A 67,574-nucleotide genomic window follows, 5' to 3' on the forward strand; every position below is an offset into this window, starting at 1 on the left:
TGGCTTCTCTTCAAACTCAATTGAAGAATGGTGCATCTCCCACTGGCAGTGGACCTCTTTGGTTCACTCAAATGTGGTTGAGATCCTATTTTCCATTGCTTGTTGCTCCATCAATTTCTCGTCCTTCTGCTAGCTTTTATGGGCTAGCCATTGAGCCCCTTGCTCCTGTAAATATGTCTAGAAGGGACATTTTTTCATTCTTTTATTCTTTGGATTCAATTCCTTCCTTCTTTCATTTTCCTCCCTTTTTGACTCCAGACTATGTGCATCCTCCCTCCACTATAGACAGCGTAAGCACCTCTCTGCTCATTTGGATCCATTTTTTAATCGGGAGGGAGTTATTTCATGATATTTTGACTGGGACCAATGCTAAGGCAGGGGTAGAAATATATGCTCCCCAATTTTTTGCTCGCCAACTTGGTTTCGGCTAAACCTGGCCTATTTCTCCTTGCTATTCAAGGAACTTGATAGACCGCTTCCATATTATTAATAAGGCGGAGGCAGAGGTTATAAATGCTCGCAATCTTCTTTTGACGAGCCATTTTTCATTAGCCCCCTTCAATTCTAGCCATGTCATCCATCCCTTTTTTGAACAGCTCTGGCCGTCAGTGAAGCGCAGATTGTTTGCGACTAATGCCAATTGTGCCTTTCATTTACTGGACCAGCCTAGCATTTCTTCCCATCCTCCTGTTTTAGTCACTCCTTTGTCCATCCGGAGTCCTTCTCTTCTCTCCCTGCCAAGCCTACTGCAGAAAAAAGTACCCCGAGCTGCAAACGGCCAGCCTCAGCATCTCCTATTCTGGAGGATGATGTTGATGATAATGATGATACCCCTCTTATCATCAGGAGGAAGGTAATTAAATTGGTTTACTCACAAGCATACTTTTCCATACTTGAAACTTTTCTGTGTGCTGATGATTTATTTGGACTTCTCAGAAAAGTTCAGCCTCTCCTTTAAAGGCTTTGGTATCGACAGTTCCTGCTCCATCATCCTCCGCTGAGGCCGCTTCATCCAAACTAGCTGATGAAGGGACTACGCTTAAAGAGACATCTTCAATCCCAGAATCCTCATCACAACTAATGGATGAGCCACCTTCTTCCCAGGGCGTCAACCCCCCAACCATCGAAGCAGAAGGTAATTCAGTTTTTTGATGCTTTACCTTTGCTTGTGCTATTGGTTTCTGATTTGTTGCTTTTGAGTTCTACAGATGCTCCTATGAGTCTGCCCGTTGTGGCAACATCTTCTCGCTCAGACAATGGGAAGTCCTCGCGAATGGTGGAGCCACAGGTGGCAAACTTGGCTGAGGATATGCCATCTTCCAAGATTATTGATGAGGTAATCTTTGCTTCACTTTTATTTCTATCTTGTTCGTTGTAGTGAGAATCTTTAGCATTGGCAATCTTCTTTGCGGGATGCTGATAAGATTGTGCGTTCCATCCGAGACTTGTTCGCTTCCTGGGGACAAGTCAAGACATCTCGCCCTGCTCCATCTGGTCGTCCTGCTACTTCTTTAGAGGAAGATATGAAGTTCCTCAAGCAGTCAATATTTGAGTACGTGTCCTTCATGGATATGGACATTGGTAAGGCTAGTGCTGCCAGACATAAGGATAAGCTTGAGCATTTGAATGCGAAGTTAGAGCAAGCACTGACACTTCCGTCGCTCAATCTTTTTGCTGATTTTAAAGCGACGTTGAAAGTTATCCATTCCGAGATCCTCTCCCTGCTGGCCAAGAATGTTGAACTGAAGGCCAAAAGTACTCAATATCTTCGCGCCGTATCTGAAAAAGAGTCTTTACGTCAGGAGATCAACAAAGCTGAGGGCGAGTTGAAAAAATCTCTTTCGAAGTCATGAGTGAAGACTCTTTGATGACTAATTTGGCTGCTCAGATGAAGGAACTTCAGGCCAAAATGGACGACTGCAAGGCGAGAATGGCTACATAAAAGCATAACGCCTCACAAGAAATTGAGCGAACTAAGTCCTTGGTCGAGCAGTACAAGAAGTTGGAAGTTGATGATGATGTCGTGGCCGAATTGAGCATCACTTCCTCTCGGCAAAACGAGGACTGGGAAAAACTTAGGGAAAGAATTCATTCGGTATGGGGCGGATTGTAATTAAGACATATAATGCTTTAACTTTTTCTTTTTGTAATTTCGCATTTGACTTTCCCTTTGTAACCTTGTACATCATTAATGAACATCTATGTTAACTTCTTGTGCATTTATTTGACGTTTGTCTTTTAATCGCCAATCTTTCAAGCATTCAACTGTTTTGTGCTAAAAATCTTGCACGTTCTCTCTTGATATTTCCACCTTTTTCCCAAGACTTTGGGCTACTTAATTCTATTTACTAGGCAGAATGTGGCTGCTGATATTCTGTCTCTTCATCTCCGCCCTCCTATAAATGCACGTATTCTTCGCACTTTCCATCTTCCATCTTCATTTTCATTCTCTTCTTCAAAATCGATTTACTGCCATTGTTTGGCATTCTGACAATCAATCCAAAACCTTCGTCTTTTATAAAGATGGATTGTTTGGTACGCCCATTTTACTACTTGTGTTGATATCACCTTTGGTATGGGAAGTATAGGAAATATTTTTTGGCCAGCAGCAAAGTTTTTCCCATCAAAGTTTTTCCCATCGTCTCTTTGTCCTTTACAAGGGGTTCAATGATGGAAGGCAATTTTTGGGATGCTTCCGGGCCACCTTACTTGCTGAGAGTGCTTCTCATACCCGCCATTGCAGCAATGCATTTAGGAAGGCGGTATGAGGCCAGTCCACCCTCTTACTCGACGATCGACCGGGAGATTAGCTTACTTTTAATTGTAGCTTGTAGAGCATCTATTATTTGTATCTTGCAACTTTGTAATGAACGTTTGATAATAAAGGAATTTATTTGAACGTATTTCGCTCTGACCTTTTATCCTTAATCGTTCAACATGTTTTGATTACACTTTTATCTGTTCACTTTTCCATAAAGAAGGAACATATTTTTTCAAATATTTGCCGTTGATGAATCTCACGTGCTTGGTGCCATCTAAATCTTCCAAATGATATGCTCCATTGGGTAACACACTATTTACTTTGTATGGTCCTTCCCAATTGGACGACCATTTCCCGTACTTTGGATCTTTGCTATCCAAAGGTTGGATCCTTGCTATCCAAAGGGAGTATTGTCTTCCAAACTAATTCGTCCAGGCTGAACGACTTGGCTATGACTCTTTTATTATAAAACTTAGCCATTCTTTATTTTTGAACTTGCAATCTATCTAAGACGTCCAATTTTAATTCGTCCAACCCCAATAAATTTTGAACTAGTGATTCGGTATACTCATCATCATTTAACTTATGTTGCAAGCACACTCTAATCGATTGCACGTTGATTTTCATAGGCAAAACGGCCTCTTGTCCATAAGTAAGTTGGAAAGGAGTAATTTTGGTACTTGATCGAGGTGATGTTCTATAAGCCCATAAGGCTTTATTCAAACATTCGTGCCAATTTCTGGCATTTTCATCTATCATCTTTCTGATTATATTTTTTAGAATCTTATTAGAAGATTCTGCTTGTCTATTGGATTGAGCGTAATATAGTGTGGAGTTTACTAATTTAACCCCAAACTCGTTCAAAAATTTGTTCACTTGATCCCCATTCAAAGATATTCCGTGATCTACCATCAACGTTTGTGGAATTCCAAACCTATAAATGATGTGATTACGGATAAACTCTATAACATTCTTTTGGGTGATCTCTTTCAAAGGTACTGCCTCTACCCACTTGGTGAAATAGTCGGTTGCAACTATAACAAAAGTATGTTGCTTAGACGATAGGGGATAAATCTTCCCTATCAGGTCTATCGCCCAACCCTTAAACGGCCAAAGTTTAATAATAGGTGTCATCTCTCGTGCTGGCGCCCTTTGCATTGGACGATGCTTTTGGCATGCTAAACAACTCTTTGCATACTGAACGTATAATTCTCCCATCTTTGGCCAAAAATATCCACTCCTAATAATTAACCATCTCATCCTTTGGCCAGTTTGATGAGCTTCACATATCCCTTCGTGCACATCAGCCATGATCGTCCTGACTTCTTGCAAACTTACACACTTTAGCAATACACCATTAGAATGTTTCTTAAACAATTCTTCATCTATTAGTGTATAGTTCAGCAAACACAGCTTCATTTTCCTACTAATCCCTCCATTAGATTCTTTAAGGAACCTTTTAATCTCTGTTCTCCAATCCATTGCATCTCAATCTTGTATGCAGTGAAGTTCAATCCTTCTCGCCCTTCTTTGGGTCACGGGCAATATAGTTCCATACTCACAAGTAGACTTCCAATTCAAAACCTTTGAGTATCCTGAGGCCATTTGGGCCAACTCATTTGCCACATCGTTATATATCCTATTAACGCATTGAAGTTCTACTTGGTCGAATTCTTCTAACAATTCTTGGGCGATCTCATATTGACTTATAATGGAATCACTTTGGCATTTAAAATCACCAATCAATTGGTGAATTACCAATTGAGAATCGCCCCTAACGATCACATTTTTTACTCCCATTTCTATCATTAGTTCTAGGCCTATGATTAAGGCTTCATATTCGGCCTGATTGTCGGTGCACATCCTGTCTAAAGTGAACGTGAACTTGTAGCAAATCCCTAAAGGATTAATCAATGCTACTCCTACTCCTACACTTTTAGAGGTTTTTGACCCATCGAAATACAACACCCAAGGTTTTAGCTCGAACGAATTGATTTCTAATTCAATTTCTTCGGGCATGTTAAGGCATGGATGATCGGCTAGAAAGTTAGCCAAAGCCTGATTTTTGACTGCCTTTTGAGGTATATATTGTATCTCAAATTCTGATAAAGCTAATGTCCAAAGGCCTACCCTTTGGTATAAAATAGGGTGCGAGAACATATACTTAACTAAATTTACTTTAGAAATTAAATAAACGGTTACGGGCCGTAAATAAGCCCTGAATTTTGTACATGTGAAATACAATGCAAGACATAATTTTTCGATAGCAGAGTAATTACATTCACATTTTGTTAACCGTCTACTTAAGTAGTAAATTGCCCTTTCTTCACCAAATTGGTCTTCCTGTGCGACCATTCCAGTTATTGATTCTTTCTCAGCCGATACGTACACTTTCATTGGCCGTCCTTGGATTGGTGACACCAACACTAGTGGACTTGATAAATATGTCTTCAGGCTTTCAAAAGCCTTTTGATGTTCTTCTTTCTAGACGAATTCGTCCTGATTTTTCAGCTTTAAGAGAGGCGAAAAGACTTTAGTTCGCCCTGCACAATTAGAAATAAAGCATCTTAAAAAGTTTACTTGGCCTAGAAACCTTTGCAATTCTTTTTTGTTGCTAGGTGGTTTGGCATCTAAAGTGGCTTTCGCTTTATTTTTATCAAGTTCAATCTCTCTTTTGTGTACCAAGAAACCAAGAAAGTTCCCTGCATTAACACCAAATGCACATTTCAAGGGATTTAACTTTAGCTTATATTGCTTCATTCGCTCAAACGAACATCTTAACTGTTCGAAATGGTCCTCTTCTTTAATGAATTTGACCACTATGTCATTTATATACACTTCAACAAACTTGCCTATCATATCATGAAAGATTAAATTCATTGCCCTTTGATAAGTTGCTCCTGCATTTTTGAGGTCGAAAGGCATGACCACCCATTCAAAATATCCTAGAGACCCAGGGCATCTAAAGGCAGTTTTGTGTATGTCTTCTTCAGCTATATAAAGTTGATTGTATCCTGAATACCCATCCATGAAAGAATACATGACGTGTTCGGTAGTTGAGTCTACTAAAGAATCCACCGTGGGCATTGGATACTCATCTTTGGGTATAGCTATATTTAAATTCCTAAAGTCTATGCACACCCTTAGTTTACCATTCTTTTTTAGTACTGGCACGATATTGATCAACCATTCGACATACCTGGCTGTTCTAATAAAACCTGCTTTCAATAATCGCTCTATCTCTTTCTTAATCTCAGGGAGTACATTAGGAGCAAAACGTCTAGGAGGCTGCCTATGAGGTTTAAAATTAGGCTTAGTTGGTAACCTATATTCCACTAAGTCTCTATCTAAACTAGGCATTTGTTCATATTCCCAAGCAAAATAATCTTTATACTCCTTTAGCAAAGTGATTAATTTATCACTAACCTCTTGATCGAGCATCTGGCTGATGAATGTTGGACGATCTTCTCCTTTATTGCCAATATTTACTTTGATCAGAGGGTCTTGTGCTTGAGCGTATCCAGGTTTGATGATCCGCATCACTTCGTCGTCCAGTTCCCTTGTAAGTACTTCTTCTTCTAAACAGTCCACCTTGTTGACTTCTCGGCCAATGCTTTGTTCTAACTCGAATACTGCTAATTTGTCTTTCAGCGCTTTCAGGGCTGTCTCTTCTTTCGCCTTGTCATTGTATTCCTTATTGAAAGCCATTAGTCTGGCTTTGAAGGCCTGAACATTGGCCATTTACTTTTGTAGCTTAGAATTCATTCAAGACTCCTTGATTATTCTTTTGCCAATTACTGGCTCTTCTAGGGCCACTATATTTGGCCTCATCTGTCTGAACATTTCAGTGAGTGCGTCCACTGAAAATGACTCTTCGCTTTGCGCGACAACTTGAGTTTCTTCCCCATCTTGTACTACCCTGACAGGTCCATAGTTTCCTTTGTACATGAACTTTTCCACCGAGTTTGCTTCTGCGACAAAAGGCCTATGATCGGCCTGTACCACCTATGCTTCGCCCTTGTTATTCCAAAAAATCAGGCATTGATAGAGCGATGAGGGTATACAGCGACTTCCGTGTATCCAATCTCTTCCTAGTAACACATTGTAACTAGTAGGACCATCTATTACAAAGAAGACTGTGGTCCTAGTAGTTGTTCCTATAGTTATGTCCAATGGCATAACTCCCTTAGCTGAAGTTGCTCCTCCATTGAAACTCGTAAGGATGACTTCTGTTGGAATCATGTCACCATCTGTCTTTACAAATTTCCTCATCATCCTAGATGGAATGGTGTTTATAGCTGTTCCATTGTCGACAAGCACTTTTGCCACAGGGATGCCATTAATTAGAGCTTTAACGTACAATGGCCTTAAATGTTTAGTCAATTTCATGGCTGGCCGTTTAAAAATAACTTTTTCGACAGCTTCTATTTCTACTTCCTGCTTGTTTTCTGTCGAATTATCCCCCTATGATAAGTCGACGTGCAGCATATAGTGCTGAGCCTCTGTCTCCTGAATTTCCTCCTTACTGTTTTCTAATGCTTCCTCATCAGTTACCCAACCAGTGGTAGGGGGCATTATTCTTGGAGGTGACCCATATTTTTCAGAGCGAGGGACTCTCTTCTTTCTTTTGGGCGTCCCGTATAGTACGTAGAAATCGAAAGGACGCCCAGATGGTTCTCCCAACAAGTCTACTTCGCGAACTCCCTCACGATGTAGTTGCTTCAACAGAGTATTGTGAGATACTCCTCTCCTTTTTCTTTCTACTTCTAGGTTGATTTCTTCTTCGATGTCTGTCATCCCATCGTCTTCTTCATCATTGTAAGCCTCTCCAGAAGTCTGGCCTTCTTCACATTCCAGCACGCAAGCCTCTCCTTCGTTGTCCTCCCTTTCTTCTTCTTCTTTTTCTTTATTCTTGAATTCATTGGCCAGTAAGTAATTATTAGCCACAACAGGAGGTAACGTACCGAACTAGATAGTAAGGGGCTGATCTGGATCTTCTCCATCCCTTCTGTCTCGCTCAAACTTTGATCTCCCAGAAAAAGTTTCTGGCAGTTCTTTCATTGATTCATCTGTACCGGTCTCTTCACTATCTTTGAGAACATTTTGATTGACTACCTTGAGTAGTTTAGGTGCTTTAGGTTGTGGCACTCCCTGTTGCTGCCTCATCATTCGTCCATAGTTTCGTTGGAAACGCCTTTGTTGGGTTCTAGTCATCTCATCGAAGGGTATTGTCCTTCCTGCATTATACTGGAACGAATGCCATACATTTGGCCAGCGAGGTTGCGATCTGAATGTTCTCCCATTATCTACTGGCCTGAACTGCCTCTCAAAAGGTGGTCCTCTATAGAATGATGTATCTCGCCCTCTACCAGGCTGAGTGTTTGGGAAGAAAGTAGGGCGATGGGGATGCTGCCATATCCCTGGTTTCTCCGTGTTCCCACTCACTTCTCTTTTACATCTTGCACACAGGACGTCTTCGTCCTTTTTTGGCTCTTTCCCCTTGATTCGTTCAAAGACATTGGGATGTGGTCCAAGGTCCTCTTCTCCATCATCTATGACCAACTTGAATTTTGGCAACTTGTTTTTGAAACCAGACGTCACCATGTTCACTCCAAGTGGCTGTGGAAAAGGATTTTCATCCACTGCCATCTTCTTCTTATCGTCGAACGTAATTCGTCCTGATTCAATGGCATCCTGCAATACATGGCGAAAAACCAAGCAATTGTTAGTTAAATGTGACCATGCATTATGCCACTTACAATATTTTTTACCCTTAATTTGTTCAGGGTTTGGCAATTTATGCTTATCGCTCAGCTTTATCTGCTTATCCCTATATAATTTATCAAATATAAGGTCAACTTTGGTTACATTGAACGAGAACGTTCTAGCCTTTATGTTTCCATCTTTCATGTGCTCATCTTTGCTCGATGGTCTAGGCTTAACCATTATAGGACAAGTATATGTGTCTCCTTTGACCAATTCAGCCAAACACATTTCGGCTTGATCGTATGACTCGTCGCTGATGGTATGAACGTCAAAACTTGGGTCTTTGTAATAAGCCCCTTTACTAGAATTTTTCATCTGTTCTTCTTCTCTGATCAGTCAATCATACCTAATCACGTTCGCACTCAACTGGAAAAGGTCAGAAAATTCCTTGTCTTGAAATTTCTTTTTTAAATCAAAGCTCAAACAGCCCCGAGCGATTTTGACAAATTCCTTTACGGGCAGAGGTACAAAACACTTGCTTCTTGCTGTCTTGAACCTCTGGAGAAAACTTTCTGCCCATTCGTTTGGCATTTGACGTAGATTCGCCAAATCAACCAAAGTGACTTCAGACTCAGTTTTATAAAACTGAGCGTGGAATAATTGTTCCAATTGTTGCCATGTTTAAACAGAGTTCGCTGGCAAGTTGATGAACCAGGAGAAAGCTACTCCTGTTAATGAACTAGGGAAAAGCCTCATTTTATGGTAATCAGTTACATCACCACTTTGTAATGTGAATCACCCTATGTGTTCTAGAGTAGACACCTCTCCTAATCCGGTAAACAGTGAGAATTCTGGCACTTTATACCCTCTAGGCCACGGATATGCTTGGTCTACCCAATCAAGATATGGCTTTGTGTAAGTCAGCCTAATGATAGGACGCGCCCCAAAAGCCATTTGATCCTGTACGATTTCCATAATCTGATTCCTCAACATGACGTTGGGGTCATATGGAATTCCTACAGGTTGGTTAACCAGTTGATTTGCATGAGACCTGATGTTTGGTCCTTGATTGGCAACAAAGTTACAATGACTAGGGCCATTACCATTAGCCTGAACATCTATTCCCTCATTAACACGTGGGGTACTCTGTCCATTGTTTAGGATATTATCTCTTACATTTGGATTACCCCCCAAGTTAGGCGTACCACTTCCATTGTTCTGATTTGGCACTGCACCACCCCCTTGGTTTGAAGTAGAGGGACCAGAAAGTGGTTCTATCCCTTGATTCGGATTTAGGGCTGAGGGATTATGTCCCACAATTGTCCTAGTTTGAAAGTGATTTGCAAGAGGTATAACCGGTTGACATATTTGGCGTACTAACTTATTCATTATTTCGTTCAAAGTGTTTAGTTGTTTGGCCATGTTGTCATAATGTGCATTCCCATTTTGGGTAAATCTTTCCATATTATGAATACTTCGAAGATTTACCTGTTCAACGACATCTTGTGTGAGTTCTCCAAGTAGTACACGCATGGTTCGAGGACTCAACTCTGTCATTGGTTCGTAACGACTATTACTGCTCTGATTCTGTCCATCTGTTCGTAAAGAGGCATGTTGCTCCTCATATCGCTCGATCACAGACTAGACTCCTCCCTGACTTGCTGCTTCCTTATCGGATCTCTGAGACATATTGTTTCACCTTTTGTATTTTCAACACCAAACACCACTGTCCCACTGGACATGCCAAATTGTTTCGCGCGGGTTCGTCGCTAACAATTAAAAAGGGATCAGAAGATTGTGTAAGGGACAAACCTCTTGAGACAAAGTTCCAAAAAGGGGGTGTTCTTTATTGGCAATGTCTTTACAATCGGAAAATAAAAACAGAATGCCTCAAAGGGGCGCAAGCACACGAGTTACTGAAAGAAGTTTTTAAATCTAAACTAAGAAATTTAAAATTACATGTTCTCTGTTCGAGAGTTTTTTGATTCGGGGTCCTTTGCTCTATGTCTTTTATTCCTTTTATACTCCCTGGATGATCTCTTTGTGATCAACCACCTAAAAACTACTTGATCGTTCTATAACTGCCCACTTTCCTCGTAATGGCCAACTTGTCATGGAACTGCCTTTTTTAACTGCTGTCATTACTCTTCGTCGTTCAACCGTTTTCGATTGAATTCCTTGAATCGTGGAACGTGATAGGGCTGCTTAATAATTGCTTTGATAACTGCGCTTCTTTATAACCACAACACTTCATGTTTGCTAAGACCTTGGGCGACTCGAAGGTTTGGGCGAGAATAGAGTAGCAGTTCTGGGCGACTGCGTGGCACTCCATTCGCTCAAATCCTGGGCAATTTGCAAGTTTGGGCGATGGTGTTACCGCGTTCTTGGGCTTCCCTATTTGGGCCTTCATCCTGAATTGTCTGATTGGGCTTCATTCTTTGGGCTATCTGATTTGAGGATCCTCCCATTGGGCTTCATTCCTTGGGCCGTTCAATTTGGGTCGAATTTTTATGTGTCAACAATTAGTAAGACATATATGATTTTTTCCCTAATTTATATTTCTAGGATGGGCCATTAGTGATTATTTTTCATTTAATTATTGCTTTTACCACTTTATGGATGGATGAATGTTTAATTATTATCACATGTCATGTAGATTAAATTGATACCACCCGTTGCACTAAAATCAAATGCATTTGCATTTAAATATTTTTTCAGCACTCTAAATTAATTGGAGGTGGTTGAGAAATATTTTATTTAATAATTAATGCCATTATAATTATTTATATTTATTGGAGTAATTACTAAGTAAAAATCCAATGGTTCAAAATAATAAGTGGGAGGGGGTTTATAAGTATATATAAACCTACATCCTCCTCCATCATCCAATTTGTTATTAAAATACATATGTTTAGTATCAAAGATCTCCCTATAGGAAAACTATGTTATTTTAGATTAGCTGAAAATTGGATCTAGTAATAGAATTTTTTAAAATGGAATGGTAGGACACTCTCCTATAGATGACCTCATATGTTTCGGATATTTTAAAATTATTGATTGGGGTTATTACACTTATATATGAATTTTTTTGGGTGACTTCATATAGAAGATTCCAACAAAATTATTCATAGGCCAAATAATGATCAATCAATCGTGATTTTATTTTATTTTATTTTTTGATGGCATAAGATGCCTAACTCAATAAAATGAGTGGAGGGTCTCAACCTTGCCAACAACTATATTGACCTCCTATATAGGGCATGTTGTAAGGGCTTAAGGTTTTTGATTAATAGATATAGTTTTGGGTCCATATTTGCATACTCATATACATGCATCATACAAATATTATTACTCATTTTATTAATACGCGAATCTTTAATTTTTTTTACAAAAAAAAAAAAATCTCTTAATCCATTATGAGTGATACTTAACAAAAATCAACTTGTGAGAGAAAACTACGTTGACTAGAAAATAAATCTTAATATTGTTTTTACCACTAAAAAATATATATTTGTGCTGACTGAAGATTATCCCGAAACCCTTAAAGATGACTCCACAGAATCTCAAAAGCTGCATATGAAAAGTTGTGTCATTCTAATGAGATGGTTCATTGTTACATTTTGGCATACATGTTAAATATATTACAACAAAAACATCAGAATATAGAAACTGCTTTTAACATAATAGAAAGTCTTCAAGAGATGTTTGGACATCAAAATCGACAAACTAGGAAAGCCTCCATTAGGGCAATTATGAACACGCACATGAAACTGGGCACATTTGTGAGTGACCCTATGTTAATCATGATTGGTCACTTTAATGCTGCGGAGGTTTTAGGAACTGACATTGATTCTGAGATGCCGATTGACATGGTCCTTGGGACTCTTCCTGAGATGTTCTCATAGTTTATAGTTGATTATAATCTGCACAAGATGGACATGTCTCTGACGGAATTAATGAAAGAACTCCAAAATGCTAAAACTGTTTTGAAGGCCAGAAGTGGAAATGTTTTTACTGTTACAGCTGGACCCTCTCACCCTAAGCCTTTTGGTGGCAAAGGAGAAAAGAAGAAGAAAAGGCCAAACAAAAGGCCATATAACAAGTCAAAGGAGAAGAAAACCAATGTCGATAGGAAACCAAAGGAAAAGTGTTTTATTTGTGGACAAAAGGGTCATTGGAAGAGGAATTGTCCAGATCACCTAGTTAAGGGGAAACAAGGTAAAGGCAGTGCCCTATTCATTGAGTCATGCTTAGTGGTTGATTCTACTAATATCTGGATTGTAGATTCTGGATCCACTAATCATGTTTGCAATTCTTTGCAGGGGTTTTAGGAAACCAAACACCCCAATAAAGGGGAGTACACTCTCAGAATTGGTACAGAAGCAATGGTATCTGCCAAAGATGTTGCACTTTTACTTTTTATGTTTTGAGATTTGATGTTAGATGACTGTTATTATGTTTTCTAATTTACATAGAACTTGGTTTTCATTGCACTTTTATATCATGCTGGTTATTTGATACTTTTTACCCATTCTACGTAGTAATTGAGTTAAATAATTTCGTTATATATTCAGGTCATATGATTAATAGTCGTTATGTCTTAAGTCTATGATTGGCTCTATACATAACACTACTACTGCTAAGAAAAGAAAGAGATTGTCTAGTACTAATGAAACTCTCTTATGGCATCTTAGATTGTGTCATATCAATCTAAATATGATTCAAAGATTGGGAAATGATGGTCCTTTAAATGAGTTAGAGGTGGAATCCATACTACTTGTGAATCTTATATAGAAGGAAAGATGACCAAGAGACCTTTAAAGGCTAAGAGACTAAGAGCTAAAGAAATTTTGGAATTAGTACATTCGTATGTTTGTGGACCCATTAATACTCGGGCTAGAGGTGGATACGAGTATTTTAACACCTTGACAGATGATTACTCTAGATTTGGATACATATACTTTATGTCTCATAAATCCGAAGCTTTGGAAAAATTCAAGGAGTTTCGGACAGAGTTGAGAAACAATTAGGTAAGAGTATCAAGGCCCTTTTATCTAATCGAGGTGGCGAGAATCTATCCCAAGAATTTAAAGTCTACTTGTCGAATAATGAGATATTATCCCAACTGAGTACACCAAGAACTCCCCAACAAAATGGTGTCTCAAAAAGAAGAAATCAAACAGTTATTTATATCTAGTAGCTTATTTTCTTTTGGGAATATGCACAACAAACAGTTATTTATATCTTGAATTTGGTGCCATCTAAGTCAGTTCCCAAGATGCCTCTTGAGTTGTGCAATGGGCGCAAGCCTAATTTGCACCACATTCGGATATGGAGATGTTCAACACATGTATTAAAGGGAAAGAAGGATAAGATAGAATCAAGATCAGAGTTTTATTTCTTTGTAGGCTATCCAAAAGGAACGAGATGTTACTACTTCTAGAATTCTTTTAATAAGAAGGTATTTGTTAATATAAATACAACCTTCTTAGAGAATAAGTATATAGAAGAACACAAGTCTACTATTAAGATTCCATTGGAAGATATGCTAGAACATGGCTCAAATCACCCAGTTTCAGATTTCTGCATAGAATCTAATAGTGATAACTTGGAACCTCCTACTAGACCAATGGTTGCTGATCAGGTAAGTGAGCAAGTGGTGCCCACAAAACTTCATGGGCAAAAAGAACTAAAGGTAGTAGAGAATGAAGCACCTACTATTACACATCTACATGCCCCTCTCAATGGGGATAACGAAGACTTTGGTCTTAACAAAGGACAAGACCAAGCAGTGGGAAGGGTTGTAAGACCAATTTCTAGGTACTTGATTTATAGAGAATCCTATCAGGCGATCTCTACTGAGCAAGAAGGAAGCAATGGAGGATGTAGACTTTGAATCATGGAAATCTGGCATGAACTCAAAGATGGGATTTATGTATTCTAACAAGGTTTGAGATCTTATAGATGCACCTAATGGGGTAAAGCCTATAAGGTCCAAGTGGGTCTATAAAAGGAAAAGAGGTATAGATGAGAAGGTTGAAACTTTCAAAGCAAGGCTAGTGGCCAAGGGTTTTACCCTAAAAGAAGGCATTGACTATGAAGAAACCTTCTCACCAGTTACCATGCTTAAATCTATTCGAATCCTTTTATCCATTATTGCTCATTATGATTATGAGGTTTGGCAAATGGATGTCAAGATAGCATTTTTCAATGGACGTCTTGAGGAGACCATCTATATGATGCAACTTGAAGTGTTCGTGAAAGAAGGCCATGAAAGGAACGTTTGCAAGTTACAAAAGTCCATTTATGGACTCAAGCAAGCGTCCAGCTCTTGGAATGTAAGATTTGATCAAACCATTAAGACCCATGGTTTTGAGCAAAATCTGGATGAACCCTGTGTGTATAAGGGAATACAAGGGAAGAAAGTAGTTTTTCTAATCCTTTATGTAGATGACATTCTACTCATTGGAAATGATGTAGGGACGTTGTTATCTGTAAAGAAATTATTGTCACAGCATTTTAACATAAAGGACTTAGGAGAAGTAAATTATGTTTTGGGAATCCGAATCTTACGAGATAGGAAAAACAGAAGGATTACATTATCCTAAGCTTCATATATGGACAAAATATTGTCTAAATTAGCAATGCAGAATTTCAAAAAGGGATAACTTCCTTTTAGACATTGAATTATCTATCTAAGGAGCATTGTCCCAAGACTCCAACGGAAATAGATTACATGAGAAATGTTCTTTATGCTTCGGCTGTGGGAAGTCTCATGTATGCTACACTTTACACTAGACTGGATATTTGTTATGCTGTGGATATTGTTAGTCGTTATCAGTCTAATGCAGGACTAGAACATTAGGTAGCGATGAAGCATATACTCAAGCATCTTTTGAGAATGAGAGATTATATCACATTATAAATAGACGTTCATTTATTTACATGTTATAATTTGATATGATCATCTAAGGTTCCATGATCATATAGAATATCACAAACTGTATGCTTGATGGTTTGGGTATAGTAAGACATAATTTGTGATATGATCAAAATTATGTCATTCACAATCAGTACATAAAATTAGACGTTTTATGTTGATAAGATTGCATTGCTCTTATTAAAATTTGTCTAGAACTTGAAATAAGAACAATAATGTATTTAAATACACATTGAAAGGGATCGCGTAGATGACTCATTTATGACCGTTTAAAATAAGACTATACTTGAGTATCAAACAAATCACCTAAATCTTGAACGAGTAATGTACCTTTGATTGCTAGTTCAAGTTCCTTGAGGTACCAATGAGTGAAGTCTTACATAGAAGATTGATCTCGGTGCTTTAGGATTTAGGCCGAAATAGTTAGAAATCATATACTTGCAATAATAGAATCCATTAATCATTTAGATGAGACGATCGTCATTCTAAGGTATTTTTCTAGGAAAATAGAACCTGAGCTCAGTAGTTCAATGATGTGATCGTTGGACTTTATATTGTGATTTCATCACAATGAATTTGCCGTATGAAAATGAAACTTAGAGGGTAATACATGTTGAAAGGAAAAATGGTCATTTTGATAGTTTCAACATCTTGGCGGTCAAATGAAAATTGACTTGTGGAACGATAATCAAAGAATATTGGTATTGGATCATAATTTGCTTCTGTAGTATCACTCGACTCAAGAGTGTAATCTCAATTTTTTGGTAAAATAAGCCGAGATTAATAGACGTATCTCAATTGGTCAAGAGTTGACTCGAGTAGAAATATCTATTCGAGCTTGGTCATGTGAGTTCGGTTAGATCCCTCTCTTGACTCCAATAAAAGGTGCATAATTTAATTGGTCTGCTATAATAAAGTCCTGGAAAATTTGTGCAATTTCAAAATCCTAATTGAGCATTACTCTAAAAGACTTTTCATTTTCCCTAAAGGGGAATACACCTAGATGAGAACAAGGAAGGAAGCATTTGGTTAGGCCATTAAAAGCTCCTTCAAATGTTATCATCTTCCCTATCAATGTGTAAGGATTTTATAATACAATGATCTCAAGCTTACCAAAAATCCTTATTATCATGATTTTAATCTTTAAAGGAAAATTAATTTCCTATTGTAATGACTAAACACAATAATCAACACCTTCAAATCATTAGGACTTAGTAACCTCAGTTGCCTTTACACTATCTGATTTCATATCTATCGTCACCAATTCTTCGGACAAACAAAACTCATTATCCACTGGGAAAAACAAAACAGAGGCGGAGAGTGTCATTATTATTGTCGACAGATCGTTGGTGGCGTCTATCTGTGTGACGCCAAAATTTTGGCCAGGGATTTGAATACCAGAAAGAAGAGTCAGGTATGTTTCTTTATTCAATGTATTACTAGTGGAAACTAAACTTGTCCTCTCTTGTGTATATATATATAAACTTAAACTAGACATAAAAACATAATTAAAGAAGAGAGAGAAAAAAATCGTCATTCTATTTAGCAGAAGATCAAAATCATCAACGAGCGGAAATTATTCTTGTAGCTCTCCTTCACATGAACCTCACGAACCGCTATTTGTATCCATACTTTTTTGGGTTCACGGACAAGATCATTCTGCCATACATGGATATACAACCTCGATGGGCGGGGTCATGGAAAGATGCACTTCGTATTCGCATTTTCAATTGGCAAAGTCTCGATACTCAAAGACAATTGAGAGATCTACAATTGAAGGTAGGCTTAAATGACGATACCTAGAGGCTATTCTTGGGGGTTTTATTCCCACTTCAATAAGGATTTTGCTGCATATATATCAAGATTTATAAAATGGATTACATAATATCAAATGACACTTTACCATTTATCAGTTTAAAATACAATCACCTCTTTCGTCCAATCTTTTCCTTCCACATCATATTATGTAATCAATTATATATATTTTTCATGTACAAATAGCAAAATCCTTAAAATCGAAAAAGACAAAATAAGATATTGTCATAGGGAAGCACCATTCTTCGGGTAATGCAGAAGTCTTTTCGGGTCCTCATCGATAAGGAAAATCACAGGATGCGAAGTGGACATTGGACTAAGTTTAAAAGTTGTATAAACTTGCATTTCAAAATGGTAATTATGCAAGTCTAATTTACATTACGACATGTGGGTGTGCAAAGTAGTGATACAAGAAGGGTGATTATATTATCATAACAATTTTATTTAATACTTCACACATTTTAATTGCAATTAAACTTCTCAATATTTGCTTGTTGTAATAATTATTTCTTTTAACATTTTCCATCGAATTCTTATCTTTAACTTTTCACTAATTAATACTTCTCGTCCTTGATGATAATTTATATCAAAATATTTTATTCTAATGCTTTCAAATGAGGGGAAAAAATATTTTTCGCAATTTTTTTTTTAAATATGATGAAAAAATAGATAAAAAAAAGTTATTTTACGTTATTTCAATGGACTTTTGAACATAAAATTATTATCAAATACAAAATTTGTTAATTAATAAAAAAATTTAAGGATAAAAATGAAATAAAAAAATCGTGAGGAATATAAGTGCTATAATGAGCAAAGATTAAGAACTTTAAGCACAATTAAAACGTAGTTCAAGAAATAAAAATTGTGGTGTGAAAATAATTATCCTGTCAAACATTGATTTATGAAATTAGGAATTTAAAAACGGAAAAGATGGTTGTAATTTACTGACTGGACGATGGAGAATGAAAGAAATTTTAACCTTTTAATTCTGGAAGGAAGTGACAAAGCAGAGGCTCGGATCTTCAATTTTTAACCAAGGAAGTGGGAGTAATATTCACCGTCACGGGCAAATCACTGCGTGAAATCGAATTGATTTTAGGTTGCTCTATGATACCCAAACTGGAAAGTTAGTATACATTTGTTAATAAAATAGAGAAATCAAATAATTCAAGAAAAGAAAATCAATTACGTTAAAAACATATTGAGCATGCATGTAAAAATTGATTTTTATTTATTATTATTGTTGACCTCCAAAAATGGCTCCAACAGGCACCCTAGCCTCGCCCCGTCGAAACCTGCGCAAGTAGCACCCCGTCAAGAGGCAAAGGCGGCCGGACGAGAAAAAGGTCCGGCGACCGTTTGCACTCCAATGGGCAAGTCAACGACTGGACAGAGATAGATATATAGAGTGCAATAGTTTGGAGATGGGGATTTGGCTAGGGATGTCGAACATACCTCGATTGTGTGAGTTGAATCCATATATATAGAGAAATGGATGTGAAGCGGGCCAAACGGGTTAGTGGTCTTGAGTCTGAGCCCAATACGAGGTGAGCAAAATAATAGGCGTCTCGGCATGAGCTTCAGCTAGACTTCTTAGGGCCTCGGCTGCGCCTTGGTTGGCCTTGTCAGAGCCTCGGCTTTGGGGCACAACACTAATGGGCCTGGCTCGGGTCCAATAAGATGACCCAATATGCAGTGATAATATATAGGCATAACAGTAGCCCCCCAAGTTCGAGTTGTATTATTTATATGCAGGTCGGACTTGAAATATAAACTCAGAAGTAGGCGAGGTCTTACAGATTGCCTCAGAAAGATAGGTAGCTCCAATAAGTGAGGGCTTACGAACTGCCTCGAAAATATACATCGATCTCGAATAGGCGAGGACTAACGAATTGCCTCGAGAAATATGAGTTGCTCCAATAAGTGAGGATTACGAACCGCCTCAGAAAATGTGTGTCAGAATAAGCGAGGGCTTACGAATTGCCTTGAAAGATATACTGCACATATTTTTTGAAAATTTCGGCAGCCTCTCCCCTGTAATATGGACTAAACCAATCCTGTAATACAATACAATATATCCACAGCAAATATACCAAATAAATTTGGGGTCCATTTGCCCCTTCAAATGCTCATAAGGTGTAACATATCACATTTCTCCAAAATATGTGCAGAGGGTCTATCATGCATTATAGTAAATTATGTGCTCGCCACAGCTCAGTGTATCGACAGTGCTATAGTGAAGCAAGTAACATGATGTCGATAATAAAATGAAAATAATGATGATATGACATACGTATTGGCTGCGATGAAAATAATGTATGACATGGTAACAGTGATATGTCATTCATGCTTGGAAGCAGTAATGTGATGCGTATAATGTATGACATGGTAGCAGTAATGTGATGTGTATGCTAGCAGTAATATGCAGCCCTCCAAGTCAGAGCCGAATATTTATATATAGGTCGGACTTGAAGTACCATTGTGATAAAGTTGATGTAGAGGCGATGCTTTAAATGTAAGTAGCATAGGCGACAAGGGTGATGCGTTGGATGCAGCAGTAATGCTTTGATTGTAGTAGCAGAGGCGATGCTTAGGACATAGTAGAGGAGCCGATGCTTTGGATGTAGTAGCAGAGGTGATGCTCTGATAGCAGAGACTGTGCTCTGGACTGAATATAAGTAGATGTACTGATACTGAAGCATATTGATGTATACTAGCCGTTGACTTTTTGATATCAGTTGAGTGTATGGTTGCTACTGCGGTTGTAGGTTCAGCTGTCTCTACTGAAGCGCTGACCCAGGATGATGCATGGGAGATGCTAAAGGTTGTGAAGCTGAAGGTCGGGACACATCTTAGACTGAGGTGCTGAAACTTCAATGCCTACTTGAGAAAGTAGCTTATCTTCGATCGATGCGGGAGATGGCTTCAGTTTTGTAAAGCTTAGGAGGGAACGCAGCCACTGAGGCTATGACCCATAGGGGACTCCGCGTCAAGTGCATCTAAACTTTGTAAAGCTGAATAAGGAGCTCGTCTGCGATCGATGTGGGAGATGGCTGAAGGTCGGTAAAGTTTTCTCAACGCTACAGCCGAGGCGATGACCCACAAAGGACTCCGCGTCGGGAGGGTTGAAACTTTGTCAAGCTGCAGACATCATTTGGTGAGGTGGGAGATAGACGTCTTGCGAATAAGTCTCGAACTATCACAGGCTTAGTGACTTGCCTCGGAATGACAAGGACTTAGAGTCAGGCTCGACAATAGTGAAAATGAGGAAAAGACATCTCGCGAAGCGAGGGATGAACATCTGATGAAATGTCGAACTATCAGAGTTTTATAAGCTGACCTCAGGTAGACGAGGGCTTAAAGCTAAGCTCGACGATAGCGAAGCGAGGAAAAGACATCTCACGAAGCAATGAATAAATATCTAGCGAACTGTCGAACTATCGGAGTCTTAGTAGCTTGCCTCGAAATGAGGAGGACTTAGAGCCAAGCTCAACGATAGTGAGGCTACGAATAGTCTCGCTGAGCCAGGGATAAGCATCTGGCGAAGCGGGGAATAGACATTCCGCATATAACTGTCGAACTATCGGAGTCTTAGTGGCTTGCCTCGAAATGATGAGGACTTAGAGCCAAGCTCAACGATAGTGAGGCGAGGTATAGTCTCGCTGAGCCAGGGATAAGCATCTGTCGAACTCTCGGAGACTTATAAGCTGGCCTCGGATAGACGAGGACTTAGAGCTAAACTCGACGATAATGAGGTGGGGAATAAGCATCCCGCGAAGCCAGGGATAAACATCTGACGAAGTGTCGAACACTCGGAGTCTTATAAGCTGGCCTCGGATAAACGAGGACTTAGAGCTAGGCTCGACGATAATAAGGCGGGGAATAAGCATCCCGCGAATAGGTCAGGAAATGCTCCTTTTGCAAGGGCAAGTACATCTAACAATTATTCTCTTCCTTTTTCAAGGAACGAGGATTTCAAAAGGTACGCCTCTTCCTTTATTCAAAGAACGAGGACTCCAAAAGTGCCGCTTTTGACAATAAGATACCCATGAGCTAGGGTTCGCATCCGATAAATAAAGAATTCACAAGCTAGCCGTGATGTGTGAAGACTTATGGGCTCACCTTCAATAATAAGATTGGGCATTTGGCTGAGCACTTTTAGAAGCTATGCGTGTTTCAAAGCCAGATTAAATTCATTCCCAAAGTCATAATAATGAATTATTATCCGAGGCACGTAAATCTATCAATTATCCCTTTGGAAGTAGCGGCCCAATCAAACTTCATATATGTCAAAGTGGGTATCACATGCTAGCAATTAATTATACCATGAAAATGAATCCTAGGCCCATTTAAGATGATTAACTGTTGGAGGAAAAAGAATGGTTTTAGCCCAATGAAATAAATTTCTAGGCCCATGTTTACACCAATATTTGTCCAATAAAATGATGCCAGCACTAACCTGCACTTTGTGCAATATGTTGTAGTGGAAATTATTCTATAATAGGCTAGAAAAATACCACTTGCCACTAGAAATAGCCTGCAACAGCCGGTTGAGAAGACCCATTTCTAACCCAACACGCCACCTTCACCATCACATTTCCATCAACATTTAATGCAGAGTAAAAATTCAAACCAAGCATTGCACTTCCCTACGATATATAGCGATTACCGATTGCCGGAGGTAGCCGCCGAAACTAGGTTTTTACCCGATTTTCAAGGGCTTCGACTAGCAACCATATTTTTTCCCTGGGCAACAATTCGAACACCATCTTGGGCTCGAATATTTTTGCAGATGCACCTAGAAAAATTCCTTCTTTAGGAATAAATAATGCTTCTAATATTTCCAGATTTTTGGAGACCATGTGAGTGATGTCTACTAATATCTCCACAAGAGCAGTGATGACATTTTTCTGCATTTGTTGTTGTTTTCAAGCTTGGACTTCTTTTCCCCATTGCTTTGATTGGAATTGAAAATGATAACCAAGTGGCTTCCAAAAAAAAAAATGTTTTTCCAGTTGCCATCTTCTCAACCTCGTTATCTAGTGACTGTTTTGTATTTCATTTGCCGTTGGTTTCTTTCCCAAGAAATGTGAGAGTATTGTGAATGAAGATTCTATTTTTACAAAGATTTCAGCAACTAAAGAACTTCTCTTTTCCATGTGTTTGTGTTGCTTTTGATGAAAATTTGTCACAAAAACCAAATGGTGAATATGGCCGGCAATCACTTATTGTTTGCCACTTTAATTTTTTGCCGAAAAATTCCATTCTTCACGCCTCTGTTAGTCGTTCCAGCCACTATGTTTTTTGGCCGAAAATAATCATTTTCATGGTGGGTTTTTCAACCCTTTGTTGGCAATTGCATGGCTAGAGCCATGGTCGGTAGATTCCTTTGTTCAAGGAAACCTTCAATTGCCCTTTTTCCTTGCTTTTGGTGGCTGATTCCCCCCTCTCTTTTTGGGTAGAAGAATCTGCCCAGAAAATGTTGTTGTCTTTCCTCTTTTTTAGTTGAAGAACTGACCGAAAAAATTCTCTCATTCCGATAGCTTTTGAGATGTGGTATAACATGGTTAACGTACCGTTTCCCACAGACGACGCCAATTTGTTGACCTCCAAAAATGGCTCCAACAGGCACCCTAGCCTCACCCCCTCGAAACCTGCGCAAGTAGCACCCCGTCAAGAGGCAAAGGCGGGCGGACGAGAAGAAGGTCCGGCGACCGTTTGCACTCCGACGGGCAAGTCAACGGCCGGACAGAGATAGATATATAGAGTGCAATAGTATGGAGATGGGGATTTGGCTAGGGATGTCGAACATACCTTGATTATATGAGTTGAATCCATATATATAGAGAAATGGATGTGAAGCGGGCCAAACGTGTTAGTGGGCCTGAGTCTGAACCCAATACGAGGTGAGCAAAATAATAGGCGCCTTGGCATGAGCTTCAGCTAGACTTCTTAGGGCCTCGGCTGCGCCTTGGTTGGCCTTGTCTGAGCCTCGGCTTTGGGGCACAACACTAATGGGCCTGGCTCGGGTCCAATAAGATGACCCAATATGGAGTGATAATATATAGGCATAACAATTATTATTATTTTATCTAACGTGGTTGGTTAAGGTTTATTTTGTACATATTTAATTGGATTAATTCAGTATTTAATTTTATTTCAAGTTTTGTGTAGAGTTTGTTATTTGTGGTTGATTAAATTGATATGAGATGATTTTAATTCTTCCTATAAAATCATCATCAAATCAATAAGATAAAGTAAAACAAAAAATTATACAAAGCACATATATTAATATAGAACAAATATTCAAATCTATCATTATTTATGCATGTATTATTAAGTAATATAGATTTGAAATTCCAATTCCAATTTAAAATATCATCGTAAAAACTAAAAATGAGGTTTCTATTATAAAAGGTAAGTTTATTAGGGTTTAGAGGTGAATGACAATTATACCCTTACACCCCTAAAAATTATTACTGTTGTATTCCTGATTCTGCCCTATAAATACATGACTTTAGTTCTTAATAAAACACACACAAATCTATTGAATTCTTTCTGTTCTATTATCTTTTCTTCACTTTTATAACATTTTATCAGCACGATAGCTTAATTTTTTAAAATTTAGTGAAGGTAATAATTTTTATAAGTATGAATATTTATCACGTGTACTAAAATTATTTTGGTAGCATGTGAAATAGTTCAATATACATATGCATCATGACGATGTTGCTTCTTCTTCTTTACTTTTCATCGGCATGCATATTAATTCTAATTCATGTTTGTTTATGTAATTTGAACACATATTAAGTCACTTTTTTTATTCATACCGATCATTTTTTTCACATATTATTCAGTATTAATTCTGTCTTTTGAATCTATTAAATATTAGTTCTATCTTTAATTTCTATATATGTGAAATTCATATGCATGTTTAGTATCTTTTGCATCTTGGTAAAAGATTTAGCCAATAATTATTTAGCCAATTTTGTTAACTTTTATGTATGGAGATTCGTTTCTCTTAATACATGTGTGGTAATTAATTTTTCTATATAAATTCATATCATATCTATATGGTAATTAAATATTTTTCGATATTATTCTATGAACTTCAAATTAAGAATTATCGTCTTATTATTCCAAAAGTAGCACAACATTATAATTAATATTCCAGAAGAATAATTGCATATCTATCTATTATAAATAGTTCGTTTTTGCTGCTGAAGTAGCACAACATTATTAATATTCTAGAAAAATATTACTTGCTTATAAAGAGCATCATATTACATGTTCAATATTCCAAAAGAATATCGATTCAATGCTCTTGAAGAAACATAATTTAAATTATAGTTATTTTAAACGAATATAATGTTGATGTTCTCAAAAAACGCAACACACGTTATATGAATATTCAAGAAGAATATTTCATTGTTACTCATGTAGGGCATAAATTTTATTATTTAGCTCGAAAGGTAGAATAAATCGTTAATGTCAATATTTCATAAGAATATTGTATTTATACTCTTCAAGATTATATGTCTTGTTGTGTTCATAAAGAAATCACATTTTATATATATATAAAAATAATATTAAAAAAAAAGTTGTGTTGGTGTTCTTGAAGAAATACATTGTTATTAATATTTTAAAAAAAAGAATATTAATTACTCCAAAAGAATATGATATTATAATTTCAATATTCCTGAAGAATATTGATCGATTATATGAATAATGCACATCCATTGGCATCACCATAATTATTCGATCATTGATGTAAAAAATGATCTATTTCATCCACTTGAATATAGAGAAAAAAATTTTGGTCATGAAATACTATACCTTAGTACAATTGAAACATTAACTTATCTTGTAAATTGCGCTTGACTTGACATAACTTTTTTTATAAGTTTCTTTGCAAGATATGGTTCTACACCAGCTCAAAAATATTGGAATAATGTTAAACATATTTTTCATTACCTAAAGGGTACTATTGATTTGAGATTATTTTACTCTTAAAGTCAGGATCCGCTTTAATTGGATATACAGATACATGTCATCTCTCTGACCCCACATAAAGTTAAATCACAAACTTGATATGTATTTACACGTGGAAGAACAGCGATATCATAGAGATCAGTGAAGCAATCCTTGACAGCAACATTCTCAAATCATTCTGAAATTATTACAATCTATGAAGCAAGCTAATAATGTGTATGGTTAAGGACATGACCCATTATATCCAAACATCATGCGAGTTAACTCCAACAAAGGATAACTAACAATTTTGTATGAAGACAATACAACTTGTATTGCACAACTTAAAGGAGGATATATCAAAGATGACAGGACGGAACATATTTCTCCAAAATCCTATCATGCACATGAAATTCAGAAGAATGGTGACATTGATATCCAACAAATTCTCTTAAGTGACAATGTGGCCGATTTAATCAAAAAAACATTGCTAACATCTATATTCGAGAAATTAGTTCATGATATTAGAATGCGTCGACACAAAGATCTTCAGCGATCAAATCAGGGAGAGTAGCTAAACACTTTTCTTCGCTTAGATTTTATCCCACTGGATTTTCCTAACAAGGTTTTAATGAGGCAGCATTTATTTTTGGTACTCCAAAATAACTATACTCTTTTTCCTTCGTTTGATTTTTTTTCTATTGGGTTTTTACAAACAATGTTTTAACGATGCAGATATTTTATAATGTGTCATTCAAGAAAGAATGTTATAAAAGGTAAGTTTATTAGGGTTTAAAGGAGAATGACAATTATACTGCTGTAACCCTAAAAATTATTACTGTTGTATCCCTGATTCTGCCTATAAATACAAGGCTTTCGTTCTTAATAAAACACACACAAATTCATTGACTTCTTTCTGTTCTCTTCTATTTTCTTCATTTTTATAACAATTGCTTGATTTTTATTTTTCTAAATTTACTTGATATTTATGAAATTTCTAATTTTTTCTCATAATCCATAAAGATAACAAGAATTTGCATTTGACCTACAAATCTGCAAGAATATAAATTAGAAATCATATGACAATAGGTTAGTGAGATCATGTAAATCGAATTTGATAAAAAAACAAAATAAAATTAAACCCATATAATATAAATCGAACCAATACATTGTCCCTTTTGGTGGGGACGATTAAAATCATATTTTTATTAATTTTTGATAAAAATTGATGAAATGTGTAGTTGAAAAGTTATAAGTCTCATAAATATGTAGTTAAAAATTATTATTGACTTTGACTAAACTTTATTACATTCTAACATGATCTGTTTTGAATCACCTGAGCGGATTTAAAATATGATGTGCGCCAATGGTGGAAGCCAGAGCTATATGTCTCACCCACTACCAAGACTAACCTTTACCTTCTACCAATCATGTTTAGATAATAAAAGGCCATTTTATGTTAAAAGAGCGTTGGCCCAAATTGATTTTTACATGCACAACCCAAATGACATGTTGACTTAAATATGTCATGTGATTGTGGCTCCAAAATCAATAAGCTCTCTAGAGCTGCTAAAACTCAACTGCTACCTAGTAAATAAAACTTTGAAAAATATATGAGTTGATAAGTTAGTGAGTGGAGAATTTTGAAAATAAATTTGATAAAAAAAATCGAGTTTACATCACTTAACAATTTATAATATAACATCGTATAATAATAATAATAATAATAATAATAATAATAATAATAATAATAATAATAATAATAATAATAATAATAATAAAAGACGTGAGACACTCTCATATTACTAAAAAATATCATCTCATAATCATGATATAATTATCAAGGTAAAGTCGAAATATTTTCATTGAAAATTTTCATTTTTATTGGGCCATTGACACAATTACTATACATCATATAGAACTTTGCGTAATATCAATATTAGTAATCAATAACCAACTAGACACAGTCTAATATACCATCATCCCATGATCATTAGAATTTCGCTAACTGCCTCCATGATCACCCAAGAAGTATCCCACCCAAGGTCCCAATAATCACAATATCAATGTTGAGTGGACAATCTTCATGTGATCGCTAAGGATATATCCCCTAACAGTCCCCATGATCACCCAAGAAGTATCCAACCTCGAAGTACCAATAATCATTCTATCACAAAAGCACAGTCAAGTGGTCAATCTTCACATAATCATCAAAGGCACATCCCCTATCCACTATTGCAATCATTGAAAAGTCTCACTTGCGGCCAACACAATTGCATGTCTTGATGTTCTAGTAGTGATCAGTAAAGCATGTTTCATATCCCAATTTTACAAGTAATCCACATACAATCTTTATAATTCCACATATATCATGTAGTTGAAATAATTCACATAACTTCACGTAACGTAATAATATAATCAATTATCAATATTGAAAAATATTTTTCCACTCACAGATTTATGGATAAACATTTGGTCAAGTTCACGAGCATTTCCAAACTTTCACATCACTCTATGAAATAACGTTATAATTACTCAAATTAAAACCTAATAATTAAATTAATGCAAATCTATAATGTAATTCCTCAACTTCTATATTTATCATTGCATCTCTATTTTCCTAACTTTTATTTTCTTTGATTATTGCCAACCAATCACCACATATAATCAAATCCATTAATTACTCATATTTTCTTAAAATCACTGCCTTATATAACCCCTATAGATAGTTTAATCCAATACCTAGACTTTAATAATTGTCATTTAATTTCATTGAAATTGGAAAAATCTGAGAAAATGAACGTTTGACAAAAATGGCACTAAAACTTCAGAGTATTGAAATGTGGTACAGGTGTCTATATATGGAAATGTGTCATCGAAATCATTTCACGATTACAAATAAAATTTTTTATAGATCACACTTTGTTCATCGATTATAAATTAATAAATTTATAAGTTACAATTTATTTTACGAGTTAGAAATAAAAATTTTTATAAGTCGCAACTTATTACACGATCACAAATGATCAAATTATTAGTCACAAATTAACAAATTTTTTAGGTCACACAATATTTATTCGTCACAATTTATCTATTTTATTGGTCACATATTACTTAATGGTCACATATTAACTAATTTATTGGTCAGAATTAACAAAATAATTTATGATACCACTGCCTCCAATTGCACCATTGTCATAGCCGCCGCCACCACCATCATCTCAAACAAACCAATATCCCAACACTAAAAACCACTACTACTACACAACCATCGCGACAGCGACGACCATCGCCAGCACTACCATCATCGCTTGCACCACCACCAACACAGCCTAACAGCACAGTCACCGCACAACCATCACAAAACACCGTCAACCACAAAAAAACCACCTACAAAAAACCCCATCACACCATCAATTGCAGCGAAATCTAAATCTGTATATCGCTTCGTCACCACCACAAAAACAAAATTTTCTTTCATGAGCAACAGCAACGTCTCCAAACCTACCACTACGACACTACCACGGCCATTATCACACACCACAACCAATATCTCCTCTACATCACCTCTGCCAAATCTTCCACCTGTCACCAGTATGCATCCAACACCACATCCTCATATCTCAAATCAACAGCCCAGTCGACTAATTACACATTACCATTTTCACGCGTGCCTCTCCATCCACAAAGTCTCCGACCTCTTGACTTAAGACGAAGATCAACAACATTGATTCGCACAACCAATTTAAACATCCTATATCCTAATTGGCCAATTGAACTAGCCCCTACCACACATCCACACGCAAATAGCAATGGCATCGAGCGACTGGAGATGATAAAGACAGCATCCATCATCGCCAATGGTGCAGTAGCGAGCATAGAGGCAACGGGATTGAGACAAAAAAAATCTTGTAACTCTTAATTATGAATTGAGATCTTGAAAACACTTAATCTCTGTAATTTTCACCATCCTTAAATCAAATGTTTTATATAGTATACACACTGGTGAATCCAGCACCCGGCGAGCCCCCGCGACCGCGCGTGCTGGATCCGTTGGAAGCCATTTTTTTTCCTGGTTGAGAACAGACAAATATATAGTATATATTACTGATAAGTCATTTTTCTTCTAAATGTTCCTTCTAGCCAAGTTGGTTAGCTCTTCCATTTGCTTCTTTGATGTCCCATGTTCGAATCTGTCCACCAATTTATTGTATAAATTTTTAGTTATACAATTTTTACCAAAAACCATTGAAATAAGAAAAGGGCCAGTGGGGAATCAAACCTATGAGCTATTCTAGGATATAGTGAAAGCTTAACCATTACAACATTGGATGAGTTGTGATACAAAGTTTATCAAAATAATATATGTAAGATTTTAATGGTTTTTATGCAATTTTAAAATTCTAACACCACGCTCTTCCTTTGAATTATACAAATCAATAATGTTATTTGGTTAGTACGATTTATTCTTCTAACAAAATTATATATGTTCAACTTCAACAAAATAATTATTTTATTTAAATTTTAAGCCTTGTTTGGTTCCCATTTAGTTCATAATACATTTTTCTTTCCCTTATTTTTGATCAAACATTCTTTAATAAAATAATATTACGCGTAAATTTGAAATTTTTTATTATTTTTAACTACACATTCTCCATCAAATCACAATTCCAAATTTTTATTTTTTTATTTTTTATTTTTGCTGCAAAAAATGACGTCAAACGAGCCCTTAATATTTTATTACGACCGCCCGTGTTGACTCAACATCCTGGATTCGCCCCTAAGCATACACATAATATTATAAAAATTTAAACTCTACTTCATAAACCCATTTCATATTTCTTTCGATTCAACACTAATCCTCCAATATACATTTTTGTCTACAATAATATTACCGTGTAATACCGTAAATACAAATTAAAAATTATTCAATTCTTGCTAAAATTTGAAAATATATATACACCCCAAAAATTTAATTAACATACCTCTTAAAAATAGGATAAAAATTGAAGATTTGATGTAGTCAAATTTTAAATCCTGAAATAATTAAATTTTTCTAAAGTTTGGTATGACGAAACACTGAGATTGTCATATAATGATCATTAGGATATAATTTAAAATTTGGGTTCAATTGTTTAATGATGGAGGTTACAACGGACTTATTTAGTACAATTGTAGAGATTTGACGTAGAACAAGTCAAAATAGATGAGAGATAGGAAGGAATGAGTCCAGTTCAGTTCTCCTCAAATTAACTATAGACAACATTTTTTTTCTTCCAATTACGTTTATAATAAATAAATACAAATCAGTACCTTTATTATTTGTTACATATATTGTTTCATAATTATTCATATAATAACACTAATCCTAAAATATAGAACTACAAACAAGAAATGAGTCTTGCATTTATGTTACAAGAGTCATGATTTAATTGATATAAGTAGGGCATAGGAAGAGAAAATAAAATCTTTTGAGAAGTCCAAAAAAAAATAAAAATAAAAAAATAAAAAATAAATTCTTCTGAAATTTAAAAAATTACTTTTGGGCTATTTGGATAACTTACTAGTAGAGCTTTTATCAGGTTAGAAAAGCTTTTAGAGTTAACAGGTTCAGCTTCCTCATGAATCTAGCCTACAAAAAGCAGAAGCAAACCCAACTAAACAAGCCCTAAATATGCTATTTCTATAAGCTCAAAGATACATTTGTTCCATATATTCCTGCAGCAAGCCTTTTTGGCAATATTTGACATGTTAAACTGGCATAATTATATAATTAAAGAAAAGAAATACATAAACTTTCACCAACTGAAGTTGATATTTGATTATGATGGTGAGTGTTATATGTAATTTGAAACAATGCTTTGGCCTCTATATTCATATTCTGTGCAAATAACACATTGCTCTTATAATATTTAAAGTTCACAACACAATAATATAAATTATATGTACTCATTTCTTAATGGGCATCTTGTTTTAAAGTAAGAAAAAGCACCAACTATTTCATATAGAGTGCAAAATTAGGATCTTTTGCCATAAACTTCTAGGCTCAAAAGTGCAGGGCCTCCATCTTGGGGCTTAAGGGATCTTTCTCTTCCACTTCTTCAAACTCCGACTTGTATATTTCATGGAGAAATTTCTTAAACAGTTGAAGGCACTCGAGTGTGAACATTACTACAGGGGACGCCACAGATCCTTTTATTCAGACCTCGTCTGTCTCCATTTGCTTTTCAGGTCAACAACACAATAGTTTGAAGATTTTAGTCAATTTTTATTCTGATATAATTTCGAATGCTGTCTAATTCTCTCTTCCAAACAAGACACTCAGTTTTTTTTCCAGTGACAAAAACACTGCTACCTCAGTATCAAAAAGTGTTTCCTTGCATCCATTCCAGTGTACAACATAATCAAATGTCGAAGAAATTTAGAAAACAAGATTCTATCAAGCCTCCTGAATGGAACACAAACAGTCATTGTGACAGTACCTACAGTTAAATGAAACACGTCCCTATGGAAACAAATCAATCAATCAAATTCCTAATGAAGGTAATCAATTCATCCCACCAACTCTCCACTCCCTGGTTCAATATTCTCCTACTAGTGTCACTCTTCTCAAATGAAACATTATTCAGAGCTAAACACACTTAACAAGTGAACAAGTACTTGTCTCCTATTAGAGATGTATACAGCTGATGCAAATTAATTATTTGTCCTAATTAAATAGTCAAAGGAGTCATAAAGTCATTGTTTAGTCAAATGCAAGTCTTTATTAAGTTTTAATAACGTTTAAAAATGTGAAGAATTTTATTGTTTCCCTATATTAAAATTAATATGCAGCAAGTGTCTAAGTGAAAGTCTAAGAGTCGTCATTTCAAGAGTCTAGAAGTCATCATGTAATAGAAAAGAGCTTATGAGCCCATTTGACAAGGGTTTGCTCCTTGTAGAAAAGGTTCACAAGGAAGCTAACTTAATTAGTATTTCGAAACATTTTTAAAAGAGCTTTCTATTTTGGAAGAACTTTTAGAGTAGCCACATTAGATGAACTTTTTCTAAAAGTCTTCTAATTAGAAAAACACTTATATAAAATTAATTGAACGAATCCAAAAGCAACTTTTTGATCTCAAAAACTCTTTTAGACTTCTCAAAAGCCACGACAAACGAGATCTATATGGGAAAGAAAAGATAGAACATTAGCATTTGTTTGGCAAATTTATAAAGTGGAATAGTAGTATGTCCTACGAAATGTGCGGATAAAAATGCGTAGTAATTATGAATGCATGGTTAAATTTAATGTTTGACTTTAACTGAATTTAATACCAATTTATCCAATCGGAGCCTCCATTTGGCAACCAATCTATAAATGACTTATAAATTCAATTAAAGTCAAACATTAATTTTAACCTCACGTTCGTAACTACCACCCATTTATTATTCAACATATACTTTGAGACCCACAACTAATCCATTACATAAATTTATAAATTTTCCAAATGTTGGCTAATATTGCTATATCTCTTGCTTCATATTTTCAGGTTTTCGTCCACAAATCTTTAAAAAAATAATAAAAAAAATAAATAATAAAAAAAAATCTAGACTCCAAGTGTGGTTGGAGTATCTAAATTTGCCTACAATAACCGTACATATAGATAAGCAACTTAAACTATCTTTTAGAAAGAGCCATAAAAAGTAGAAAAGTCTCATTCCATGCATATTGAACTTGAGGATATCGTTTACACATCAGCATGTCATGGTTTCTCATGAAAATTTATTTCAAAGGTTTAATAAAATAGCCACTTTGAAGAATCAATCAATTTCACTTTTTGTGCAATTGATGTGTTCTTGTTGGGAGAAAACATTAAACTAGTTATGAGAAACATTGATGGCTCCAGCAGAAGAAAAACTAGAGAATCTAGTAAATAGCTTTATCAATTAAAAGTGAATAGAAGATTAACATCAGAAGACCACCATAAAACCCTCAAGGAAAACAATTAGCCTTTGGGTGAAGTTGATTCTTTGAGAAGTGATTATGTGAAAAATTTGTTATTTTTTTAAGAATATGTGGTTAAAGGGTAGGGAAAAAATTATGGGCAAATGATCTTTTTTAGGGAAATGTGTGGTTGAAAATGAGTTTTGGTGAAAAAGTGATTTTAAAAATTCAGTTTCAAACAAGGGATTCATATTTATCAATGTTATCAGGTGAAGCTTTTGTTAAAAAATGGCTTGAGTCATCAAATGCAGATCGCAGATTGCAGATTGATATTCCCATACTACACAATTTAGCTTTACCAGTTTAAAACCGTGGGGTGAGAATCAAAGAAAAAAAACTGCAAACTATGTCAATTAACCATCTAGAATTACAAATAGAAACTGTTGGTGAGAATTGATTCCTAGTTATGGAAATCAATTTCAAGTCAAAATCAGATGTAACCAGACAACAAAGATGTATGCATCAAATGCATTGTTTTCTATATCCATTTCATTACTTAGCGCATTTATTCTAAAAGCACTCATTTTCCCTGCCACCACCGTGACCCAATCGTACCATTTAGCAAAACATCCTTCTTATAGAACTTATAATTACATGGATAAACTCCTATTTTCACAACATCACATTTCACCCTTTTTCCTACATTAAGATAAGAGTATTGCATAATTTCACTTCATCAAATTAAATTTTGAATTAATCGAAACCAAATCTAGCATAAGCTTAAAATAATCTACCGAGAATACTCCAGAGGAAACCAGCACAATCAACAAGTTGAGATCAAATTTGCATAAAATTGCCGGTCATTATTTAATTCAAATATTCAAAATGTATCAATTTCTATCAGAAACTGCCAAGTTTTTGGATAACTTACCTCAAAAAAATTCTCCTAACACCTTGAACATCCGTAAAAATCATAAGTTTGTTAAAACAGATTCTCCAAAACCCTCAATTCAAGATTCTTTCTTTTGTTGAGAACCATCCAATGTTTCCTACTTTATTTCTCATCCCGATTTTTCATCATCCCCTAGGCTATTCAACCTTTCTTTTTCTTTTTCTTTTTCCAATTCCTTCACAGCCTCTTCCTCAGCCACCTTCTCAGCCAGCAAAATTGGCGCATAATAATCAGAATGAGCTTCCATACACTTTTTCAAAGCAGCAGTGGCATGAAAACACTTCTCCACAATATCTTCTTTGTTCTTCTCTCCTTCTTCCACACAATTTTCCCACTCTATAAAAGTGTCTTTACAGCCACCCCCTTTCATAAATAAGCAAAATCCACATTCCCCCTCCTCCTCCTCCTCTTCTTCGCCTCCATTGGGTTCTTTAATTGATTCTACTGAATCTTTTTCCAAAAGGGTGTCTTCTGCTTGATTTTGTAGGGTCTCTGGCGTATCCTTATTGGATCGTGGATCCAAGAATTCTTGAATTGGGGTTTCCGATTCGGGTTTAGGTTCACGAATTTGAGGGGAATTTAAGGAAGACATTGTGGTTGTTGTGGTGCTTGAATTAGGCTTTTGTGTATAAAGTGTAGAGAAAAGGTCTGCAATGGCTGCTCTTAAAACCTCACTTCTTGACCCACGCACGCCACCCCCCCCCCCCCTCTCTCTCTTTCTCTCACACACACCCACACACACACACACATAAAGAGAATATTTCAGGAGCCAGTTGAACCTCATTATTTATAGATTATAATGAGATAAATAATATTTTTTTTAAATAAATGGTTGAAAAATTTTTAATTTTCGTGTAATATTATTTTATTGAAGATTGTGTGGTTAAAAGTAGGAAACAAAAAAATTTAATTTAATGTAATGAGAAATAATGTGGCTCAAATTGGGGTTTAATAATATTTAGCCTCGTTTGAGAAGAATTTATCAATTGTTTGGTGAATACGTATGAATAATAATGAATAATGCACCTTATCCGTGGGTTTACACCCCTCATGCATCAATAGTTTCGTGAATACGTATGATTAATAATTAATGATAATTAATATATGAAGTCGATTAAATTTATAATTTAATATCCAAACTGAAGTTTAGCCCTTTTTGGCATTTTATCAAAAACTCATTTTACACAAAATTAATTTTCAACTACATATTTTTCAATAAAATAATTTTACATGTAAATAAATTTTTTTTCTTTTCTTTTTTCTGAAAATGAAGCTCAAACAAAGGCTCAATTTATATACAAATAAATTGAAGAAACGAACACATAAAAAATACGAAACAAAAATTAAAGTCCATCTATTGTCTAATTAGTAAAAGCCCGTTTGACATGATTTTCGTTTGAGGAAATTACAGCCTAACCGGCTTTTAGTATCCCAATTTCCAAAATCAAAGAATACCTTTCATATTTCAATAATTAGGTTTTAATCCTAATTTATGTTAAAATGAGGAGAGAGAATTTTTAATTTAGTAAACTATATCTCTTCCTTTATTTCATTCTACAGTCGTACGCACTCTCCAATTAATCTCAAGGTGCCTAATTAAAACTACAAAATCCTCCCTATCAGTTTACTATTTGAGAGGGGCAAAGCAGTGTCAAGGTTTGTAAATGGGATCTTTGTAAAATGGCTATTACAAGGAGTTGTGAATGGAAATCACGATTCAAAGCAGGCAAAGCATCTGAAAGTGAACGTGAAAACAGAAGAAGGCCGAAAGTCACAAACGGAGTTCGTGAAGAAACTCCCAAAACTCTGACTGACACGCGAAAACCCAAATCAAAGGAGGTAAGTTAATTTTGTTTCCTTTGAGATTATGGATAAATCACTTTTAAAATTTATTGGGTGAGTATGTACAGCTAGCTAACTATAAATTTGGTTGGAAAATTTTCCAATTCAAGAAATACGGTTTATATTGCTAAATATTATGTATATCTATTACCGTCTGAAAAAATGGTGTTTTATGTTTGTCTGTGACCTATTAATATAATCCTTGTGACCAATATGTTTTGTGACTATTATGGTGGGTGTGTCCAATTTGGATTGTTACCCGACTGCATGGAAAATAATGTTTCATTTTTTTTACCTGGGTTGTGTGAGTAATCAACACAGATGAAAAATTAGGCAATCTTTCATAGTGGGTCCTAATCAACTACATTGAGTGCTGTTAATTTCAAATGTATGGAATATGTATTGTGACCAACAATATGAACAATATGGAATGTATGGAATGTGTAATGTGTTTCATTTTCGTTTGTGACCTATTAATATGTTCCTTGTGACCATTATGTTCTGTGACTATTATTGGGGGTGTGTCCAATATGGATTGTTACCCGGTTTCATGGAAAATAGTGTTTTCATTTTTTTCATTTGGGTTGTATGAGTAATCATCAGAGATGAAAAATTAGGCAATCCTTCATGGTGGGTCCTAATCAACTACATTGAGTGCTGTTAATTTTTCAGATTTTACTTCATATTTTATTTAATGTGATGCAGGAATGGAATATATGAAATCCATGCCTCTAACGTTTGATGCTAGTTGAGCTGAGATTACTTTTTAAACAAAAGGAAATCAAGAAGCCGACAAAGCCGATGAAGCCAAAGGGAGAGAGCATTCAAATATATTGATTGTAGAATCCTAGTTTAGTGACTAGTAGATGTGCGATGTTTATGAATGTTGGAAACATGATGCATGAATATTTTGAATCACTTATGTTCGTGAAATAGATTGGGATTGCGGTTGCTCACGTGTCTTTCGATTTTGTAATAGTTTCGCGTTTCTACAATTGTTTGAATGTTCCATATGACTTACACTCTATCAAGTCACAAGTCTTTTATTATCATGTGGATGTTATAAGGCAATTGTTAATCACAAGTTAAAATGTCACAGATTTGTTTGTCCAAGTCACAGGTCACATATTATCATATCTATGTTCTAATTCAATTCTTAATCAAAGGTCACGGATTTGTTTGCCCAGGTCACAGAATTGTTTACCCAGGTCACAAGTCACATACTTATTTGCTTAGATCACAAGAAACGATTTTGTGTACACAAGTGACATGGTTACAAATTTTAAATTTATGATCAAATGTCACAATTCACATATTTGTGTACAAAAGTCAGGGCTCATAGGCCGTGTGCACAGGTTACAATTAACATTTGCACACTCAGATTACAGATCTTTGTGCATAGGTCACATGTCACAGTTTTAATAAGGCACCAATATCTGAAGATCACAAAATAATGTAATGATATTGTCGAAGGTCACAGTTCTCTAACTTTAAAGCATACGATATAGATCATTGGTCACAGATGTTATTGCGACCAACATCTACAGGTCACAATCTACGTATGATACGATTCGTATGTCACAAATACCTTATTTCGATACCATAATCTCAGATTTAGTAGGGCATAGATCCCACGATGAAAAACTCCATAGGTCACAAATGATTTTATAACATTACTCGTATGTCTCAGATGTTGGATATCAACAGCAAATCCCAATACTGAGGTTAGCATACCATTATTTAATTTCATTGGTCATTGAACACGTTGTGTAGGTCACAGATTATACATGCATAGTCATTTTCCAGTGTTCATATGTCATATATCTATCAAAATAGTTACAAATTATTCAGATATGTGACTGTCACTAATTCTTCTAATCTTAAAAAGCCTGTTCTCCCCAACCTTGACAATCTGCAAATCCAGCTACACCCCTCATGCGACCACTTGACAAAATATTCCTTCCTAGCTGAACGAATGACCGCAAACTCAAACATGTTTTGAATGGCATAAAAGACATGCTCAACTTCAGGACCTCCTTATTACAAAACACCCTGCCCTCTTCTACATTTCTTGCTTCAGGTTTGAATACAATTGTGACCACATATACATCATCATGTCCAGATGGTTCGACTACTGCTTCGCAAATGTTGGATGATAGTTCCTGTAGTGAAAACAACGATCCTTTGGAAGATAGATTATCTTCAATAGGCCCAGCAATTAGGTAAATGATAGATTGTTGTTCGAATTTTGCAATTGTGACCTCGATGTTTATGGAATATTTGGATGGATCACGCTCCATACCCTTCAGTGTAATGTACGACAAAACGTTGTTCTCACTATTTATCCTGACAGGAGGCAAATCTACGTTCAACAAGTAGCTCATTGTGACAGCGACTTTTGTAGGATCCAAATCGAATTCCGTCATTACTGTGTCCACAAGTTTCACATAAAAGAGATTACGATCAACCAATACTAATGATGAACGGGCCGCGTATAATAAGCAAACGTGAACCCTTTCCATTTCTGGAACATTTAATGCGTAAAATTTTAGGTCACAGAAACCACTATAAGTTGAATTCATTAAGAAGCAAATTTCGTACCAAAAAAAAAAAAAAAAAAAAAAAAAAAAAAAAANCAATATAAATTTAAATTAATAAAAAAAAAAATTCGCAAAAAAAAAAAAAAAAAAAAAAAAGAAAGTAAAATGCAAACTAGTCACAAAGCCATGTTTCAAGCATGGACACATTCTTGTACGATTTTCACATCTGGGCATGCGGGTTCACCATAACCATATTTCCAATCTCCAGAACTATGGTCTCAAATCCACAAACACACCTCTTCATGTCACAGTATAATGCTTCACATGTGCCAGACGACATATCAGGAATGAGACATTCGGAATCCATAAAGATGCATTTCGAAGACGATAGAAAATTTTAGTACAAAACTGGTCAAATATCATACGTTTCAATTACAGATGCATTCTAAATTGCTTTCGTAGCGTGTCGTGTGTATTCACAATAGATGTAATTCCAATATGTAGAATTGCAGTTATAAAATCTCATTCCTACCAGTTCTATGACAACAGAATTATATTTGGTCACTGACCCATACTTCGCGTGTTAGTCACAATATTTCATGATTAACTAGTTTGGCATTCATAAACACCACGGACACCAAACGTTCATGAGTAGAAAATGCACACATATGTTGTTTGCGGTGAAACCCTGTTTAGATGCAAACATCAAATGCATATTTGAGAGACGCGTATAGGTACTTACCTATTGTTTTTGTGACCCGAATCAAACCATTGTTTATCAAATGCAAGTTCTGTCAACGACTATGGAGAAAAAATTTACAGTTGTGATAAAATTTACAGTTGTGATATCGTGTTTGTAGCTTTTTCCCCCAAACGAGGAGGCCGTTTTCATGAAGATTGAGGTTCAAATTGGTATCTGCTTCTGTGATTGTAGCATCCATATCCATTCATTCCATTTGTTTATATATTTCATATATAATATATAGAATATATTATATATAATATATAGAATATATTATATATAATATATAACCATTTATGACCTAAAATTTGAAATATAATGGCATGTTTCTTAAATTTGAAATGCCACTTACTGTATACCTGTCTTGTGTATTGTTCCCTTTTTGTTTCCTATATTAAAGTTTGAATAATTCTCCCTGTCCCGGGTTGGGGACAGGGAGGAAGATGTGGCACCCTTGTCCCCAATCCGGGACAGGGAGCAGGATTTTAAAAGTTTTTGGAAGACCTTATACTATTTTTTAAAACTCTTCTTATTTCCAAAGTACTTTTAAATAAAGTCCCATTGGACTACCTTGTTCCAAAAACTTTTTTAACTACCAAAAATACTTTCATAAAATTAACTAAACAAATCTAAATATAACTTTTGAATCTTCAAAATTCCGTTTGATTTTTCAGGAAGACTGCAAAAAATTGAAAAATATTAAAATAATTATTGAGGTTCTTTTATAGTAGCACCATATACTACTTAATAACAGTGTTCTATAAAGTTCCTCTAGGCTCAAAGGTCGAGCAAAGCGCCTTGTTTCGAGTCTAGGCATTTCTCTCTCTCTCTTCATTTCCTGAACGACTAAATTTTTTCCTTCATTTCATTCGTCTTCCGTAAACACCCGAAATCTTTTATTTGACTTTACCTTATTATTTTTTTTTTCAAAAAAATCATTTGACTTTAAATTCAAGTTTTTAAAAGATTTTATCTGTACAAAACTTAAAAAATAACTTTATCTAAAAAGAATAATTAGCACATTTTTTTGAAAAAATATCCTTACTTTTCATTTTTTTTTATATATTTTTTTTATTTTCACATTTCATTGAGTAAAAAGTCATGTTCATCAATTTTCTTAATTTAAAATTATGAAATGATAAATATACCATTCTATTTAAATAAAAAAAAAAAAGAACTAATTGTAATCATTCTCACAAATTTTTTTTAAAAAAGTGCAAGTAATTTCCAAATAAATTAGTAAACATCCCCACCTTTTGCTATTATCATAGTGAAAAGGCCAACACCTTTCATTTTTTTGACAGTTTCACCCTTAATTATACATTTAATTGTTCAAACCATCATTTCTATCCATTTTTATCCAATTTCTTAATAGAACCTGTGAAATGACAATTATATCATCCTATTTAAATTTTTTAAAAAAAGAAAAATAAATAAGCATATCAAATTTCTTTTTTCTACAAGAGATAGATAAGCTCTTTTTGCCATCTCAAATCGAAAGTCTGTACAACGAATTACACACGCAGTTAGTGATGTCAACGAGCCGCGCCAAGTCCAAACTCGAGACTTGAGCTCGACTCAAGTAAAATTAAGATAGATTTTTTTTGACCTAAGCTGAATTGAGCAAAAGCTTAACCAAAAATTCGAGGCTCGACCCAAGTTTTTGGCTCTAGCCATACCGAGCTGAACCGACTCGTTCTTTTTTTTTTTTTTTAAAGGCAACTATCCCCGCCCCCGGCTTTTTTTGAAATGAGCTGGCCTATCGCCCCAAAAATGGGGCTTAATTCTGCCGAGGCTCGAGTCGGGCCAACTCGAACTTTTTTCGGGCCGAACCACGAACAGCTCGAGCTAATTGTCATTCCTACACGCAGTAGATAAACAAGTCAATTACCACATAAATTATTTAATCTTGCTACAAATACAAACAATTTTGACAGAAAATGTTTACAAATAACATTTGTCATACATTCATTGGAAAATGAAAAAAATAAAAAAGAAACAGGCGAATCACATTTCGCCAAGTCAACTTCGGTAATAATTCTATCAAACATTTCATGTACTTGTGGCTATTTCCAAAATTATTTATGCAATTTGCTCTATTTAGCAGCTTTTGGAAGGTCGGAAAACAGAAACGAGAAACTAAAGAAAGCTTATAACGATGGTAATTATCATGGTTGATGCATTAAGGTGAACTATAAATTTAAACAGTACAGTACAGATTTATGTTTCTAACACATGAGAACTTAATTCTATGTAAATCATGATGCAGCAATAATCCACAAATAATAAATTGGTTCAACCATTCTGTTCACCCGCGTTTGGTTTAATCCCACTGCAACAGAAGAAGTGTGGCAGCTTAACTCGACCGCATACCCTGCCAAAATAAAGCGTTTAAAGTGTTTGCCATATACTCTGATTTAACTCGGTGAACAAATATAGCGAGAAAATAGTTATTCTTGTTTCTAGCATTTGAACATGATCTGTCAATCACAGTCTTGAACGACCCAAAAAATTAGAAAGTAAAAAGTACATTCGTGCGATTTCTTTCCAAGTTAAAAGAGCTCACCCTCTGTGTTTCCAGGAAGATTTCTAATTGAATGAACATGTAATTTACACACGCATATGGACACTATAGAATCTACAACATAGATAAGAATCCTGTCTAGGAAATTTTGATCCTCAATTCTTTTCATTGCCAACAACTTTTAAAACAATATCTTCGTTGTTTCTATATAATGTATCAGACAATGAGTTAGTGATAGAAACCCAGTTTCCGTAACTTAATAGATGAATTCCTTCGCTGGAAATCTGCAAGAAAACAGCTAAGAACACCGAGAGATCACAAATGGTTTATGAAGATGATTAATTGAACTTTAAAATAACAGACAAATTCCAAGGCTATTAGAGAAGCCTGGTCTCCCCCACCCCCCTCTAACTGAAAATCAGTAAAAGCCCACCTACATTCCCTTCCCATCCACATTTTACTCATTTCCCTTTCAACAGCACTATGACCATTATACCCTCTATTAACTAACTGAAGCTGAGCTGGCATCCCTCACACTGGTTGTAACCACTCCCTTCTTCTTCCTTGCATATGTGAATCTTATTGGAGGTCTCTATCAGTACCCCCGCCCCAAAATTCACCTTGGACCCAAACTGTCTCAAAGGGCTCCCAAGTTGCCTCATAATATGGGAGATTCTTCCACTTGATCAAAATGTCAGGACCTGCAGCAGTGTGGATATGATTAGGGCGAACTCCAAGAACGGTCTCTGGTTCCAAAATGAATTCCCCCTTAGCAGAAAGCTGTGAAGGAAGGGCAGAAATGGGCTTGACATCACCAAAGGCCTTAAGCAGTTGGGATACATGGAAAACGAGATGAATAGCTGCTGAAATAGGGAGTTTTAATTTGTATGCAACCCTTCCCAGATTCGACTCAACCTCGAAGGGACCATAGTAACGGGGAGACAACTTCTCATACGGACGCTTAGCCAAAGATTTCTGACAATAGAGCCAAAGTTTGAGATAAACCAAGTCCCCGATCGCGAACTAGACATCACGGCGATGCTCATCAGCCTCTTGTTTCATCTGCAGTTGCGCTCTAGAAAGCTGCACCTTCAACTACTTCAACATCTCATCTCGTTCCGGTAAAAGTTGTTCTACATAAGAACACGGTGTCAGCCCCCTTTCAAGAGGCAGTATGTGGGGTGGATCACTGCCATAAACTATTTGGAACGGGGAGTGTTTCGTTGTGGTATGGAAAGACGTGTTATACCACAACTCAGCCCAATGCAAAAACTGACTCCAAGCTTGAGGCCTATTCGAAGCAAAACACCTCATATATGACTCCGGGCACATGTCCACAACTTCCGTCCATCCATCCATTTGTGGATGGTAGGCAGTATTATGTTTAGGGGCAGTCCCGCGTGCTTCGAATAATTCAGCACAAAATGTACTCGTAAAGATGCGATCTCTATCTGACACAATAGAACGAGGTAAACCATGCAAGTGGAGTATCCCCCGACTGAATTCCTCAGCCACTAGGGGGCAGTGAAAGGATGCTTTAACCCAATGAAATGTCCACACTTACTCAAACGATCTACGATGACCGAAATGGTGTTGACTCTCCCTGATCATGGTAGCCCTTCGATGATATCCATTGATATATCCTCCCAAATAGATTCAGGAATTGGTTGAGGCTGTAATAACCCACCCAGAGATTAGGCCATATATTTGTTCTGCTTGACATACCCCACAACCTGCCACATAGTCCTTTTACCCTCTTCTTTATTCCTTGCCAGTAGACTTCTTTTGCAATCCTCTTATCTGTCTTAAAGAATGCCAAGTGACCTCTAACCTCAGAGTCGTGGCATTCTTGTAACATAAGAGTGACAAAAGTAGAGAGGCTAGGTAGACCCTCCCCTGATAACATAGTATGCCGTCAATCATAGCATACCCCTCTTTGACACCGATCCCAAACTGCAGCTCAGACACAAATTTCCCCAGAATGCCATCGGCAACTACCTCTTTCTTCATGTCTTCTAATTGTAGAACTTGGGAAGTGGAAAGAGCCAAAAGATTCAAAGCGGGCTAAATTCTAGAAAGAGTATCTGCAGCTTTATTCTCTAACCCCAGGTGATATTGGATATCAAAGTTGTAGCCCATGACCATAGTTAACCACTTTTGATGATCCTCACTCACCACACGCTGTTCTAATAAGAACTTCAAACTTCGTTGATTTGTACATACCACGAAGTGTTTGCCAAATAAGTAGTGACGCCACTTTTGGATGGCGAACACGATGGCCATCGATTCTCTCACATATATAGTCTTTAACTGGGCACTTTGTGGTAACACCTTGCTGAAATACGCAATAAGGTGGCTTTTGCATTAACACTGCTCCTAACCCATGACCAAAAGCATCTGTCTCAATAACAAACTCCTGGGAGAATTCAGGTAATGCTAGTACAGGAAGACCATCACTGACTTCAAATTCTGAAAAATCTCCTCCATTTTGTCATCCCAGTGGAACTTATCTTTCTTAAGTAGTTTAGTCAGGGCCATGCAATCTTGGCATATCTTGACACAAAGCGTCTATAATAGCCAGTGAACCCCAGAAATCCTAGAAGCTCCTTGAGATTGCGTAGGCTCGGCCAATGTACATTACCTCTAGTTTTGTTTGATCTGTAGACCCACCGTTCCATTCTCAGAAATAACATGGCCAAGGTACTCAATTTCCCTTTGGCCGAATAGGTACTTCTTCTGATTGGCATAAAGCTGATGATCTTGTAAAATCCCCAGCACTGTACCCAAGTGTCACTGATATTCTTACACCGTCTAACTGTAGACCAAGATGTCATCGAAAAAGGCTAGTACGAACTTCAATAAATAAGGTATAAACACATCATTCATCAAGTACTGAAAAGTTGCTGACGCGTTTGATATCCCAAAGGGCATGACCAAGAATTCATAATGCCCTTCATGAGTGCGAAAAGCAGATTTTGGGATGTCTAACAACTCGTCGATCACGGGAATCAAAAAACGATCGGCATAGTCCCCTTGGTAAGTGCCCAATAGTCTATACAAAACCTCCAACTCCCGTCTTTTTTCTTCATCAAAAGAACTGGACCAGAATAAGGACTAACGCTGTGTTGAATAATTTATTGTGCCAACATATCTCTGACTAGTTTCTCTATTTCATTCTTCTGAACATACGGATATCGATATGGTTCAACGTTTTCCAAAGTTGCACCAGGCTGTAGAATGATGGGATGGTCCCTTAACCGCGGAGGTGGAAATTCATTGTGCCATTCAAACACCTTGCTATAACTCTACAGTAATTCCATAAATGAGTTGAGAACCTTAGTCACCTTCTCTCCGAGCTCTACCCCCAAACTTCCTAATTCTAGCAAGATACCCTATTCCCCTACTTTAAATGTCTTAACCATCGACTTCAAAGTCACCTGAGTTGTATCCAAACTCGGATCCCCTTGCAATAAAAAGATTTCCCCGCTTACCTTAAAATGCATAGTTAAGGCTTCCCAATTCACTTGCATTTTTCCTAGAGACTCTAGCCATTTCATTCCAAGGATCACATCAGTATAACCCAATTTTAACAGTAAGAAATCTTCGACTACCTCAATGTCCAACAGTGAAACCACCACCCCTTACAAATTACCCCACCCTTAACCGAAAGTCCAGTACCCAATTGGACATCGAAGCTTGCTCAACCTGACCCTTGTAATCCTAATTTTTGAATGAGCTCATCAGAGATAATTTTTATGGGTAGCTTTGCAGTGGATCAAGACAACAATAGGTTGCCCCAAAATTTTATAGTCTTGGGTGTGATGAGACCAACCACAAATTTTATGGACACTCCATAGTATCCCTAATTTTCTCCTCTTCCTCCTCGTCAAATTCCTCCATTGCTCCTCACCGTTGTCCTCTTGCACAACAAAACCCGTGGCTCTTTATTTCTACATTTGTGTCTCGAGCTATACTTCTCATCGCAGCGATAGCACAAACTTTATTCTCTCAACTATAATTCTGCCCCAGTAAATCGTTTGAAAGGAGACCCAGCCTTCGTTGTAGTCGCCAAATGCTGCACCATGAGTACAATAGTCATGGGTATCACCGTAAGGGCTTGCTATGTTGGTGCCCTAAGATGGGATGATTGATTTGGGAGATATATTTTGGTTAATTGGGCTGTTTGGTAATGGGCTGAACATGGGTGGCTGGGAATTATAAATTTTGGTTTTAATTGAGCCATTCCATAACTGGGCTCACAGTAAGGAGCCATTACGGTCCTCAACCTGTTGGGCCATTTCCATGATCTGGCCAATCCTTGCAGCCTGATCATTCTCACTACAGCCTTAATCGTCAGCCTAAGTCTGTTTATGAAGTTTTCCTCCAACACAATTCCTTGAATCTTCGGTAGAGGTGCAGCAAGAATCTCAAACATTCAACGGTAATCTCTAAGCTTTCCGTCTTGTTTCAATGCAAAGAATTTCTCAAGAAGAGATCCTTCTTGCGTTGGCCCGAATCTATTAAGCAATCAGCATATTGAGAGAGCTGTACTCTCCACAACATGATTTTCACTCACTACTTTGCATGCCCAATCCTTTCCCCCTTTCTTTATTTATAGGCTATTTGTAACTATTTTTCCTTCCCATTTTTACTCTCTAACGGACTAGTTTTCCACCCACTTGCAGGTTGTTCTTCTTCTTGGTCATTCTAGAATGCGTGAGGTGGATTGGAGCCTATCAATACCCCCCTTTTCCAATTCCACCTTGTCCTCAAGGTGGGAGTCAAGTGTTGGTGATGCCAATTGCCTGCTCTTCCATTGTCATGATTCCAGTAAGGAAGATTTCCATCCCTTTTGAACCCCACAGATTTGGAGGTGTAGCTAGCATGGTGTATTTGAGTCCACCCAGGTCTTGGGCTGCCATACCCTCTTGCTTTGTGTCTTTAATTAGTTGGGTCATCTTCATGATAAAGACCACCCTACTGGCCATAATAGACAGACTTCAGCTTAGGTGTTTGATTTTAGCCCAAGGAAAATAAGTGGACTGAAGCTAATAGATGGGCTGTGGGAATCAGTTTTGATTCTTGATGGACCGAGCCTAAATTGGGTCTATTTTAAATGCTCATTTTGGTCTTCTTCATGCTAGCCGACTTTCCTTCTAAATCCATCTAATCCAATAATTTCCATTTGTTCCTCTTCTCTAGATTCAGCCGAATTGTAGAGATCATTTCCATCTCCAATCTCTTCTCCTTCGAGAATGGTGATGGTAAGATTTCTATTAGAATCCAGTGTTTTTTTTTTTTTTTTTTTTTTTTTTTAACAATCATTTCTTCCCAGCGACTCCAACCATCAACACTTTCTCCTACTTCATTGGATTTGGGTGTGATTTTCGATTTCCCAGTGTTTCCAGTCAGATTAACCAGCAAAGGGGCTTTAGAAATCGTCGACTCATGCAAGTTCTCTACCATCTCTTTTTCCTTCCTCTCTCTTTCCTACCCATCCATTTTTCTCATCATCAAATCGAGCCTTGCCATCATTCTAGACTTTGCTCTCTGAAATTCAGTTTTCATTGCACCTAACTCGAATTTTAAGCAATTAGTTCTCCCTTCTAAGGACTCTACTGGATCGTTGAGAGTCATTTTCCAAGGTCTCAATTGCTTTGATACCACTTTGATAGAACCCTAGTTGTTGTAACTTAATAAACGAATTCCTTCTCTGGAAATCTGCAAGAAAATAACTAAAAACACCGAGAGATCACAAATGGTTTTATTAAGTTGATTGATTGAACTTTAAAATAACGAACAAATTCCAAAGCTATTAGAGAGGCCTGGTCTCTCTTCCTTTAATTGAAAATCGGTAAAAGCCTACCTACATTCCCCTCCCATCCACATTTTATTCATTTCCCTTACAACAACACTATGACCATTATACCCTCTATTAACTAATTGAAGCAGAGCTGGCATTCCTCACATTGGTTGTAACCACTCCTTTCTTCTTCCTTGCATATGTGAATCTTATGGGGGTCTATCAGTTTGTAATAGGAGACAGGCAGATTATGTTAAACATTGTGATTATCAATTAATAGAAGTTTCACTATTATTAACTACTATTTCTGAAAATGATTAAGAACCCCAGTGTCTCAGGTTTATTAACAATTATGGAAATCCCACTTAAGATGTACTTAAAAATGCATCACAACTCTATATATAACACATTGCAAATACTCAGTGGCTCAAAAGATCGGGTTTTCCCATCAATTCCTCCTAGAGGATGTCATTTGCATTCAAAACAAACAAGTCAAAGTTGACTTCCGATAAACTATAACACTCCAAATATGTCACTACATCCTAATAAACGATCATTTGGGATAGCGACATTTTACCAATCAAATTTGATTATTTTAACACCCGTCGTCTTGAAAATAATTCACTGCATGATTATGACAAGACAGAAATATCAAGTTCGCATGTGAAAAAACCACTGTTTTTCCATATACCTTGGACATGGGGCAGCATATTTTCTTGTTATCAAACAATAAACATAAAAAGGGTTTCTTTTAAAGAGATTCCTAGGTAAAAATATTTGCTTTTACTGAAATTAAACTAGAAAAAAAAGTGCTTATAAATTATCAAAATGCAAGAATTGCAAGCAAAACCTTACTTGCAACGGATGATCACTGGGACAGGTTTCAAAGCCTTTGGTCCATTCCTAATGCCTCTCTTGTGTGGAGAAACCTGCACGAAGCATTTGGCAATGAGTACTCAAAGTGTTTAAGAGCGAAGCACTAACATTTCATCAAATAATTAACTGCTTTGGACCTTTTGGGCCTCAAAATGGTGAAGTATTTCAAATATGAGTAGGTAAACCCATAGCTCTAAGGAATATTAGATGTATTAGGAGAGGATTTTTTGAACAGATTTTGGGGGGTTCACAATACTTTTAGACCCACCTGACTCTCCTAGAAGTCAAATCGCCAACAACCTAGTGGGTGCTATAAGCTGCAAGGCTCTCTAATGCACCAAAACAGAATAAAAAATGATTTACTCTAGTAACCATCTTACATACTAAAGGAGCATAAGGGACAAGAAACACTCTCGTTTTCAACAATACATTCTCCCAATAATTAATTTTACACACAAACTAAAGCTTTTCACTACTTTTTAATCACACATTCTAAAAAAAAAATCACTATTCCAAAATCTACTACCACAAGTGCTAAACTAGATTCTGTACCACCTACCACCTGTCTACGAAGGCCCTAATGGAAGCCACGAGACCTTGGACACCACTATTCTATAGACACATTAGAGTATTTGTACAAGAGTGTTTATTGGTAGTCTTGTATATGGAGTCTACACAAATGCACACGACTTGCATCTACCCGCTTGACACAATCTTCAAAATGATAGAATATCTTCTAGAGATATTATGGCAATTTAAATAGGATTTAATTAGGTAAATATGTGTTGGAAACATCTAATTTGGACATGCAAAGATGGGTATAAAATCAGATTTTAACCAAAAACAAGCACCTCAAGCAAAAGCCACCACATGCTGCTACTTTTAACTTTTCTCTCTCAGCCTTTTCTTACCTCCTAGCAACCATTCATGACCCAAACGCTCCAAACTCACATCTTAAGCTTTCTAAGTTGGTTCCAAGTGCAAGAGAAGGCAAAGGAAGCAAAGAGAAGTAGAATTCAATGAGTTGAACCCTAAATTCTGGATAGCTTCACAAACTTCAAAACCCATATTTTGATACACATTTACTAAAAGAATTATTCTTCTTGTATGTAATCACAGGAGGGGGAACCATGATTTTTTTATTCAGCGTGGGCCCCCCTCCCATGTGTCTAGTTGTCAACCTCGATTGTACACATAGAACAACAGTTACTAAAAAACCATAAGCCAAAATATTTAAAATTTTTAAAATGATGATGTTGATATCAAATGAGGAATGGATGAAACAGAAACCCGAAAATAATATCTTATTTTTTTGTTTCTTATTCTCATTTATTTTCTTCCAGTCCATAGAAGTAAAGACACTTAGAAATCGAATAGCTAAATTAAGGATTAATGGCAGCCGTATTCTCCAAATCAATCTACTACTGGACAAATTTCATCACAACCAAGCATTTCTGCCACCAAAACCAGCGGAAAAACCCAAATTCGAGAAAAAAAATCAAATGAATGCAAGAGACAATCTCACAAATGTCATTAACAAAAATACAATTTACTAAACCCTTACGAAGATAAAAACTATAATACAGCATAATACAATCCAAAATCGGAGCTATCATACAAACCAAAATAAACTAGCTAAAAACTAGTTCTCAAATAAACTAAATACTCTTTCAGTGACTTATATTACAAAAATTTAAATCTTCGGAAGAAACTAAAAAATTACCTTCCTTTTGGGGACAGCCATAAGCTCCATCGAGCCACCTATAAATGACCAATTCGGAAATACATCTTCGATCTCATTTCTGTATTTATATTCGGGGAAACCCAACGGCGATGACGTGCGGTTCATGGTGGTAACAAGAGGCGGTGGCTGAGCTATCGCGTGCGCCAATCGCCGGAGTGTTCCTAAAGTACACCCCGTGCTCGAGAAGGCGCATTTTAGGGTCGCTACCCTTAAAGCCATTTTAGTTTTCACTGCGGTACGGCTGAGCTCTGTGTTGTGTGAAATCACGAGTGAGAAATTTCAGCTATAGAGCAGTGGAGAAGCCATATGGGATTGACATACAAATCAAATCCAAGTCCAACTGATACAAATGGGCTTAAAAATGGGCTTTAAGATATTAGGCCTTAAGATACTGATCAAACCCGAACGGAAATGCACCAACCTCAAATTTCAAGGGACCTCTTAGGAAAAATGAGCCTTAAAAATTTCTCCAATCCAGAAACCCCTTAAATCCATAAAAACAAATGGTACACGCTTAGAGGAGAGGAGAAACACTTAGGGTTGGACAAAACTCTCGAATCGAATCGATCGAATCTGAACCTGAACTCGAATCGAACCCGACAGTTCTTCTCAAGTTAAATATTTGAACAGGTATTTGAATCAAGAATCGACAGGTATAGTTCGATTTTCGGTTCTAGGCCAAGACTCGAAGAACCGAATAAGGACCGAATCTCCGTAAATTCTTTAATTAATTTATTTTAAATAAGTAAAATTATTTTATTTTTTCTAAATAAATTTATTAACTAGTGAATTTAGTTCAAACCACAAAATATGGTTTTCCTATTTTTAATTTTCAGTTCAAAATCAATTTAATCAAATTGACCTCAATTTTATTTAAATTTATTATTCTACTGTAGTGTTATTTTTATCGGAGAAAATCGAATTAAAAAGAATTAAAACTCTACAACATCTCTCTTAATTATTTTGAGCTCGTTATCTTTCTCTTTCTGTGATTTTAATAATCAAATTTATGAAAAATTCAGCAAAGAGAGACGTGAAACACATAAAATTAAATTACATTATTTTGTAAGAGCTAATATTAAACATATCATTAATTAAATTAATGCAACTTTGTATATATTAAAAAATTTAATTATAATACGGAACCGAAAGGATCCGAATCAGATTGAACCGAATGGAACCGAACCCGAACAATTCTGTAATTAAATTTGGATCCCACGATTCCACTCACGGAATACTCCAAAATTTCGAATCGGTTCGGTCGAACCGGACAATTTCCAGCGCTATGAACAGTCTATTTCTCTCTTCACTAAAAAAATCTATAATTCCCAATTTCCCACACACAATTGCTACATCTTGATTCTCGAAGGTTTTCAAAAATCTCAAAAAACTCAAGGTAAGGTTTATACTATTGTTCCGTCCTTTTTCCGAAAATATTTATAATCTGAACTCATTTGTTTTATGTTTTTGAAGATTTTGGGCTAGAATATTGGGATTGGAGTTGAGGAAAAAGGGTCTAGAGGAAGAGAATGACCACCTGGTGAAAGAGAAGGTAGTTACGATTGAAGTTATCGTATTAAGTTTCTGATTTGTTGTTTTGTAGACCTAGGATGGTAGTTTTTAATTCTCCACTGAATTTAGCAGATTGAAACACACTACTATCGCCATCTCGTTCGCCTCTCCCGGCCAACACCATCCAGGCTCCTGCCAAGCATTTTCGGTGAATCGTTTTATTTTTATTTTTTAAGTTTTCTTTCTAATTCGATTTTTTGGCTGCAATTTCAATAAGTAATTAAGTATGAGTAATGAATGTTTACAGTTTTTTGCTGCCTCCAGATATTGTCTTTGATGAATCTTTGTGTTTTTGTTCTATAAGTAATTAAGTACGAGTTCTGCACTTTGGATCATTTTGAATACTTGAATGTTAAAATTAGTTCAGGCTGTAAGGTTTAACTTGATATTTGAAACAAAAATTGTAACAAGAACAAATGCAGTATTTGTAATTTTTTTTTTCCAGCCCCCAACATATTGTTCTGGGTCTGCAACACTGTATAATCCCTTTTATCTGTTCTTCATATTCCCCTATATCATATGGTAAATTATGTTGTATGTAAAATTGGATTTTGTTTTCACTTATTGAAATTATTATAGATTTTTGTATTACAGAGATAATTCACGGTCAGCTATGTCTTATATGAGAGGGGATTTACTATCTAAAACCCGAAAACTAGTCAAAGGGTTAGCCAAATCCGAGCCTGTCTGGCTTAAAGCCATGGAAAAGTACGTCTTTATTGTTTTTGCCGATTCTTTACTACGGTCTTGTAATCTGTGCATAATTTTTAAGGTTATTATTCTTAATTTGTTACATTTGTAAAATTCAGGGCGCCACCAGCTACATTTCCTCGTGCGGAGAATAAGCTTAAGCCCATAAGCTTGCCGGAGGATGTTTACATCAGTAAATTCTTTCAGAAGCACCCGGATTCAAAGCATGAAGATCCTATCAAGTAATTTATTTAATCTATTTTGCATGTCCTTTTTAGTGTTATCTACAAAGTGATGTTTAGTTTGAATTTTGCTCTGTTATCCTTAATATTTTTTTTTTGTTGCACTCTAGATATATTTATGAACTAGAAAGGAAAATGGAACTTATTTACTTTTGAGTGTGAAGCTATGTTACAAGTGCTTTGACATTGTCGTTACTAAAGCTAAAGCTAATATGCATTTTTGTTGTGATGATTCTCTAGCCATTTGAGATGACACATTATGCTGAGCTCGTAGTTGTAGGGATTAAGTTCAGAGTAATCCAGCTAAGCTTGAATTTGATTCCCTGCATAGCTATCAAGTACTATTGTGAGAGTACAACTATTGAGACATTTTCACTGATTTAAAATTGAGTAGATTTATGGTTTAGACTATGAGGCTGTTTCCATTAATAGCTTTTCTTCACTTGTTTCCTACCAATGCTAATGAAATTTACTTCGAATGTGCTCAGCTGTCTAATATTTTCTATTGACATTTGTAGGTGACCTATCAATTTAAATGTTCCAGATTTTCAGTTTTATCATTCCAAAGGAGTTAGTAAATACCCAAATCTTTTTAAATTCTCAAGACAATAAACACCTGAGTAAGTAGATAAGTGGATGGAATTGGTAGTCACCACTAACAATTGGAAATTACTCGTTTCAATTTATTGTCTGCCTGCTACTTAATAATTATGTTTCAATATAGCCTATGATGTAAACACAGAACTTGATTTTACTGATATGGCAAGCTGTAAATAGATGAGAATGCCAATCATCACAAGAATTTTGTATGTAGTGATGAAACTATTTCAATTTTAGCCCCCGTTTGAGCCCCATTAATTTTCATTACATTACATTTTATTTTTCTCTCTTCTATTTTCAACCACACAATCTTCCATAAAATAATATTACACGTAAATCAAAAAATTTTCCTTCTTTTTCAACTACTCGTTTTTTAAACAAATACTATTCCACCCATTAATTTTTTCACGTAATGGGGGCCAAACAGGGGCTTAACAGTCTCTTGAGAAAAGTTGTGTCATCCTGAATTGTGATGAATGATGATTTCATTCTAATTGAAGATGAAGTTTTACTCAGAAAAAGAATCACATCCTAATTCACAACATTGTATGTTCTTTCGGGATTTATAAGTGGAATAGTTGTAATTTTGCTAATGAATCTCCTACCACCTCCCAAAATCCAATAGGAGAGCTGTACATGTATCTCACATAACTGCAGGCATATTTAGTATTTAGTAATCATGGCAATCAAGATGGATATAACTTGATTATTGGAGATAAAAAAATAAAAAAAAAAGAAGCAAACGCGTGGTCTTGGAGATATATGAAGGTGGTGTTTAATAAAACCGAAATCTGAACACTGAAGTTTAAAGTTCTTGAACTTAAATAAGATTCTGTATTCTGAAAACTAAAGATTCAGTGTCAATTGTCTGAATTCAACTGTTGAACTTGATTGAATTTTAAATATTATTCTTTATTTTTCACTTTGTTTAATTGTTTCTTGCATTAGTTAAACCAACGCATAATTATCAATAAATGATCTTGTACCTTTTCCAAACCTGGGAGAGGTGAGTGAGTTTTGGTGCTTTAGAGAGGGAGGGCATTCAAAGACGTCTGAAGGATATTTTGTTGGAATGAAGTTGTCTGCCTAGTCTCTTATCTAAAGACTTAATCACTTGACATACATAGCATTAAATTTTATTAATCTCGTAAAAATGAAAGTTTTGGCCTCCTAGCAGTGATACTTGTGATTTTAAGCGGCACCACTTTTGCATCATAACAACACTAAACTTAGAATGCTACATCTTCAGTTTCAGTTGCTCAGTATCGTTACTAAACATCCCCTAAGTGAGTTCAAATTTAATGTTGAGGATTCACTTTCTTTCTAGTTTGATAGACTAGCTTATTGCTAACAAACAAAATTCAATTGCCTGCACATGTTATGTTCCAAAGTAATCGCTCAAGTATCTTTAAAACACTTTACGAATTCCTCTATGTATGGGATCACCCGCAGTTAATTTTCTGAAAAAATTCTTGTTTCTGCGATGTTGTGCTTTTGCCCTAATATGGTTAGGGATTTTCATTGCTGATATTGAAATTCGCAAGTCAAGTACGAGATGTATTCTGTAACAATAATACCAAGTCAACAATACTAGAAACTAAAACTGGAGTGATCCATATTCGCCATGCAGAATCTTGATTAAAACAATTCATAAGTGGTGAAAGAAGCAAAAAATTAAACCCCTTCATTGTGTTGGTGAAAGCTAAACAGAAGCAAGCGGTGTTATCATCTGACAGGAAGGAAAAGGATGTTATTGAGCTTAGTAGACTTATAATTTATGTTTCCTGGGCTGAGACTAAAAAAATCAGTTAAATTTATATTTCCAGATTGTTTGTTAAATCATTTCACATTTCAACAGGATTAGTGGTTTTGACCCGCCTCCGGCCCGTGTATTTGGCTGGCGAGTCCTAGAGTTGAAGGAGCAAGGCGTCAGTGAGGAGGAAGCTATGGCTGTGGCTGATGTATGTATTTTTCCTTGCAAATTTAAGTTTTTTGGGCCTTTTCTTATTTGATCTATCGCTTAGTATTGCAAGACAAGATCAAGAACTTGTAAATGGGCTACCATTTATCACCTAACCTTAGGGTTACATTTGTTATAGATGGAATATCGTGCTGAAAGAAAAGCCAAAAAGAAAGCATATGCTCGTCTGAAGCAAATTGCAAAGCTTCAGGGGAAGAAACCCCCGCCAAATCCATATCCTAGTGCTATCAAGGAGATACAGGCTGAGGAGAGAAAGTTTGTCCACGACCGGTTCCATGATCCCAGCATACTTGAAATTGTTCAGAAACTGAAAGAGGAGAGGGCTGCATTTTTGCAGGACAGAAGCGGTTCTGGTCGCTTTTGAAATGGTAATGCTGCTTCAGGACTAACGTAATTGTTAGTAGTTCGAAGCTGATTTCTATTGTGCTCCTTATCAATAGGCTGTGGATATACCTCACTTAGTTGGGGATAATTTTTCCATAGTACGCAATAAAATTTAATTAACTTCTACCGTGACAGATATTTGGATGAATGTTGTTATGCTTTTCATTTTTATATATTTTATATACTGTTGTTATGCCAGCAATTTTTCAAAAATTCTTATTCCGATTGACATGATTATCTGCTGAGTGATATTTTCATGGAACACTGAACAACCCTTCTGGCAAATTTTTATTACCAAGCACTTGACTTTGTTTCTATTGAATGCTGGGCACTCCTGTTCTCATGTACAGGTTGTAAAATTAAATGTGAGAGATGCATCTTCTGGTTTTTCTGCACCCCCGTCTTTCATTCTTAAATCTTAATTATTCAAGTGTTCCGTAAACGAGAACCCGAATTTCTTGGATTAAATATAGACAGATGGATGTCTTAAAAGCAGATGTTGGCTACGAATCCCAGTGCCCGCCCTGAGAGAAACTTCAGTGGGGATGGTCGCACCGCGTGATGGTGCGCCTTCCCTGCTTGTTCAATCAGATTCCAAGATATCTTCCACCATATTTCTTATGTCAGAATTAGAGCATCTTTAATACAAGAATGTGCATTGTTGTACATGTGGCAAACAAAATACAGGATGGAGAAAAGATCATCTTCAATGGGATCGTGGATTGCACTAATTGTGGGCCTGCCTGTGTACAAGAGACGATGAAAAAATAATAGTAAAAATAAATTATAAAACATGTCACATCCTCCCATGAATATAAATTGTAAATTATCATGTCATAAAAATTGTAATTTTGTAATATAAAAAAAAAAAGAAAAAAAAAGGGTGCTTGATAAAATAAATTTGAAGTTGTAAAATCTCATCTTTATAAGAAATTGGGACCAGCAATATGATATGAAACGTGGTTAAAATTGAATACAAATTATTATTTTCCATGCAAAATATTTTATTAAAAAAAATGATAACTAATAAATGTATTTTACATGCTTATCAAGGCTCTACTAAAATTATGTATACATTGTGTTTGCAGGTAAAATTCTTGAGTTGGAGGTTCGAGAAAATAAAAATAAAATTCAATTGGAGCCGAATTCAGCAATAAGGATAGCATTAAAGAGTCACCATAAAGCAGGGGCTTGATTGAAAGCTTCGAAAGTGCTAACTAAATGAATTCAAAAGTTTCAGGGATTAAATTGTGAATTTGAAAAGTTATGGGATCAGCTTGACAACTTAAAACTTGTGGTAGCCAAATTTAATATAAATATTAGTTGAAGTACCAAAGTGAATGAGCTTGAAAGATGAAGGACTTCCAGAAGCAATTGGAAATGGAGGTACTGAAGTTGGATTGACTAAAAGACCGAGGGACTAAAAGTGTATAATAATGGGGGCATCCTTGTTGATTTTTAAAGGCCAAAATTAGGTCGTCCCCTTTGATTGGCCTTGTATAAATTTTTATTTTTGAACTTAGGGGCATTCTTCAATGTATGAATTTCAAGGCAATAAGGACTGCATAAAAGGCAAAATTAGGTCTAGATAACTCTACAACTTGAAAACTTCTTGGGGGAGAAATAACACAATTTTGGGGCTTCCGTGGTTTTCGAGATTGAAATAGGGTTTCTTCGTGCAAGATTAATCCTTTACGTGCAACTAATAAAGCGGTGATGCACTCTCAATGTAATAGTCATTTTTCGTCGTTTAATATGTGTAACTAACTTTTTAGTTTGTGAAAGATGTAAGCTAATCAGGACTTTTAATTTCTTTTATCAAGTTCTTTCGTTTCTCTAATCTTTTTAGTATTATTTTTGCTGCAATTCTCAATGTTCGGAGTAATTAATTGCTATTCTATTGGTTTGTGAACGCCTAAATGGTGTGAGTTATTTGTTTAAATAAATTAAAAATTAGCAATTGGATGGAAGGTAGATATACGCTTTTGCTATTGTTGCTGTCCTTGATAAGTCCATCCGCATTCCAGCTAGTTTTTAATCAAGTTTCTTCCAGCTGAAATTGTTGAATTTCAATTACTTAATGCATGCATGAAACCTCTCCCACCGCTTGGAGAAATTGAATGAAGGCAGCCGCCATTTTTTATTGGTTTATAAATTTTCCCAACCACCATTTTGCATCCTTTTTTTGTTGACTAAAATCTGAAACTGAGGCAAGGAAATGATGCATTAAATGCAACCAAACAATGCAAGAAAACAACAGGTTTTTGGCTAGAAATTTCAGTCGATTTGCAGCAAAATTTTCTTATAAATAGGGAGTGCATTTGTAGAGAATTAGATACCCCCAAAAGAGAGAGAAAAAGTCAATAGTGTAGAGAAGAGAGAAAAAGAGAGCTTAGATAGAGTTTTTTGAGAGGTTTTTTTAAGGGTTTGTAATACTCCATTGTAGAATTCTATTCAAATAAGAAATATAATTATTTTTCCTCTTTTTATCTTCTCTTTTCGTAATCGGAGAATCACAAGAAGTTGTATTAGAGCGAGGTTTATCAATTGACTCTTGTAGTTTTGATAAAGCTTTTGCAAGCCAAGATGTCAATGGAGAAATCTTTATCTGGAGCTATGATCAAGCTCTCTGCCACTAATTACACACTATGGAGGCCTTGGATGGAAGACCTCCTTAGTTGTAAGGATTTCTATGACCCCTTGGAAGCTAAAGGTGGAAACCCTGATCCTACCAAGGAGACAGAGTAGAAGAAGCTAAATAGAAAAACTATCGGTCAAATTCGACAATGGATTGACCATCGTGTTTTTCACTATGTAGCACAGGAGAGACAGATTATGCATATGCCATCTGGAAGATTCTGGAGGACATGTGCTAAGCCAAGACCACTCGAAACAAAGCCCCGTTGATGAGGCGTTTGGTGAATCTGAAGTTAAAGAGTGGAACTTCAGTTGCTAAGCACAACAGTGAATTTCAGAGGTTGATAAACCAATTGCCATCTGTGGAGATACCGCTTGGGGATGAAATACAAGCCTTACTACTTTTAAGTTCTCTTCCTGATAGTTGAGAGACATTAGTAGTATCTCTTAGCAACTCAGCTCCTAATGGAAAATGTAACATGTCTATGGTCAAGGATGCCCTATTTAATGAAGAGGCCAGGAGAAAAGACGTAGACACGGACCAATCACATGCTCTTATCACAGTGAGCCGGGGAAGACAGCAAGTAGGCGTTGAGGCTGGGAGAGAGGCAGAAGCAAAAGTAGGGGTAGATCTATAGATGGAAAGAAGCCTACTCAAATACTACAATTGTGGTATGGAGGGCCGCTTGAAGAAGAATTGCCGAAAATTGCTACGAGAGCAAGGACACAACAATTCGCAACCGAAGAGTAAAGAAGGAGAGACACTAGTCACTATTTTTTGGGAGGTGGCTATCTGCTCTATCCATGAGGAGACATGTCTTCATGTCTCAAACCAAGGTATTGAGTAGGTAATAGACACTGCAGCATCTTACCACGCCACTCCACGTAGAGATTTCTTCACAACATACAAAGCTGGTGACTTTGGTGCAGTGAAGATGGAAAGTACCAATTCTTCTAAGATCGTGGGAATTGGTGAAGTCCAGATACAAACAAACCTCGAGTGTAAAATAACCTTGAATGATGTTCGACATGTACCTGATCTTCGGCTAAATCTACTTTCAGGGATAGCCCTTGACAAACAGGGCTATGTCAATCACTTTAGTAATGGTACATGAAAAATGATGAAAGGTTCCATGGTTGTCGCTCAAAAAGATATATGTGGCACTTTATACAAGACTCCTGTGAAAATGTATGTGGATAGCCTCAACATAGTAGAATGTGAAGTTTCTCAAAATTTGTTGCACCAGAGACTTGGCCACATGAGTGAGAAGGGATTGTCTAGTTTGACCAAGAAAGAGCTAATCACGGTTGCCAAGGGAGCTGTACTGGATCTTTTCAGTCACTGTCTATTTGGTAAGCAACATAGGGTCTCCTTCAATTTCTCTTTGACGAGACAATCAGAGTTGCTCAATCTGGTACACTTTGATGTTTGTGGTCCCTTGGAGGTTGAATCACTAGGTGGTAACAAGTATTTTTTGACATTCATTGATGATGCTTCTCGAAAGGTGTAGGTATATTTCTTGAAGACGAAGGACCAAGTATTGGATTACCTCAAATCACTTCATGCCATGGTACAGCGTGAAATAGGAAAGAAACTGAAATGTCTCCGCACAGATAATGGAGGCGAGTATACTTTCAAAGAGTTTGATGCCTATTGCAGGACATACGACATTCGACATGAGAAGACAGTCCCACACACCCCACAGCATAATGGAGTCGTCGAGAGGATAAATAGGACGATCATGGAAAAGGTCAGAAGCATGATAAGTATGGCTAAGCTGCCAAAGCCATTTTGGGGAGAAACTGTTCAAACCGCCTGCTACCTGATCAACAGATCACCATCAGTACCGTTGAATTTTGAGATTCTGAAAAAAGTATGGTCTAGTAAATATCCGTCCCCTTCTCACCTGAGAGTATTCAACTGTTTAGCATTTGCACATATATCCAAGGAGCTAAGACAAAAACTAGATGCAAAAACCATTCCATGCATCTTTATAGGCTATGGAGATGAGGAATTTGGATACAGACTATGGGACCCAAAGACAAAAAAGGTCATCAGAAGCAGGGACATAGAGTTTCATGAAAACCAGACAATGGAAGACATTGAAAAGCGTACAATATCTCCTAATTTCAATTTTGGTGCCCAGAATATTGCTCCAGATCCAGCACCAACACAATTCACCATAGATAATGACGATGTGCATGAGGAAATGCCGGAAGCAGAACAGGAGGATGAAAAAGAAGATATTGATCAGGGTGAGTCACAATCCTCTTCACAGCAATTGTCGGACCATCACATCAACCAGATGATGATGTACCTCCTGAAACCAACGATCCACAGGTAAGAAGATCTGAACAAGGATGGATTTCATCAACGAGATATCAAGAATCAGAGTACACTTTGCCCATTGGCGAAGGAAAACCAGAGAGCTTTCAGGAAGCACAAACTCACATGGACAAAGACAAGTGGATACAAGCAATGCAGGATGAGATGGAGTCACTGTAGAAAAATCAAACATATGAGTTGGTTGAGCTTCCGAAGGGAAAGAAGGCATTAAGAAATAAATGGGTTTTCAAGCTCAAGAAAGATGGCAGCAGAAATGTGGTAAAACATAAAGCCCGTCTAGTAGTCGAATGATTTCTTCAGAATAAGGGAATTGAATTTGATGAGATATTTTCACCTATTGTAAAATTAGCCTCAATTCGAGTTATCCTTAGATTAGTAGCTAGTTTGAATCTAGAGCTTGAACAAATGGATGTTAGAACAGCATTTCTTCATGGTGATTTATATGAAGAAATTTATATGGAGCAACCAGAAGGTTTTGAAGTTTCAGGCAAATAGAACTTCATTTGCAAGTTGAAAAAGAGCTTGTATGGTCTTAAGCAAGCACCGAGGCAGTGATACAAAAAGTTTGACTCGTTCATGGTGAGCCAAGTTACAAAAGATTCGCTACAGATCAATGTATTCATATCAAGAGGTTTCCAAATGGCAACTTTGTTGCTCTTCCATTTATGTAGACAACATGTTGATCGTTGGACAAGATGCAACAAAAATCAGCTAGCTGAAAAAGGAACTCTCCAAGTCCTTTGATATGAAGGACTTAGGCCCAGGTCAACAGATTTTGGGAATGCATGTAACTCGAGATAGGAAGAATTGAAGGTTGTGACTATCTCAGGAGAAGTATGTTGAACGAGTGATCAAGAGATTCAACATGCATAATGCCAAACCTGTCAGCATTCCATTGGCCAACCATTTCAAATTGAGCAAAAATTCATGCCCCTCATCAAAAAAGAGATAGAGGAGATGCCATTGATACCTTATTCTTCAGCAGTTGGAAGCCTGATGTATGCCATAGTATGTACAAGACCAGATATTGCTCATGTAGTATGTATGGTGAGTCGTTTTCTTTCTAATCGTGGAAAGGAACATTGAGAGGCAGTCAAGTGGATTTTCAGGTACCTTAAAGGTACATAAAAAATATGTCTATGTTACGGGGGAGCTGATCCAATCTTGGAAGGTTATACAGATTTAGATATGGCTGGAGATCTTGATAATAGAAAATCTACCTCAGGATTTCTCTACACTTTTACTGGAGAAGCTGTTTCATGGCAATCAAGACTACAAAAGTATGTTGCTTTATCTACAATAGAAGCAAAATATATTGTAGCAACGGAAGCAGGAGAAGAAATGTTGTGGCTAAAGCTATTTCTCCAAGAATTAGAGATCAAGCAGAAAGATTACAAAGTATATTGTGACAGCCAGAGTGCTCTTAAGTTAAGTAAAAACTCAATGTATCACTCTCGGACAAAGCACATCTACATTCGTTACCATTAGATAAGAGAAGTGGTGGATCAACAGCTGTTGAAACAAGTGAAGATTCATACACATGAGAATCCAGCAGATATGTTTACAAAGGTGGTTCAAGAGGAGAAGCTAGAGCTATGCAGAGACATAGTTGGTTGGTTGTCAGATAGTAATTGATTCGAATGCGACTGGAGGAGGAGAATTGATAAGTCCAGCCGCATTCCAGCTAGTTTTTAATCAAGTTTCTTCCAGCCGAAATTGTTGAATTTCAATTACTTAAAGTGAAAGACTCCCTCATGCATGCATGAAACCTCTCCCACCGCCTGGAGAAATTGAATGAAGCCCGCTGCAATTTTTGATTCATTTATAAATTCTCCCAGCCACCATTTTGCATCCTTTTTTTGTTGACTAAAATCTGAAAACTGAAGCCAGGAAATTATGCATTAAATGGAGCAGAAAATGCAAGAAAATAGCAGGTTTTTGGCCAGAAATTTCAGTCAGTTTGTAGCAAAATTTTCTTATAAATAGGGGGTGCATTTGTAGAGAATTAGATAATCCCAAAAGAGAGAAAAAGTCCCTTGAGAGAAAGAAAAAAATAGTGTAGAGAAGAGAGAAAAAGAGATATTAGAGAGAGTTTTTTGAGAGTGTTTTTTTTAAGAGTTTGTAATACTCCACTGTAGAATTCTATTCAAGTAAGAAACAGAATTATTTTTTCTCTTTTTATCTTCTCTTCTCGTGATCAGAGAATCACAACAGTCCTTAATTGAATTTCTTTTTGATTTAATGTGCTTAATTAAGGAACATTTCAAATTCACATGGAGATATAGTGAGGTGAGTTAATTAAATAGGATTGTATTTGATTATTAGAGAAGTAAATCAATTAATTTAGAGGTACTCGGCCTAATATATTTTTTAATTATTGTTGGAAACTCAATGATAGAAATTAAGGGAGATAATTATAGGGAAATCTTGAACACTAGCACCTTACAGATTCGTTTGAACACTTAAAAATTATTGAACAAGAATTCATTGGTTTTCTAGAAAATCACCACATCAATCGATTCTTGCGTTCATTCAAATAGAGGTTAGGCGTAATTAGGCAGAATAGTCTTCTTGAGAAAGATACTCAACATGTCAACACACTACTTGTTTATCGATATCATTAACTTATGATTTTTTATTGAACAAGCTTTTGGTGCCTTGGTCGGAAACTATTTTTATCTGATATTGGTTTAAATTATATGTAGCTTTTGCTTAATTTTTCGTTATCTGTTTTGAACAATTTGATCTTGAGATTGAAAACACTTGTAAACAAAAAGTAAATAACAGAACAAAAAATTAAAAACAAAAAATAAAAAAAAAAAAAAAAAAAAAAAAAAATCTGCAGCGAATCACCATGGCTGAGGAAGAAGCTCGATTGGCCGTAGCTTTCGAAGCAGTCCAATTAGTTGCTCTGTAGATTCAACCGCACAAGAGGAAGTAGCATAAATTGATGAAGGATATTCGACTCTTTCACAGTTCTCGACCCCGACAAGATTTCCAACTTAGGGCAGTTCATTCTATTCAGCATCAATATCCAATTTTACAGGAGGACACATGAAAATCCAAATACTCATATTTCTAGATTTCTACGTATGTGCCAAGAACTTCAATTTCAAGGGGTGAGGGATGATGGTGTATTAAACTTTGATTATTCACTTACACATTGAGAGATGAGGCACTAGAATAGTTGGATTCTAAACTACATGCTAGTATCACTACCTGGGAAGAATCGATAAAGAAATTATGCAATAGATTAAGTAACTTGATGGGAGAAAACTATCACGAATCTTGGGACAGATTCAATAATAAATTGATGGTTTCGCACATGCGCATGTAGTTAATGCAGTCCATATGACACCCGTCTGTGAAAATTCTGGGACTGAAGAGTGTATGTTATTGGCATCTCTAGAAGAGCAGGTCAATCATGTATAGAATATTACACACCAGCATTATAATCAGCTTTGACAAACATACAATTCAGGATAAAAGCTATAACCATATTTTAGATGGTTCGACAATCAAGATAAACTACTTTAGTTGGGTGGAATAAATTTTCGAAAATACCATGTCTTTATCAAGAAATTAGAGATTTAAATTGGCTAGATGGCCTTGCAATTTGTTAGGAAGGAAACGGGGTGCTTTTCCTAGCAACACAATGACAAATCCAAAAGAGCAAGTACGTGTCATCACTACTGGAAGCTGGGTTTAACTACCAAAAATCCATCTAAGAGGCCAATTGCACAAGATAAAATGGGCATTGATTAAACCTGCAAAGGAAGCTTATCTGAAAAAGAACTTACAAACTTCCAAGGCTAAGGCACTACGTGTCGCTTAATCCTTTTTCCTAAAGGTTATAAAATCACAAGCTGAATATACAATTCGCAAATTCATAGAAGTCTTAGAGAAGCAACACTTAAATATCATTTTCGCAGATGCATTGGCATAAATATCCAATTATGCTAAAATCATGAAGGAGATTCTGTCCAATAAAAGAAGGTTGGAAGAGCATTAGACTGTTTTTCTAATTGAGAAGCGTAGTGCAATTTGTTATGCCTCACGTAGTAAGGTTCAAGAAATCCTACATGACAGTCAACCCGCGGCTTCACACTCCATGTCAAATTGCCATTAGGCAGTTGATCGAACCCTGTGAAGTGGCCGAATAAATATGGGATACCAAACATGCAACTTAGTCGACCCCTTTGCAAAAGACTGAATCCTCATCATGGGAGAGGCTATAGAAGTGACTCGATAAGAGATATTTTACAAAATCGTTGTTATGTGATTGACGTGATAAGTCACTGCTTTCGCCACCCTATCCAGCTGATCAGGTCAAGTATAAGCCCCGTGCCAGGTAGTATAAACAATAAAATGGTACTTGCATTTAATGCTCAAATTTGATTGACACATTTGATAAGAGGCCTCAGCCACATAGACGAAGCCACGTACACTTTCATCCTAGGGTTAGTGATAATCCAATTCTACTATAAAAGCTCACATAATTTGCCATTCCAAGGGCAGTGCAAATTTAGACTCTCAAGCTAAAATTTTCCTATACCACTGTTTTATCTATCACTCCCCAAAATCAACCCCCTATTTTTATATTAGAGGTTGGCATCTCAAGTCCTCCCGCACTTATATATTTATTTCTTTAATTGACTTGACCTTTGGAATGCGCGCAGCCAACTCCATCCCCCACAGAAGGAAGCCACGTGTGGCTAACGGTTTGTCAAAGTATAAATAAATCAGACTTATATGGATATGAGAGGCCTTAGGATCTGTTGGCCACGTCGGGAGTACAACATTAGAAACCACCATATTGACACAGTTTGTGAAAAACCACACTATGACTACGAACATCATTGTGGTAGAAGTCATTGGAAAAAGAAGTGTTTCAAAATCCAACCTTGAAGAAAGGTCCGTACTCTTGAAGAAAGGCTAATTGATAATACATAAGACGTGTCATTTGAAGCTGTGTTTAGTAGAAAAAATTGTTATCATACCATGAGCTCTAGTCATTACGGCTCCCATGCCAGGAAGCAAAAAGAGGAAGCCTTAGTTGGACCATATCAAACACTAGGACAATCAGTCAATCATTTTGCATGCATAATCCTTAGAAGGAAAATTACAAGTCACATGTTGAAAGTCAAAACATATTAAAAAATAATTAACAACTTAATTTTCATCAGAAAGTTTTAACATTCTTTTTACGAAGTGCATTTCTATAAACTCTCGTATCCACATTATAATTATCCTTTTAGAAATTTCATTTCTCATGATTTTTTTGAACTTCATACTCTTATTCCTTCTAAGTGGAAAAGATCTCCTTGCATAACCTGTTCTTACAATCCCTAAACTATTTGTTTGGTTTCAAGAATAAAATTTGACCAAAAAATAATAATAATAATAATAAATGAAACTCAAAGGTTTAGTTACCACAATCAGGCCCGAAATTTGAAAATCATGCAGGAAATAAGTAACTGTGACTAGTGCGAATACATCAAACATAACACAACATGTCACTTTGTAAGTGATAAAGTTAGTAGCAAAATTGGACAGCAAAACGTTCTCACAATAACAACAAAATAAGGTCATAGATAATATTCAAACCCTTGTTTGAGCCACATTATTTTCATAGAAATGTATTTTTAAATAGTGTACAGAAGAAAAATATGTGGTTAAAAAATAAGGAAAATTTTTGGATTTGCGTTAATATTATTTTATTAAAAATATGTGGTTGAAATGATTTCAAATCACTGTTTAAGAATGTTTTTTTTTCAAAAGAATGTGAGTAAACGAGGCCTCAATCACGTTGTCAACACATCAGCAGTACAATATGTATCCTTGTGACATGTAAAGTTAAGATCAGTACACACATATTAATCACAATTAGATCTTATAAATTAGGTGTTTAGTATGGAGTGATTTTGACATGAGCATCAAATGAAAAACTGAAGCTATCGAGTCTTCCCTACGTCCACCTTGCGTTCCATACTGCGTCCCCCTCGATTTTCTATTTTTGTATACAAATTTGATGTGTTTGAGTATTATTGATTAATTACTGGTTACTAATGTATTCCATGATCTCCATCGCAGAAAAATATAACATCAAAACTGTAAGACACATGCAAAGGAGGAGAAAATGATAAAGGAAAGGGAAAGTCAACTGGAGATTCTTCAAAATTCAAGCTCCACATCTACCATTCTATTTATGGTTGGACAAAACTCTCGAACCAAATCGAACGATTTTTTTTAAGTTAAATACTAGAACGAGTATCTGAATTAAAAATTGATGGGTTTGGTTCAGATCCGGTTCTGGATAAAGAGCCGAATAATTGAATAAGAACCAAAATTTCCTAATTTTTTTTTTATCTTAAATAAGTCAAGTTATTTTATTTTTCTAAATAAATTTGCTTACTAATTAATTTAGTCCAAACCCAAAATATAATTTTTCTATTCCTAATTTTCAGCCTAAGCCCAACTTAATCAAATTGACCTAAATTTTATCCAAATCGTTTATTCTACCATAGTATTGTTTATGTTGTTATGGAGAAATTGAATTGGAAGCTTGGCTGCACACGTCTTCATTATTGTGAATTTGCTATCTGCCTCTTCTTGTAATTTTAATAGTCAAATCTATGAAGAATTCCACAATAAAAGGTGTAAAAGATATCATGGGATTTGACTACATTGTTTTGTAAGAGCTAAAATTGAAATTGGCATTAGTTAAATTAATGCAGCGTTATTATAAATATTAAAAACTTAATTATTGTATGGAACCCGAGAAGCGAACCAAATCAATACAAACCCGAATGGTTCCACAATTAAATTTGGACCTAACAGTTTCACTTACTAAATACTAAAAAATTCATGTTCGATTTGATTTTCTTTAGAACCGAACCAAACCGACCATATCCAGCCATAATCCTGTTAACATCCAACGAGTCTCAACTTCCATCTCTTAATTAAATTTCTTTTTTTTTA

General features: G+C 36.1%; 4 protein-coding genes across 7 annotated transcripts; 2 read left to right on the plus strand and 2 right to left on the minus strand.

The window, feature by feature from the left end:
* The first annotated feature begins 2,670 nt into the window (after positions 1–2,670).
* Positions 2,671–12,372, plus strand: LOC111395279. The gene is made up of 2 exons (XM_023021264.1): positions 2,671–2,762; positions 12,027–12,372. The coding sequence occupies exons 1-2, from the start codon at positions 2,671–2,673 to the stop codon at positions 12,370–12,372; spliced, it is 438 nt and encodes a 145-aa protein (XP_022877032.1).
* Positions 12,373–30,989: 18,617 nt separating this feature from the next.
* On the minus strand, positions 30,990–34,765 carry LOC111396187. Its single transcript, XM_023022528.1, has 2 exons — positions 34,049–34,765; positions 30,990–31,416 (listed from the first exon to the last, which is right to left on the minus strand). Exon 1 carries the CDS (start codon positions 34,659–34,661, stop codon positions 34,179–34,181), a length of 483 nt encoding a protein of 160 aa, XP_022878296.1. The 5' UTR covers positions 34,662–34,765; the 3' UTR covers positions 30,990–31,416; positions 34,049–34,178.
* Positions 34,766–41,121: 6,356 nt separating this feature from the next.
* Positions 41,122–50,478, minus strand: LOC111396188. The gene is made up of 3 exons (XM_023022529.1): positions 50,120–50,478; positions 48,376–48,449; positions 41,122–41,567 (listed from the first exon to the last, which is right to left on the minus strand). The coding sequence occupies exons 1-3, from the start codon at positions 50,357–50,359 to the stop codon at positions 41,489–41,491; spliced, it is 393 nt and encodes a 130-aa protein (XP_022878297.1). The 5' UTR covers positions 50,360–50,478; the 3' UTR covers positions 41,122–41,488.
* A 937-nt stretch (positions 50,479–51,415) lies between these two features.
* Positions 51,416–55,807, plus strand: LOC111396189. Of its 4 annotated transcripts, none has more exons than XM_023022533.1 (7): positions 51,416–51,536; positions 51,614–51,692; positions 51,782–51,860; positions 52,292–52,420; positions 52,522–52,644; positions 55,103–55,205; positions 55,344–55,807. In XM_023022533.1, exons 4-7 carry the CDS (start codon positions 52,326–52,328, stop codon positions 55,587–55,589), a joined length of 567 nt encoding a protein of 188 aa, XP_022878301.1. In that variant the 5' UTR covers positions 51,416–51,536; positions 51,614–51,692; positions 51,782–51,860; positions 52,292–52,325; the 3' UTR covers positions 55,590–55,807. The 4 variants fall into 4 exon arrangements, with proteins under 4 accessions (XP_022878301.1, XP_022878299.1, XP_022878300.1 ...); XM_023022531.1 differs by having other exon boundaries at positions 52,307–52,420; XM_023022532.1 differs by having other exon boundaries at positions 51,785–51,860.
* Positions 55,808–67,574: the final 11,767 nt, after the last annotated feature.

Source organism: Olea europaea, chromosome 6 (assembly GCF_002742605.1).
Source record: "Olea europaea var. sylvestris chromosome 6, O_europaea_v1, whole genome shotgun sequence".
Taxonomy (NCBI): domain Eukaryota; kingdom Viridiplantae; phylum Streptophyta; class Magnoliopsida; order Lamiales; family Oleaceae; genus Olea; species Olea europaea.

What these genes read in the sequence shown, in the direction of transcription:
- LOC111396188 (XM_023022529.1), bottom strand. Translation starts at nt 50,359, where the DNA reads ATGGCTTTAAGGGTAGCGACCCTAAAATGCGCCTTCTCGAGCACGGGG. An exon ending in TGGCTGTCCCCAAAAGGAAG is followed by an intron (nt 48,450 to 50,119) that starts GTAATTTTTTAG and finishes TGCTTCGTGCAG; the next exon opens with GTTTCTCCACACAAGAGAGG. An exon ending in CCAGTGATCATCCGTTGCAA is followed by an intron (nt 41,568 to 48,375) that starts GTAAGGTTTTGC and finishes TTATTTTGGCAG; the next exon opens with GGTATGCGGTCGAGTTAAGC.
- LOC111396187 (XM_023022528.1), bottom strand. Translation starts at nt 34,661, where the DNA reads ATGTCTTCCTTAAATTCCCCTCAAATTCGTGAACCTAAACCCGAATCG.
- LOC111395279 (XM_023021264.1), top strand. Translation starts at nt 2,671, where the DNA reads ATGGAAGGCAATTTTTGGGATGCTTCCGGGCCACCTTACTTGCTGAGA. An exon ending in GCAATGCATTTAGGAAGGCG is followed by an intron (nt 2,763 to 12,026) that starts GTATGAGGCCAG and finishes ATGACTCCACAG; the next exon opens with AATCTCAAAAGCTGCATATG.
- LOC111396189 (XM_023022533.1), top strand. Translation starts at nt 52,326, where the DNA reads ATGTCTTATATGAGAGGGGATTTACTATCTAAAACCCGAAAACTAGTC. An exon ending in TGGCTTAAAGCCATGGAAAA is followed by an intron (nt 52,421 to 52,521) that starts GTACGTCTTTAT and finishes TGTAAAATTCAG; the next exon opens with GGCGCCACCAGCTACATTTC. An exon ending in AAGCTATGGCTGTGGCTGAT is followed by an intron (nt 55,206 to 55,343) that starts GTATGTATTTTT and finishes CATTTGTTATAG; the next exon opens with ATGGAATATCGTGCTGAAAG.